The sequence below is a fragment of the Garra rufa genome, chromosome 23 (assembly GCF_049309525.1).
Source record: "Garra rufa chromosome 23, GarRuf1.0, whole genome shotgun sequence".
Classification (NCBI taxonomy): Eukaryota; Metazoa; Chordata; class Actinopteri; order Cypriniformes; family Cyprinidae; genus Garra; species Garra rufa.
In genome coordinates, this window is record NC_133383.1 from 31,132,153 (window position 1) to 31,203,136 (window position 70,984).

The following is a 70,984-nucleotide window of genomic DNA, read 5'->3' on the forward strand; positions in this document are numbered from 1 at the left end:
GGAGGAGCGCGGGATGCAACACTAGCCTTCTGCACCTGCCTCTGTTCCTCAGAAGGAGGCGGCGCAGGACCCCTGTGGTGTTCGGGCTGAGACCTGGGCCTTCGAGGGATAAAGGACTTGAAGGCAGCTGAGCGCGTCTTCGCTTCTCTGAACTTTTCAACCACCGTCTCAACGGAGGCACCGAAAAGCTCAGATGGCGAAACCGGTGCGTCGAGAAGAAAGCCCTTCTCTTTCCTCCCGACATCAGCCAGGTTCAACCACAGATGTCTCTCCGTAGCCACCATAGCCCCCATGGCCCTGCCCATATGGGTAGCGGCCTGCTTGGTGGCACGGAGAGCGAGATCCGTGGTGCGACGGAGCTCAGCCACCTGGTCAGGGGAAAGACCCTGACCGTTGTCCAGGTCTTTCAGCAGATCGGCTTGGTAGGCTTGGAGCACTGCCATGGTGTGCAGTGCACCCACCGCCTGACCTGCTGCTGCATATGCTCTGCCGTTCAGCCGGGATGTTAATTGCAGGGCCGGAGAAGGCAGAGAGGGAGTCTTGAGAGAGGAGGCCCGCCCTGTGGAGAGATAGCAGGCTAGCGTCTCTTCCACAGGGGGCATCTTCTCATAGCCGTGGTCACGCAATCCCTCGATATTAGCATAGTTCGCCATAGACGAACTATGAATGCGCGCCGAGTACGGCTTTTTCCAGCCCTTCTCGATCTCAGTATGAAGATCGGGAAGGAATGGGAGACTCACCGGAGCTGGGTGGTTATGGCCTGAAAGATACCGCTCGTCGAGGCGACCCCGCGGCGTTATCTTTCTAGCCCGCTTCCACGGCAGGTCGAGCCTGGCCGTGGCGCGGTCCATAACCTCCAGCAGCTCTTCATATGCAGGGCAGGAAGGTAGAGAGGATTCAGCCTCAGCGTCTTCATCCATCTCTAGCACTTCCTGTTCTTCTTGGGTGGAACCCAAAAGAGCACTTGCTCCTGGATCTGACGACGTCAGCGATAACGCATCATCATCAGCTAGGAGCCTGTCATCGTCTCCGGCTGGCGAGAGAGAGAGACCCTTCTCAAGCTCGTCAGCCAGTTCCACTTGCGAGCCCCACGAGCTCAGTTTCCTCCGTGCCTCGGCAACGGCAGGACCCGAACCGCGAGGGGCAAGTGAATGCTCATCTTTCCTCAGAAAGAGAGACAGACGAGACCGGAGCTTCTTCATAGGGAAGCGCTCACAATGTACACACAATGCCCCCTCAAGGACATCGCGTGTGTGCTCTTCGCCCAAACAGAATACGCAAAGCTCATGTGTGTCATCAGGTGTCAAATAACGAGGACACGGATGAACACACCGCTTAAACGACTTGCTAGTGCTTGCCATGATAGTAGTTTAAAGAAAGGATTCTTACCGTTTCTTCCAATGCACATCCAAACCGGGAAAGCTGAAGACAGCGAAGATGTATTGTGTTGCACGGGCGCCTCTTTTATGTTATGGTCGCCCGGTAGTGACGCAACGGCAGCGACTGACGCGCCGCGGTGACGTCATACGCTGGCGCCGGCCATTTCATGTAGTTTTTCTATGCATTCTTCAGACTCGAGGCACGCTGCAGCGTTCCCCAAAAGCGCCCTCTAGAGGACGCAGTGAGAGTTCCCTTCGGAAGGGAACTGATGACATTTTAGTCAAGTTTTAGTTGACAAAAACTGATGAAATTTTAGTCTAGTTTTAATTGACAAAAACTGGTGATGTTTTAGTCTAGTTTTAGTTAACGAAAACTGATCACAGTTTAGTCAAGTTTTAGTTGACAAAAACTGATGACGTTTTAGTCTAGTTTTAGTTGACGAAAACTGATGGCGTTTTAGTCTAGTTTTAGTTGACGAAAACTGATGGCGTTTTAGTCTAGTTTTAGTTGACGAAAACTGATGGCGTTTTAGTCTAGTTTTAGTTGACGAAAACTGATGGCGTTTTAGTCTAGTTTTAGTTGACGAAAACTGATGGCGTTTTAGTCTAGTTTTAGTTGACGAAAACTGATGGCGTTTTAGTCTAGTTTTAGTTGACGAAAACTTAGAATGTTTTAGTCTAGTTTTAGTTGATGAAAACTGGTGAAGTTTTAGTCTAGTTTTAATTGACGAAAACTGATGACATTTTAGTCAAGTTTTAGTTGACAAACTGATGGCGTTTTAGTCTAGTTTTAGTTGACGAAAACTGATGGCGTTTTAGTCTAGTTTTAGTTGACGAAAACTGATGGCGTTTTAGTCTAGTTTTAGTTGACGAAAACTGATGGCGTTTTAGTCTAGTTTTAGTTGACAAAAACTGATGACGTTTTAGTCTAGTTTTAGTTGACAAACTGATGGCGTTTTAGTCTAGTTTTAGTTGACGAAAACTGATGACGTTTTAGTCTAGTTTTAGTTGACAAACTGATGGCGTTTTAGTCTAGTTTTAGTTGACGAAAACTGATGGCGTTTTAGTCTAGTTTTAGTTGACAAACTGATGGCGTTTTAGTCTAGTTTTAATTGACGAAAACTGATGACATTTTAGTCAAGTTTTAGTTGACAAAAACTGATGCCGTTTTAGTCTAGTTTTAGTTGACAAAAACTGATGAAATTTTAGTCTAGTTTTAATTGACAAAAACTGGTGATGTTTTAGTTAACGAAAACTGATCACAGTTTAGTCTAGTTTTAGTTAACGAAAACTGATCACATTTTAGTCTAGTTTTAGTTGACGAAAACTGGTGAAATTTTAGTCTAGTTTTAATTGACGAAAACTGATGACATTTTAGTCAAGTTTTAATTGATGAAAACTGGTGAAATTTTAGTCTAGTTTTAATTGACGAAAACTGATGACATTTTAGTCAAGTTTTAGTTAACGAAAACTGATGACATTTTAGTCTAGTTTTAGTTAACGAAAACTGATGACATTTTAGTCTAGTTTTAGTTGACGAAAACTGATGACATTTTAGTCTAGTTTTAGTTGACAAACTGATGACATTTTAGTCTAGTTTTAATTGACAAACTGATCACATTTTAGTCTAGTTTTAGTTGACGAAAACTGATGACATTTTAGTCTAGTTTTAATTGACGAAAACTGATGACATTTTAGTCTAGTTTTAGTTGACGAAAACTGATGACATTTTAGTCTAGTTTTAGTTGACGAAAACTGATGACATTTTAGTCTAGTTTTAGTTGACAAACTGATCACATTTTAGTCTAGTTTTAGTTGACGAAAACTGATGACATTTTAGTCTAGTTTTAGTTGACACAAACTGATGACATTTTAGTGGTTTTAGTTAACGAAAACTGATGACGTTTTAGTCTAGTTTTAGTTTACAAAAACTGATCACATTTTAGTCTAGTTTTAGTTGACAAAAAACTGATGACATTTTAGTGGTTTTAGTTGCCGAAAACTGATGACATTTTAGTCTAGTTTTAATTGACAAACTGATGTTTTAGTCTAGTTTTAGTTGATGAAAAATGATGACGTTTTAGTCGACGAAAACTGTTGACATTTAGTCTAGTTTTAGTTGACAAAAACAGATGACATTTTAGTCTAGTTTTAATTGACGAAAACTGATGACATTTTAGTCTAGTTTTAGTTGACGAAAACTGATGACATTTTAGTCTAGTTTTAATTGACGAAAACTGATGACATTTTAGTCTAGTTTTAGTTGACGAAAACTGATGACATTTTAGTCTAGTTTTAGTTGACGAAAACTGATGACATTTTAGTCTAGTTTTAGTTGACAAACTGATCACATTTTAGTCTAGTTTTAGTTGACGAAAACTGATGACATTTTAGTCTAGTTTTAGTTGACACAAACTGATGACATTTTAGTGGTTTTAGTTAACGAAAACTGATGACGTTTTAGTCTAGTTTTAGTTTACAAAAACTGATCACATTTTAGTCTAGTTTTAGTTGACAAAAAACTGATGACATTTTAGTGGTTTTAGTTGCCGAAAACTGATGACATTTTAGTCTAGTTTTAATTGACAAACTGATGTTTTAGTCTAGTTTTAGTTGATGAAAAATGATGACGTTTTAGTCGACGAAAACTGTTGACATTTAGTCTAGTTTTAGTTGACAAAAACAGATGACATTTTAGTCATGTTTTAGTCGACGAAAACTGTTGACATTTAGTCTAGTTTTAGTTGACAAACTGATGACATTTTAGTCCGTCAACAATATTGCATTATACATTTAATTATAGTCATCGTCACATGACCAGCATTTCTGTTGCGTCTCGTCTCATTTTCGTCATGTGATAAAGGTTTGTTGACAACGATATTTAGTCATAATTTTCTTTAACGAAAGCAACACTAGTTGAAACTGTCATGTCCTTGTGAGCTGCAAGCACAAACAAACACAGACAGCGCAAGCACTGTAGTCCAATTCACTGGAAATGACTCATTTGTGCAGGTGTATTTGATGAATCACTCAGAAAGTCAATCATTCACTGAAGGAACCCACTAAATCGAAGACCTTACTGAATCAACATCTCAGTTACTTATTACACTGCGTGTTATTACTTTCAGCAATATCCATCTTGAGGGTTTGTGAGATTTCAGTTGTTGTAATTGCATACTGGTTGTGTGGAACTGGCTTGTTTTGAGTCTTTAGCTTTCCATGAATGTATTGTGTTTCATTGTGGTGGTCTTTAAAGAACAGAGGCTGAGTAACAGGTCCACCCAGACTTCTGCGTGTATCTGAGAGTTGCATTATCTCTGTCCTGCTACTGCCATCAATCAACATCTCATCTATTATTCATAGCTTCAATAGAGAGAGAGGCCTTTCCTGAAGATATCCATCACTTTTTATATGGGTAGCATATTGATGTTCATTGTGGTTATTTATACAGCGCAAACAGCATTCATCCTCTCAAACTCCTCACAGAGGTTTCATGCAAACCTGCTGTAAAATGTTTTTTAAGTTGTATTTTACACAAATACTACTTTATAGTTCATAGTTCAAAAACACTGTTTTTATACTTTAAAGTTTTCATGTTTAAGGGGAGACACTGCAGGCAAAACACTGTTTTTTTTCATGCACCTGTCAAGTTTGAGATTTTGGCCTTTTTGGTTTTTCATAAAGTGTTTTTTCACACTAGTGAAAAGAAACATCCAAAAGACACTGTTAAGTGTTTCTTTTATAGCACTTTATCTATTTTTAAAAAAAATAGGTTTCAATTACAATCCATATTTTTAAAGGCAGTTTTCCCAAAAGGAGTTTTTTCTCCTACACTGAGCCATAAATCTCCACTTCAGTCGCACTTACACACACCTAACTTTACATTTGTATTCCTGTCTATATTCTGAAGGTTTTTACAGAGGGATTTGTTCATATATAATTTGCTTGATTTTATACAACATTTTATTTTTTCCCCAAAAAAGTGTAACAAATATATTGCTTTCTATCTGTTCTAAGTTTATTCTGAATTATGGAGTGACAAAATGAGATACCCAAAATTCACTCTGTAAAAACATTTGACTCTAAAATGTAAAAAAAAAATTTAAACAAGAATTTTGAAACAGACTCCATCCAGTGTTTAGATTTTTGCATTAGAAATGTATGCAAATTAATGCATATTTCATTAAATAATGCCTTATATTTAGACCTAACATTTTAAAAACTTGTAATACAAAAACTGTTTGCAATTATCAATGTAATCAATTAACTGGGTAAGTAAGGTGATAACTATTAGTTATTTTTTTTACCCTGTTCACCTGCACCTTTGTATTTATTTGTGAATTTTACTAGCAATTCCTAAAGGGGAAATAAAAAAAAAATCAGTGCAGATTTCTTATGTTTGGTTTAAACTTGTTTTGTGTATGAAAATGTTTTTAGGTCTTTCCAGTTGTCTTTGTGCAGAAATGCTAAGACACTGATTTATTGTCATTCAAGATGCTAACCTCACCATCTTACTTTTCTCTTCTCAGTGGACTTTATTCCCCATGCCAGTATGGACACAGCCCACCACATGATTTTATACGGCTGCAAAACTCCTTATGCCACCCAGGGATACTGGTGAGTCACACCTGACACCTTGAGAATGAGAGTGACTGGAGTATCTTTAATGCTTTAAAGCATTTTTTTATTTTTTTATTTTTTTTATGTTACTTTCCTTCACTGCAAAAAATGCATTTCTTACTTTTTTTGTCATTTCCAGCCAAAATATCTAAAAATTCTTAAATCAAGAAGGATTTTCTAGACGAGTGAAAATTATTGTCTTGTTTTCAGAAAAAGCCAGTCAAGATTAAGTGTATTTTTGCTTGAAATTAGCTAAATAATCTGTCAATGGGGCAAGAAAAATAGTCTTGTTTTCTTTTTGAAATGAGATTTTTTTTAGTTTACCCCATAGGCAGATTATTTTGCTTTTTCTAAGCAAAAACTCATTGTTTTTTTCTGAAAACGATACAATAATTTTTACTTTTCTAGAAAATCCTTCTTGATTTAAGAATTTGTTGCTACTTGGAAACAACAAAAAAATCTAAGTAAGAACAATTTTTTTTTAGCAGTGTTTGTCCCAGTTTATAAAAACATTTTCAGGCTGGTTGGGATACTCAAACAAAAAGACCATACATACTACAGATACACTAACATTTAAATGTTAGGGTCAGGTAGTTACACTATTGTTTAAGATATTTGTATTTTTTTTTTTTAAAGGAGATATTTTTATTAAGCAAGGATGCATTAAAATGATCCAGAATGACAGCATCGACTTTAGCATTGAAACAAAAAAAATATATGTGACCCTGGACCACAAAACCAGTCATAGGGGTCAGTTTTTTTTTTTTAAATTGAGATTTAAAAAATATTTGGCCGAGATACAGCTATTTGAAAATCTGGAATCTGAGCATGCAAAAAATCTAAATATTGAGAAAATCGCCTTTAAAGTTGTCCAAATGAAGTTCTTAGCAATGCATATTACTAATCAGAAATTAAGTTTTTGATAAATTTACAGTAGGAAATTTCATGGAAAATGATCTTTGCTTAATATCCTAATGATTTTTGCCATAAAAGAAAAATCGATCATTTTGATCCATAAATTGTATTTTTGACTATTGCTACAAATATACCCATGCTACTTAAGATTGGTTTTGAGGTCCAGAGTCACATAAATAAATGCTTTTATTTTGAACTTTCTATTCATCAGAGAATTCCAAAATGTATCAAGCAGCATTGATAATAATATTAAATGTTTCTTGACCAGCATATCAGCATATTATAATAAGACTGGAATTATGGTGCTGAAATACATAACTTTAAATAAATTGCATTAAAAATACATTCAAATAGAAGAAAGCTGCTGTGTACTGTAATAATATTTACCAGTATTACTTTGTATTGTGTTTTTGATCATATAAAGGGAAAAACAGTAAGCTTTTAAATAATAGCATGCATGCATGCAACAGTTGCACGAAGCGTAATTAATACTTGTTAGGAATGAAGTGTTTCACTTGCTCACTCTCCCTGTGTTATGTGTGTAGTCTGCTATGAATAAGCCACAGTTGAGCTCCGGATGATTGTAAACACTGTGACCTTGTGGAGGTTTCAGAACATTAATCAGTTTGTTGAAGTGGTTTGACATGTTAGCTTCTGATTTAAACAAATGTGTGAGTATGAGACAGGATTATACTCCCTGTTTGTCAAACCAGTGACAGATGACTGTGGGAAAGTAGAAGTGCTTGGGAAACACTTTTCATTTTTTTTTTTTTTTTTTTTGAGTGGCACAAGAGAAAGAAAACTTAAAAGAAGAGAAAGCTCTCAGTGTAATAACTAGTTATACAATTTTGAAAACAAGTTGACCAAATGTGTCATTAAATCTGATCTGAGCATTCTTCTGGCCAATGCTGCATCGTTACAAAAAATTAACTGAATGCTTTGGTTAATGTACACAAAGCTGCTTCCCTATAGCAAGAGGTAAAAAAAAAAACCGCCTGTTACTATGGCAACCATCTGCACCTTGACAACAGCATCTGAGATGACCTGAAGGGAGGGGAGATGAAGGATTGGTTCTCATCCTTTCTTCAGTTTTCATTGTCTGTGTGATTTTAGATATAATGAACTCAGAAACATTGCAGTAAATACAGTACAGCCATTTCAGCTAATAAACAAACCTCAATGCATGTCAACTCCAAATATAATCAAACAGGCACATGTGCTTTTGATATTAAGTCAGGTTTTTTGAGAAAGCTAAAACATATCTGAAATATACAGTCTTTGCCTCATTTTAACCACAGTGGCTATCAGTCTTCACCATGCGGTTTTCCATATTCCAATCGCTTCCCTCTTTAATGTCACTCTTGTATTATGAAAAATTAACGGTGCAGATGCTGCAGGGTGCTTCTCATGGCTTTCATAGTGTGAGATGTGAGGCTTCAGAAGTGCCGGGGATCAGCATGAAAATAGGCTAATTATACCAAACCCCGGCGAATGTTCAGAAATACTGAATACTAAATTCTGCAGCCCCAGGTTTACAAGGAAATTTGCACATTAGAAACTGACAGAATGTTTTAAATGTAATAAAAAGAGACATGTACAGTACACACATTAAACATGTTCCTGCATCTGAGAACATCTGGCCCAACTCTGGGCCAAGCAAGAACTTACACTCTGCCCAATTGCAGCAAAGAATTATGGCCCTTGTGTGGCCCAGATCTGGACTACAGACATGAGCCATAACTGGCCCAAATCACAGCCAAATCTGAGCCAGAACATGTTTTAATAGTGTTACCCAATCTCAGCCATCAGTCAACCACATAGAGACCAATTGGACCTCCTTTTGCAACAAGGTGCAGGAAACATTTCAAAGAAAAAAAATCCAGTTTGTTGGTTTGAGCATCCCAACCAGTTTTACTCATAGGCTTATTTTATGGCGCTGGAGTTTAAAGCAGGGATGTTTAGTTCTATGGCAGACATCACTGTTTTCTTTCTGTGTCAAACCAACCCAATTTCACAAACTTTCCCAGCTAAAATTATTGACTTGCTAATATTAACCTAAATAAATAGTGATAAAAGCAGGGCTCTAGACTAACTTTTTGCACTGGTTGCACTGGTGCGCCTAACTTTTTTTCTTAGGTGCACCAGCACAAAAGTTAGGTGCACCCAAATTTTCAACCGCATCACATTTAACACCGCAGTTTTACAAGTTCACTTTTTTTTTACTTTTTTATTTTATTTATTTTTTAATCCCTGTCCATATAGGCAATATTGACTTGTAAATGATTAACTAACAATCTGGTCAATATAAAGTTATTTATTTGAAGCATATTTTTTCCCCCCAGTACTTTACCCTACTTTGTGTAATAACGAAAACATTTCATTGAAAAAATAAGTCCAAAACTCTCTATTTTAACATTTTGAACAATAGGGCTCTACCATTTTTTTTTTTTTTTTTTTTTTGAAATTCTTGTTTTAATTTTTCCCATAATCAAATGAAAGCATAAACATTTATTTATTTTTAATCAAATGAAAAATAAACATTTTAAATTTTTGGCAAACATATATATGATTTATAAATAGGAATATATAAACGCCTACATTATACTGTACAAAAGTAATACAGGACTAATATTGTTCTGTTTCATGTTAAACCGTACTTTTATTTTGATAGGTTGCCGTGAAGTTTCTGTGTGTACAGTATGATATGATGCTTTCTCAAATGAAACGGTAAAAGTGACACAGTAGGTTTGGAGATTTATCTGTTCATGTGAGACGCAAATGCCAAAAATTAGCGGGAGCGTCACGCGTGCTTCAGTAGCCTATACATGTGTAGTTAAAAAAAAAAATACACGTCTCCACCATTAATACATAGAGGCAAACGGAACATGCAGGATTCAGATTAAACGGTCTTTTTGCCTTTCAGTTTTCACAGACACTAGTCCATATCGCGATTTGAATTGAGTGACAGACCAACTTTTGATTTATCAATCCAAAAATCAACGTATTACGTGGCATTCCGCGCCATAGTAAATTCGGTTTTTATGAATGGAGTCCGCGATCCAGTCCGTGTTTTTGCGGAGAAGGCATTGTAAACGCTTGACAATGTAATGTAGAGACATCCTGATTGCATCACATGCATTTTCAAACGTACACACACGTACAGGAATATCTGGACCACGGCCAATCAGAGGGGGGGGCGGGATCCGTTCTTCATCTCTGATTGGTTTAGACCAGGATATGGGTCTAATGTGTGTCTGTTGTTGAGCAACAGGGAGACTTTAACTCCGAGTGACGGAGTTTCGTTTTTTTCCCCTCGAACGGCTGGTCGCACCGGTGCAACCTTTGATTTTTTTTAGTCGCACCATTGAGAAATTAGGTCGCACGTGCGACCAAATTGGTCGCACTCTAGAGCCCTGAAAAGCCAAAATATTAAAGGGGTCATATGATGTAGCTAAAAGTATTATTATTTTGTGTCTTGGATCTACATTTTCCCCCCATTTAATTCTTCTGCTGTGCAAACACATCTTTACAACTTTACATTTTAACAAAATGTAAATTTGCAGTTTCTATGCTTTTTGTTCATAGCTGGAATCTCTGTAAGTCAGTACTGCCATCTTAAAAGTAGGAGTGTAAATCTTCACAATCTTCTTAATTACGGTTTTCATTATCAACTGAATATCACGATGTGTCACATTTTCAGTTTTAAATATTACTGCACATGGCTACATTTTCATATACATTTTATATCAAATTTAATTTGTGCAAAATTGACACATTTTTTTATTATATAAGCATGCTACTTTTTAAAACACTTACTTAAATACTATTATAAAATAAGTGTTTTTTTAAGTATCCGAAGATGTTTACAAACAATAGTTATTGTTTTTCTTTTTTCCTCGGCATTATTGCAGTTTGATTATTCCTGATGAGATCATAGACAGTGGCAGCTTTAACAGGCTGCATTCAAACTAATGCACAGATCTATTTCGATATATCAGATGTTTTGTCCTGCTCTGAAAACAACTAACTGTGTGTACATCAATTTTGTATAAAAGTATTCGAAAATGGGAGTGCATTATACCACAGCCGCAATCAAGCTTTAGGACCAACAAACACAAAGCACACTTGAAAGTCTGTCAGTGCACAAGTTTTTGCAGTACCATCTAATAGTACTGCATTCCAAATGGCATAAATGAAAACATATCTAAAGTAAAACATGGCATGCAGAAGCACACACTCTCAAGCAAAGCGCACGTCTCACAGTGCAAATTCTGCCCGCCGTGTCTCTAGTACGCACATGTGCCATATTGGGAAAAAAACAAGCTCATAATTGATTCTGAAACATTCAGAATCATTAACGAGAGAATCGCGATGCATCTGAGAATCAGTTTTTTCTCCAACCCTTATTGTGATTGGCCGAATACCTCAAGTGTGTGATGGAAAGATACACCCCTTACTATGTTGTGATGCCGTGTCCCGATGCGACGAGACAAGAACAAATTTAACCCATTATAAATTAGGCATTTGTTGCATCCAGTGAGGACATGATTACTAATATAATGACTCATATTGTCTTTTTACGCGTTGTGTTGCGTCACGCCGCGTAAACATAACACCATGTCTGCATTTGTGATTTGCATTTGTAGAAACTACAAACAAGCAGCACTACTCTACACTGCTCAAAACTCACATTTGAATAGCTAATAGCAAACTCTTTAAATGTGAAAATGTACTTACAGGCTGTGAGTCAGACACACCAGACTGTCAAAGTTCTGTCAAAATTACAAAGTTGGAATTGCCACATTTTATAGAGTGCACAGCCAGCATTGTAGGCTACTCTCCCAGGTTTGGTAAAATGTCCTCAACACTCTTGAATTTTTTTCATTGTAGTGTTCCGGAACAGTGTTGCAGATAAAACTAAACCACTGATTTCTAGTTATGTACTCATTTGGAAGGCCAAACAAAGTGCTTTCGCAACAAAAAACACTGCGTCTCCACAACATGTCGGCGGCTACAGCAATACTAAAGAATAAAAGTTATGTCTTTTCCTTTGCGTATACATTTGGGTGGTGTTATGCAAATCTTCCCACACAGTGCTCTAGACATGTGGGGGGGTGTTTGAATGATCCATTTTAGGAAGGCGTGGCTGAGTCTTTGCAACTTTACAGATCTTGCATATGCACAAAAAGCTTGTAACACTCCAAAGACAAAGGAAAACATAAAATTGCATCATGTGACCCCTCTAAATGCTGTGAAGAAAAAACAATGTGTCTTAGTGGGTCTCCCTGTGCAAATGATTAAATTTGACCCCCTTTCAATGGTTGAACAGTGAAATGTTTGGTTATTGACCACTGAAACTGTAGAGTTTAACAGTTTGCTCATTGAGCCACATAGAAATCTCCATACCTGTGTAACTGAATTATATAGAGCTATTAAAGGAGTAATTCACTTTCAGAACAAAAAATGTACAGATAATGTACTCACCCCCTTGTCATCCAAGATGTTCATGTCTTTCTTTCTTCAGTCATCAGGAAATTATGTTTTTCGAGGAAAACATTTCAAGATTTCTCTCCATATAATGGACTTCTATGGTGCCCCTGAGTTTGAACTTCAGAAATACAGCTTCAAAGGGCTCTAAACGATCACAGTCGAGGAAAGAAGGGTCTTATTTAGCAAAACGATCGGTTATTTAAAAAAAAAAACATTTATATACTTTTTAACATTAAATGCTCGTCTTGTCTATCTCTGTGTGTACTCTGTGTAGAGATTAAAAAAAGTATATAAATTGTAAATGTTTTTAGAAAATAACCGTTAGTTTCGCTAGATAAGACCCTTCTTCTTCGGCTGGGATCATTTAGAGCCCTTTCAAGCTGTATTTAAACTGCATAGAAGTCCATTATATGGAGAGAAATCCTGAAATGTTTTCCTCAAAAAAACACAATTTCTTTACAACTGAAGAAAGAAAGACATGAACATCTTGGATGACAAGGGGGTGAGTACATTATCTGTAAAAAAATTTCTGAAAGTGAACTACTCCTTTAAAAAGATATATTTCTTGGCTATATTTCTTATTATATCTCGACTTATAAGCATGTAAACATTGTAAATAAAAAACACAAAAAGTGCTTTTTACCTAACAAATTTACTAAAAAAACCTACCAATCCCTGTCTTTCTAAAGTCATTTCTCCCCCTGTAATTTAGCTTCAAATGTCAGGTGAAAAATGTCATTCTGACTGCCCTCTACAAAACTGGATTACTCACAAAATATTTATCCATGGCATTTAACATTTTGGCTTTTTTCCTCATTTACCAGAAAATAAAATATCAAAATAAAACATTTAGCTGAAGATCCCTGGTTGAGTTGTCATGGGATGACCACATTGTGTTGAGATGAAGAATAATGATTCATTTCTGACATATTTTTGTTGGCTTGTTTAGGGATTGTGGGAAAGAGCTGGGGATGTGTCGGGATCAGGCCAAGATCATGTATGCTTGGGCCAGGAATGCTCCTCCAACCAAACTACCCAAAGGTGCTCTCATTATTTCTGTTTCTCGTCTCTTGTCTCAAGACAGAAAGACAATTCTTCTCTGAGTTTAGCCAGTGCTGTTGCAAAGTAACTTATAAGTGTTTTACACTCTTTTGTTTTTAGATGTTGGCTTTAAAGTTGGAGGAGACACCAGAATTAACTACTTTGTGCTGCAAATTCACTATGGTGATGTCAAAAGTTTCAGAGGTAAATACTGATGTACACAGCAGATCCAAAGTGCAAACTTGAGCTGCTGATCTGAAATGGGCTATGTATGTGACATTAGTTAAATGTCCAGAATTTTGTCATCATTTTTGTCATCATTTACTCTCATCTCATTTTGACAGTTTTCTGTGTGCAAGCCTGTGCAGCTTAAAACAGCTGATAGCTTTTTGGTGACATGAGATGTGACTAATGAGATGTGATTATCTTGTCGTAATTGTAGATCATCATAGAGACTGCTCAGGACTCACTTTAAGAATGACTTCCAAACCGTAAGTTATTGCACACTAGATCTAAGAATATGTTTGATTTATTCATAAGACATATTTGTTTTATGCTGTCATAATTTAGTCACCTTCATTCTGTTCTAAACAAGAATGATTTTCTTCAAGCCTGACAAATTTTCCGAATAGAGTGGTGGAACTATGACGTCACTTTGTTGGCAGATCGGCTAGCGTCACACTGATTCCCTCGACAAAAAGCCTATAGGAATTTTCCATAAGCTTTTGGATTATCGCAAAAAAAATAAGTTCAACCATAGTTTATGAAATTTATATGTTTTGTCCATCAAGGTAATCCTCACAAAATAATATAACTTTGAATTTTGAAGCCTAAATACAAACACAACTAAAAAGCTAAACTTTGGCTATAAACGAACTACATCGGTCGCTCGGCTTTAACGTCACCACAATGCTTCTGACAACCTTTTTCAAACTTATTTTTAGAAACATGAGTATAAAGGATTTACTCTGTGGATGAATTTTATTCCATGTTACATGAATCTTTTCATATAAAACTGGAATAAATTCAAAACTAGAGCCAAAATGAAACTGAAATGAAACAATAATAATAAACAGTAAGGAGTGAATAAATTAAATAACAGTTTTTCCCCTCGGTTTCCAGCTTTAGAAATTCTTATGTGTTTTAAATTGTCTGATAATCAAATGAAAGCATAAACATTTATTTATTTTTAAACAAATGAAAAATAAACCCTTTAAATTTTTGGCAAACAAACAGAGGTTTACTGTTAAAATCAGTACATGGAAGAAAAATTATATGTAGTTTAAAATGTTTAAATAATAATTGTAGTATTTTTTTCTACAATTAAGTGGTTAATCTTGTTGTAATATTTATTTTTTATCATATATATTGTTTTATGTAAATTTTTTAAATAGGAATATATAAACACCTACATTATACTGTTCAAAAGTAATACAAGACTAATATCGTTGTTATATGTTAAACCGTACTTTTATTTTGACAGGTTGCCGTGAAGTTTCTGTGTGTACAGTACAGTCGTGGCCAAAAGTTTTGAGAATGACACAAATATTAGTTTTCACACAGTTTGCTGCTAAACTGCTTTTAGATCTTTGTTTCAGTTGTTTCTGTGATGTACTGAAATATAATTACAAGCACTTCATACGTTTCAAAGGCTTTTATCGACAATTACATGACATTTATGCAAAGAGTCAGTATTTGCAGTGTTGGCCTTTCTTTTTCAGGACCTCTGCAATTCGACTGGGCATGCTCTCAATCAACTTCTGGGCCAAATCCTGACTGATAGCAACCCATTCTTTCAGAATCACTTCTTGGAGTTTGTCAGAATTAGTGGGCTTTTGTTTGTCCACCCGCCTCTTGAGGATTGACCACAAGTTCTCAATGGGATTAAGATCTGGGGAGTTTCCAGGCCATGGACCCAAAATGTCAACGTTTTGGTCCCCGAGCCACTTAGTTATCACTTTTGCCTTATGGCTCCATCGTGCTGGAAAATGCATTGTTCTTCACCAAACTGTTGTTGGATTGTTGGAAGAAGTTGCTGTTGGAGGGTGTTTTGGTACCATTCTTTATTCATGGCTGTGTTTTTGGGCAAAATTGTGAGTGAGCCCACTCCCTTGGATGAGAAGCAACCCCACACATGAATGGTCTCAGGATGCTTTACTGTTGGCATGACACAGGACTGATGGTAGCGCTCACCTTTTCTTCTCCGGACAAGCCTTTTTCCAGATGCCCCAAACAATCGGAAAGAGGCCTCATCTGAGAATATGACTTTGCCCCAGTCCTCAGCAGTCCATTCGCCATACTTTTTGCAGAAGATCAATCTGTCCCTGATGTTTTTTTTGGGAGAGAAGTGGCTTCTTTGCTGCCCTTCTTGACACCAGGCCATCTTCCAAAAGTCTTGGCCTCACTGTGCGTCAGATGCGCTCACACCTGCCTGCTGCCATTCCTGAGCAAGCTCTGCACTGGTGGCACTCCGATCCCGCAGCTCAATCCTCTTTAGGAGACCATCCTGGCGCTTGCTGGACTTTCTTGGACGCCCTGAAGCCTTCTTAACAAGAATTGAACCTCTTTCCTTGAAGTTCTTGATGATCCTATAAATTGTAGGTGCAATCTTAGTAGGCCGTCCCCCTAAGATAATGGTTAGGGAAACACTGAATAATCATAACTAAAGGACATATGAAATAACCTATTTCTGTGCATTTCGAAATAAGGTCCATTAAAAGTCAATAAATCCTTGATTTATATGGATATTTTAATTAACGAGTCTCCATGTAGTATTTAATAAAAAATCTAGTGCATGAATTTATTAAATAACAGCAGAGTGAGTATGGTTTTTGATTATGGTAAGATTAAGGTAAGAAGAAGTACCACGTTTCAGCGACCATTTTGTTAGAGTGGTTACACAAATTGTTATTTTATCCTTGCTTCTGGAAAATCATCAATCTTTCTGCTTTCTAACAGCTTCATGTGGTCGTAAACATTTAATTTTAACTTGGCTTCAAGCAAAGCAGTGTTAACATGGAGCAATGGTAATATGAATTTACCTCATGGTATGAACCCAGGGTCTCCGCTGGACTGGTTACATCAGTAATAAAACCAGAATGTTCCATATGAAACTATTGGTTGCATTTTTGGGCAAAGCAAAAAAAAATAAAAAATACTGTCGAACGACAACATAAAATACGGGGAACTAACTTCGTTTGGTTATTCTACAATTAATTGGACTACAAATTATACTACATTTAGAAAATACTATAAATTGCTAAACTGTTCACAAAAGCCAAATTCTCTTAATCATCCATCACAAAGGGTAAAACCAAAGAATGTAGTTCTGATTTGTAGAACAAGGTTGTTGAGCTTCACAAAATAGAAAGTGGCTGTAAGAAAAATAGCTAAAGCATTGAAAATCCCCATTTCCACCATTAGGACAATAATTAAGAAGTTTCAATCAACTAAAGATGTTACAAATCTGCCTGGAAAAGGATGTGTGTCTATATCGTCATTATGCACATAAGGAGGAGAGTTTAAGTGTCCAAAGACTCTCCAAGGGTCACAGCTGGAGAATTGGAGAGATTAGTTAAGTTTTAGGGTCTTAGCCTAAAAAAATAATAATAATTGAACAGTCCCTAAATCACCACATGTTGTTTTGGGGGGGGTTAAGAAAAATCCTCCTTGCTCATCCAAAAACAAACTCTAGCAAATTCAGTTGTCAGACACTATTTGAATTTCAAACAAGAATGGTCTATGGTCAGATGAAACTAAAAAAATAGCTTTTTGGCAGCAAACCCACCAGATGTTTTTTGTACAAAAAGTACCCCATGTCCACGGTTAAAAATACTGCTGGGTCTTTAATGTTGTGGGCTTATTTTTCTGCCAGAGGTCCTGGACATCTTGTTCAGATACATGGCATAATGGATTCTAGCAAATACCAACAGATAAAAAATCTAAATCTGACTGCATCTGTTAGAAATTCTATAATGAGCTGTGGTTGGATCTTCCAGCAGGAGGATGATCCAAAGCAAACAAAATCAACACAAAAATGTGTCACTGAGCACAAAATGAAGCTTGTGTCATGGCCGTCCCAGTTTCCTGAACCCTTTAGAAACTGAAGAGAAGTAGCACTAACATGAAGCTGGGAATCTGAAGGATCTGGAGAGTTTCTGTATGAAGGAATGGTCTCTGATCGCTTGTCAGGTGTTCTCCAAACTCTTCAGGAATTCAAAGAGAACTCATAGCTGTTATCTTGAATAAAGAATGTTGCAATAATTGGATCCCAATAATTATGGCCATTGTCAACTAGAGAAAGACATTTATTTCATAACTAGATTTCCCCCCACTTTCCATTGTTTTACGTCAATGAAAGGTTAAAATTTTGTAAATTTTTTGAATGAAAGATCTAAAGGATAAACAATGCAGATTTATTTTCACAGCAACCTTTGCTTATATTTACCAAGGGTACCAATATTAGTGGAGGGCACTGTATATTTGAGCAGCTGTTCAATTATCTTGAAACCTTGTAGAACTGAGAGAAAAACATCTGTTCAAGCTTTCAGATAACTGTTTGGACAGTTTAAGTTTTACGAAGAAAAGAGACAAAAGTACAGTGAAACGTTGGTCTATAAATAAAGAAATAAAGTGTTGATTGAGCATGAGTAAAAACAGAAACTGAATCAGCTGCAGTTCAGCTCATGTCCATCCTAATTCATGTCACACATGCCAAAGGGCACAATTTCTTATTTTAGGTGCAACTGGAAAATGGGCCACGTCCATGTCTTTGAAGATATGAATGTGTTGATGGAACCTGAAAATGACAGTATTATTGTCAATGCATTATTTAATAAAATGGCTTAGATTCTGATTTGTTAATAGAGCTACTGTGTATATCACCGCAGAGTGCTGTTCCCATTATGTCCATTGTGTTCTCATTGATCTGCTAAAGCATGTTTTTAATGCAAGTGGAGTAACCACAAGATACAGGCTAAACAATGTCAATGGCATAATTTACGCCTGTTATGTTTGTAAAAGGTACATAAATCGGTGTGAATGCAATCCACTTGTGAAAATACTTATGTAAACAAGTCATCAACTAGGACATCATTCATTCATAACTGAATCACTTATTTCCTGTGGTGACTAATGTATAAAAAAAAACCAAAGGATCCTCCTGGCAATGCAATATTTAAAAGTGAAACATTTACCCTAGTAAAAAACAAAAACAAAAACCTTTGCCATAATTGATTTAAAATACATCTATTTCATTCTAAGCATACTTCAAATCCATTAACATATTTATTGACATATCACTTAAGACTTACTGATATAAAATTTTAACTTCCTTTGGTATTTCTTTATTGCGCAATGCACATGTCACTCTTAATTGTTAAAGGATGTTAATATCAGTCTTCAGATGTAAAATATTTAAGTGCACCTGAAGTATACTTGCAGTAGTTCCTCTTTAGCACTATCAGATATTCTTCAGTATGTCTTTAGTTGGACCTCAGCAATACTTTGACATAATTAAAGTGCATTAAGCACAAAATTTGTTGTTCCAATTTAGTAGACTTTAAGTAGAGCAGTTTAGTATACTACAAGTGCAATTGCAGGGTATTTGTATTAAGCACATAGATATGTAAATGTATTTGTAGTATACTTAGCACCAGTGTTGGGGAAAGTTACTTTTAAAAGTAATGCATTACAATATTGAGTTACTCCCTAAAAAAGTAACTAATTACATTACTTAGTTACTTTTAATGGAAAGTAATGCGTTACGTTACTGTTTAAATCTGGGCAGGGCTTGCTTGTTTGTTTTTAATATAAAAAGTTATATTTTTGGCAAATGTAAAAGCCTTTTTACACCAAAAGCCTCAGGCTTAGAGAAAAGTAAATTCAGGTCTGTACAGTAGACCGCAGAAGAAAAAATGTCAACTCTTCAGCAATAAAAAAGGAAAACAAATGTTAGATTATCTTGAGTAATTTTTGCTTATTAGTATGGATGAATTGGATCATCGTAGTAAGACATCAGTTAATAAAATGGGAATAAATACATAAAGGATGTTTGTATTATTTAACATAGTTAATTATTGCAGGTTTGCATTGAATTTGACTGTTTTTATGCATTTTGAGGAATACTGTATCTGTTTTTTTAGTGAGTGAGATGAATTAATGCATGTTCACATTTATTCTAGAACTAAAGTAACATCTTAAAATTTCTTTCAACATGGAGACAGAAGAGCTTTTAGAATAATTGGGGGGGGGGGAGTAACTGGCGATACTTATTTGAAAAAGTAACTCAGATATTTTCTTGTCAATTAAAAAGTAAAGAGTTACGTTACTTGTTACTTGGAAAAAGTAATATTATTACGTAACTTGCGATACTTGTAATGCGTTACCCCCAACACTGCTTAGCACAAAATAAATGTATTTCAAATACATTTTAGTGTATTTTTTTACCAGTAGGGTAGGCATTACTACTTAAGATGTGCATTATTTTTCAGTAGTGTGAAGCTGTTAGTTATTCCTTACATAGTCATATGTAATAGAATGTGTAATTAGTTCAATATGAAATGTAATATGTAAGCAATTCAATATGAAAGTCAATAAAAGTGTGGTGTTTCATCAATTCAGCATTTAATTGTAATCCATTTCAGTGTGATGACTATTGTTTCCTCCATGCAGACAGCCCTTTATTGCTGGCATGTATCTGATGATGTCTGTGGACACTGTCATTCCTCCTGGAAAGAAAGGTACGCCAACTTTGCGACAGTTTTAACTATTTTCCAGTTTGGCACTAACAACTTTACAGACATTTAAAGTTGTGAAAGTTTTCTGAGCTTTACCTTGAATGTTGTGATTGATTATTAGTGCTTGTCATCTCCCTTATGATGTCTGATGTTTTTATTATTTACAGTTACCAATGCAGACATTGCTTGCACTTACACATCTTCCCCGATGTATCCATTTGCCTTCAGGACACACACACACAGCCTCGGTGAGAGCTTGATTTTATTTATTTGCTATAAGTACTTACCTAGTTTTTGTTAATTCAATTTTAACATTTATGGTGCTAACATATATTTTCTTGATCTTGTTGCGTGTCTGGTTCTTCAGGTAAAGTAGTGAGTGGCTACAGAATTCGAAATGGACAGTGGACTCAGATTGGACGCCAGTCTCCACTGTTGCCACAGGTATGTTTAAAAGTGTCTATTCTGCCTGGTCGAGCATGATTAATACATGGCATCTATAGAGGGAAGTTAATGCATCATTTGTCTCTGATAAGAGTTTCCAGTCATGTTAATGACCCATCGGCGTCATAGTGATTTTTGGTTTCCATGCTGTCAGACCTGGTATTTACAAAGGTAATGGTAAGAGCAATTTACAGTAAACACAATTTACAGTATCCAATACATGGATGCATATACAGTGTGCAGAGGATGCATTTCAACTGCTTCATTGGGAAAGCCACTTTACTGTGTAATATTAGTTCCAACTCCAGTTTAATGTACCTGAATCAACTAATCATGCCAAGGGCCTCTTGCAATCATCCTCATGCTAAAGATATAAAAGCAGTATAATACCCATTTATATTGTGGGCCATTAAGTGCGATATTATAAATTAAACATGTTACATTTACACATTTATATTTGGCAGACTTGCATTATACGTACATTGCACTAAATCTATACATTTTACCACAGGGTTCCCACGGGTCATGAAATTTCTGTAATACCATGGAATTATGAAAGGTCTATTCTAGACATTGAAAGTCAGGGAATTCATTTTTTTATCAAAGTCATGGAATATCAGACGTTTTTGTTTATTGCTTTGAATTAAAGTTTTCTATACCATATTTTTTATTGCGTTGTTTCATGTTTTTTGCCTATTGTTATATTTAGGCTATTTTTCAGTGCCTTTTTTTACCCTTCCCGCTCGTCAACTGGCAGTTGCAGTCAAAGTCAAATGCAGTCACTAGGCTGTACCTGTTAATTAAGGCAAACATGCCAGGAAAATGTAAATTTCAAGACCATTGGCTACAAAACCACTTCAGGTGTTAAAAATAAATAATAGAAAAGCAAAAATTAAATTTTGAGCATTTAACCCCTTGAAAGCATAACAAACATAAAATATAGCTGCAAGCAGCAATTATGGGGCCAAGCACACCAAAGGCAAAATGAGGAATTAAACATTCCATGGAGCATCAGACCAACTGCAATGAGTAAATGAAGCCATTTTTAAACGATTTTAGTCAAAATGGCAGAAAAAATTATGTAGAACGCCTAGTAATATGATTTAATGGCTTATCAGTTTTTTTTTACCAACAGATGGTGCTGTTATTAAATCGATGTGATGTGTTTTGTGTAAGGTGACAATGACACACACAAAGTTTGGTGTCATTATGTCAAACCTTATTAGAGATAAAGCCTCAGAGTCATTTTTGCATGAAGCCTAAAATTTGTAGCAGTGCTGTACAAAAACAGTTTTATCTGTCAACACGACATCCATAAGGTTTTGTCAGCACAGTCTGAAGATGATCTGACTCGATTTTGGAAAGAATCGGATGAAAGGAGGAGGAGGAGTTTGAAAAAGTAGGTTTTCAACATAAATCAAAATAACGGACAGAAAATTTGGCCAACTATGGCATAATTGGATATCTATGTTGTCGGCAAGACCCAAAGAATATTTTGAGACCACTTTCGTTACAATACACTTATGCAATCAAAAGTAATTTGCATTTTTTTTTCATTATGAATCGTTAATGGATGGTTTAATACTTCCAATCCAACCAATATGTGGCGCAGTTACCAAATCGGTGTGGTGTGATCAGTTTGAGGTGACAATGGCACATACAAAATCTGGTGCAAATATGTCAAAACTTTGCAGAGATACAGCCCCAGATACAGTTTGGCATCTTTCCAGAAAATTTGTTGATGCGTTAAACGAAAACCGTTTCGTATACCGACATGAAATCCGTAACTATTTGTCAACATGGTCTGAAGATGATCCGAGTCAAATTTGGTGATAATCAGACCAACTGTCTTGGAGGAATAGGTTTTCAACATTTATAAAAATGGTGGACAGGAAGTTTGGTCAATATTGGCATAATTGGCATCAGTGTTCTCTGCATGACCCAAGAAATACATTGAGATCACTTTCATTACAATAAGCCACAAGGTGACGCTGGCACCAAACTTTTTGAGTACTGTCAGGGCATGGTGCTAAAGCCACATGCAGAGTTCTGTTATGAAACGTCAATGCATTCATAAAATATAGCAAATTCGGAATACCAAAATTTGGCATGGTTCAACTCGGAATGCTCCTCCGATTTTTGGCCAAACCATTCATAAGATATAAGCAAAAATTGCAATTTTTCATATCTCCTGACCACTAGGTGGCACTGCGCTGAAGCCCTGCAGGTAGCCCCAGGTCATGTTTGTTATAACACACACCATGTTTGGTCTCAATACGCCAAACCGTTGCGGAGATATAGCCTCACATCCATTTTTGTGTGCTTTTTGTAGAATTCGTTTGCACGGTATTCAATAACGGTTTCACAAATTAACTTAAATGCCATAGCTTTCTCACAGCATGGTCTGAAGAGGATCTGAGCCAATTTTGGCGAAAATCAGACAAACCATCTAGGATGAGTTTGAATTAGTTTTGAAAGTTTTTTCGAACAATTAAAAATAGGAAAAAAAACTAAACCTTACAATTTTTACATTTTGGTGTTCATTTAACACGGCATGAGCCAAGGATTTAGAGAAAAATAATAATTTTAATTCTGTGCATTACGGTTATTTGCATAAACATGAGTGAAACTTTGGACAAGTGGTGGCGCTAAAGAGTTTGAGTTAGAGACTCATTTTGCTATAATTTGCTATATCTCTGGTGCTAATGAATTAATTTTTGTAGAGAAAAATATTATATAAGTATACAAGTGCATTTAATGGGTAAAAGCCAAATAAAATAGTGTGTATGTGTGTTTTGTACTAAAAATGTCTGTGAACAAGTAAATAAAGTTCGCAAATGGATGGATCTGTTCATTATAGGTCATGGAAATTCAGCTTTTTAGTCAGTGGAGGTCAGGTGAAAGTCAGGAAATTTTACATTTGGCTTAGAGTGGGAACCCTGTTACCAGTTCATGCATTCCCTGCCAATTAAACTTATGAACTTGGCATTGCCAGGTCCAAAATAATTGGATTTTGTATTGGAATTGTATTCTAGACAACAGTAGTGGCCAAAATGATTAGAACACTAGTATTTTCACCAGCAAAAATATGGTTTTAAGTCATTTTTTCTATATTTTGCTGTAGTGTGTCAGTAGGAAATGTCAGTTTACATTTCCAAACATTGATTTTGCCATTAATTGTAAAAATCTAGTTAGGTTTCTGTTTGCACAAGGAGTCTGACAATAGCCAGTGCTCCACAGAGATCTGATTTCATCCTCAACCAGTCTGTCTGGAACAGACTAAATCCAGAAGAGCTGTGGCGACATCGCCAACATCTGCAAAGCTACAGTACAGTTAAAATTTTTAGGCACTTGCTGTAATGCTGTAAAATGAGGATGCTGTCAAAAATAATGTCATAAATAGATTTTCGTTATCAATTAACTAACTTCTATTAACTAAATTAAATCAACGTTTAAAGCAGCTTTTGCCCTAGGTGCACTGTGCAAAGTTTTTCAGGTTGCTTTGCAGGTAAGCCTCTTGAAGCATCTTGGAGACGTTGCCACAGTTCTTCTAGATTTAATCTGTCTCAGTTCTTTCTTTTTCTTCATGAATTAATGAATGTTTGGAAATGTTCATTGCCATAGCAATGCCATAAAAGAACCATTTTTGTTTCCACAAAGAACCATTTCGTCAAAGATTCTTTAAAGAACCATCTCTTTCTTACCTTTTTATGATCTGAAGAACCTTCTTTCGCCAGAAAGAACCTTTTTTGAAACAGAAAGGTTCTTTAGATGTTAAAAAAAGGTTCTTCTATGGCATCGTAAAACACCTTTATTTTTAAGAGTGTAGGACCATTGAGTTTGCTGAAAAACGGTAGGTAATTTGCTTTGGAATTTTTATGGAGGTTGTGTGAGAAAAACAAAGACTTGGCAGATTCGTACAGAATTAAAATTGCAAAATACGCCTGTGAAACACAAATTTCTCTAACATCCCCCTGGGAAACTAGTCCCATCTGAAAAGGGTTTTTGAAACACGAATGAAGGTATTTCTTGGCAAGCAAGCACATCTGATATTCTGTTTGCTATGTTCATAAAGCAGTCGTGTCTATTCAGAAGACTTGGATAAAACTGATCAAATTGCATGACAATTCACAATGTCTTTATGAATTGTTTGAAGCTTGAAAGTTTTGGTCATCTAGACTTTCAATTGTGACCCCGGACCACAAAACCAGTCATAAGGCTTATTTTTTTCGAAATTGAGTTGTATACATCACCTGAAAGCTGAATAAATAAGCATTCCATTGATGTTTGGCTTATTTGGCAACTGTTTGAAAATCTAGTGCAAAAAATATTGCAATGCATATTACTAATCCAAAGTTAAGTTTTGATATATTTACGGTAGGAAATTTACAAAATATTTTTATCGAACATGATCTGTACCTAATATCCTAATGATTTTTGGCTCGATAATTTTGACCCGTACAATGTATTTTTGGCTATTGCTACATATATATACCCGTGCTGCTTAAGACAGGGTCCAGAGTCCAAAATCTCTCAAATTTCATTAGAAATGTGTCTTGAAGAGGAGTGAAAGTCTTATGGGTTTGGACAGACATGAGGATGAGAAAAATAAAGATGCAAAAATGTAACAGAAAATCCTCAAAACATTGGGTTACATATGGGTGAACTAAGATTTTAGTTTTGTCTTTTTTCTTTAGGCTTTTTATCCAGCCACCAACAGCATTGATGTAAAAAATGGAGACATACTGGCAGCCCGTTGTGTGTTCACAGGAGAAGGAAGAACCACTATTACCCAAATCGGGTAAGTCCACTCTCTTGCCAATTGATTCTTATTTTGTTGTTGTTTTAATTAAACTCTTACTGTTCTGTAATGCATAAGAGCATTGTTTAAATGATTTTTGTTCATTTCTTCCTATGTAGAGTTACTGTGGCAGTAAGTGTGTTAGATGAGAGGTGATTTTGTGCGTGCAGTTGACATTTCCAGCTTCTCACTTTCAGTGTGTTTTGCATGGTGTTGCTGTCGCTGTGTCTCTGACCACCTGTCCTACTATGTCCATCTGATAAAGTGAGACGCTGTGAGACAGGTGGTGGCTGTGTGTGTTTCTGTGTGCTGTTTAAAGACTGATTAAACAGAGTAGGTTGGCTCTGTGTTTCATCATATTCTGTTTGAGCGTGACTCCTTGAACGTATGTGCGCCATTCCTGTTACCATGGTGATAGGGAGAGCACATAATAGTGCATTGACGCATCTCACAGGAAGCCCAGCGTCTCGCCCACGCACCCAACTCAAGTCCACAAGATAAACATGTAGAGATGACTGTTGACATACAGTCTGGTCTTTGGCACCAAGAACGGCCCTCTTACGCCTGAGACATATGTACACAAGTATATACACATGAATAAATTACAGATGCCTGGTCCCTTTATACATACAGTGCTGAGAAAAAGTAGGTGCACCCAATGTTTCAGACCATAGTGTCATCTGATCTAAATGTAAAACAGCCACACTGCCAAAAATGCTTTTCTTACTTAGATTGTTTGTCTTGTTTCCAGGCAAAATATCTAAAATTCTTAAGTCAAGAAGGATTTTCTAGACTAGTAAAAATTATGGTCTTGTTTTCAGAAATAATGTGAGTTTTTACTTAGAACAAGCAAAATAATCTGCCAATGGGGTAAGCTAAAAAATTTTTATTTCAAACAGAAAACCAGATTATTTTTCTTAACCCATTGACAGATTATTTTGCTTGTTTCAAGCAAAAACGCACATAATTTTGACTGGTTTCTTCTGAAAGCAAGACCATAATTTTTACTCCTCCTTGATTTAAGATTTTTTAGATATTTTGGCTGGAAACAAGACAAAAAATCTAAGTAAGAAAAGCATTTTTTGCAGTGCAGGTAAAGTTTACTTTTTGAGCAAAAAATGCTTTTCTTACTTAGATTTTATGTCTTGTTTCCAGCCTAAATATCTAAAAATTCTAAAATCAGGAAGGATTTACTAGATGAGTAAAAAAATATTTTCTTGTTTTTAGAAAAAACAAGTCAAATTAAGTGAGTTTTTGTTTAAAAAAACAAAACAAAATAATCTGACAATGGGGTTAGCAAAAATATCTTATTTCAAACAGAAAACAAGATTATTTTTTTACCCCATTGGCAGATTATTTTACTTGTTTCAAGCAAAAACGCACTTAATTTTGAGTAGTTTTTTTCTGAAAACAAGACTATTTTTTTTACTCGTCTAGAAAATCCTTCCTGATTTAAGAATTTTTAGATATTTTTTTCTGTAAACAAGACAAAAAATCTAAGTAAGAAAAGCATTTTTTGCTGTTTATTTAGGGGTGTGCCTAAGAAAAAAAATGCTTTTCTTACTTTCTTACTAGATTTTTTGTCTTGGTTCCAGCCAAAATACCTGAAAATTCTTAAATCAAGATGGATTTTCTAGACGAGTAAAAATTGTCTTGTTTTCAGAAAAAAAAAAAACAAGTCAAAATTAAGTGAATTTTTGATTAGAACAAGCAAAATAATCTCCTATTAGGTAAAACAAAAAAAAATCTAATTTCAAACAGAAAACCAGATTATTTCTCTTACCCCATTGGCAGATTATTTTGCTTGTTTCAAGCAAAAAAAAAAAAAAACTTAATTTTGACTTGCTTTTTCTAAAAACAAGACAATAATTTTACTTGTCTAGAAAATTTTTCTTGATTTAAGAATTTTTTGATATTTTGGCTGGAAACAATACAAAAAAGTAAGAAAAGTATTTTTTGTAGTGAAACCAAAATATATATATATCTCCTGTTTTGAGAAATATGTTTTGAGAGAATCTGTGGGTGTGTTAGTTGAGGCAAATGCAGTTCTGTTATTTATTTGCAGCTTTGAAACTGTAATTTTTTCATTTTGTGCTAGCAGTTTGTTAATGTGCCATTGTTTTTCCTCACAGAGGCACCTCCAATGATGAGATGTGTAACTTCTACATCATGTACTACATGGACAACAGCCATGCTGTGCCTTACATGAACTGCGGAGAAGACGGCAGTAGTGAGCTGTTCCAGAACATCCCTTCTGAGGCCAATATTCCCATCCCAGTCAGTCCAGACCACATGATGTCCATGAAGCATGAGTCAGCTCCTCATAAAGGTAATCTGAAAATGGAGTGTTCAAGATTTCGCATGCACAACAATGTGAGCAGGGCTTAAAATTTAGGAGCACAGTCAAAATTTCAGGAGCAAAAATTAGCCTTGCCATTACGAGGTGATATTTGACTTTTTAAAGTGATATACAGGGGAATTTTTAGCAACTTTATTAAAAGTACAGTACAGACCAAAGGTTTGGACACACCTTCTCATTCAGGTGTGTCCAAACTTTTGGTCTGTACTGTAGATGTGAATTCAACTGAAAAAAACTTGTGAAAAAATATCTTTCAGGTGCTCAAATAGCAAATAGTGGAGCTCTGCAGCCACCTACTGGTAAAGGTTATTTTTTTTTACTTTTAAAACTGGATTTTTTTCAAAATATGGGCTAAAATCTTACACTAAACCATGTGAAATTATCCATGTTATCGCCATGAATTAAAGTTAGAAATGTGGGTCTTTTATAAAGTGAATTTTACATAAAAAAGCAGTTTTTGAATAAAAAACTATTTAAAAAATATTTATTTATTAATTTATATATATTTAAAAAATATCACTAACCCACTGAAAACTGCACAAGTGTAGAGCAAAAACTTTATTAAACAGAAAAATATATAGTACAGACTCACTAGCTTCATTTAAAAACGCACATTCTTTCATAAACGAGTGAAAAGGAGATGCGCAGCGGCTCGGTTGTGACTTGTTGCAAACCATTTTTAATGACGAAATAGCGCAAAATCAGGCATCAGTGTTATAGTCAGACAATGTAAGTCAATTAATATTAACATTTTGTTATTTAACTGTTGTATGAAATCAATATCTCATCTTAGTTCATTATATTCAAGGAAGCTCTCTATACTGCACAATCAATCTCTTATTTACACTCTTTCTACACTTCGTTTATGAAAGGATTCGTGAGATATGTCTGAGATACATTACTCAATGTTGCAGAAACACGTAGAAGCTCCTCTCAGCACAAACACAAATATGCTGATTGGGTCAGTTGCACATGATGCTCCTGAATATTTTTTCATAGTTGCACTGTAGAGACCTGGTGAGTAGGCAGTATGACCAAAGTCTTGCATTGTTTTGATAAATTTCTTTCTTAATTTCTCAGTTCTTTCTTGATTTCCACAGACGCTGTGGAGCCGCAGGAGCCCAAGAGAGACGGGGAAGTTCTGGATCAGGGTAAGATGTTTAAAAATACTGGCAAATTACAGAGATAATCAGGACTGAAACACACAGTCACTGCTGGAATACCATTATAAATCTCATTTGACAGACACAGTAACTGAATGACATTCTTTTGTTGCGAAAAACAATGGATTAATAGTACAACTGTAGTACAGCTCATTCATAGAGGCTCGAAGACATGAGGGAGTCAGATATAGGAAACATCCGAATGGGAAATAAATAAAAACCTTAGATAAGCATAGTTCCAAAGCTGCATGGCTTTCTTTTTTCTGAGGAACATGAAAGATGATGTTTTAAAAACTTTGTATAATAATGCAATTAAAAAGTAATAATACCGCAAAAAATAATTAGCTGAAAACATTTCCCTTTGACACAGCTCTCACTTTGAGCATGTCACTGTTCGGAGCATAATAACATCCATCTTCATTTTCTTCACTTGTATGGAAAATGACATTCTGCACAATTTCTCCTTTTGTGATCCATGGAAGAAAAAAATCACACAGGTTTTGAGTGGCATAACGCTTGATAAAATGTTACACATTTCACACATTATATGATTCATAAATGACGTGAATAATTCGAAAGAGAATGAATATTATGGAAACCAAAACAAAAAAAACAAAAAAAACATCATCATCTAGTCCATCTAGCTGTTAATGAAAATAAGCTGTGTATGTTGACATGTTTGTTTATCAAAGATTTTTTTGAAGAGGTCATGACTTTCTTTCTTTCATGTTTCGGCTTGTAAGTTAATTCTGCAATTTTTTGATTATGAATGCACCAATGCATGACAGCCTTCACAGCATCACATCAACATCTTTGACATTAAAAGTTGAACTTAAAAATGTCTCTCATCCAACATTGTACTGTTTGTGAACCCAAAACTCTTTGGGATCAGTGCCTGATCATGTTAGTTTGGGATTGTATGCATCTTTGCTACATTTCAGCATGGATAACGTGAAAAAGTTGGAAAACTGTTATCAATGGAATAAACAGTCAAAGATTATTTTCACTCTGGTCAGTTTTCAATAAATACACATTGTTCCTAAAGGTATTAGATATGTTACCACCAAAACCGTGTATACAGGTGTTTTTTATCAGTTGAATGGTTAACTACTAATCCACCAAAACTTAAACATAAGACTGCATTTGAGGCGTTTTGCCATTTACCAACAGTTTTTAGAACATGGTGGGAGGCGTTGATGCAAAACCAGCAGTGGGCATAAGTGTTAAAGTAAAGCAACCAAATGTTTCATTCACGTCATCAAAGACAGAAAAATGGTCATTTTTAAATGTCAACTTCATTTATTTATATAGAACATTTAAATGCAACGTTGCTGCCCAAAGTAGGCTACTTCGCAAAATTATTGATTAAAAAAAATACACACACAAACCTACATACAAGTGAAACAACATTTGTAAAAGGTTCCCAAATCACTTTCCCTACTTCAAAGGCCAGATAAAAAAAAAAAAAAAAACTTATACTAGGAAAAAAAAATCATATACTAAAAATAATATGCCATGAGCCATTTAACCATCCCAAACCTGCTGACAGCTTGCTGGTACTTCTCAAGAGATATCTCTACATGAATTAAAAACAGCATCTGTTAGCATCTTATTCAGTTATTTCTAAAATTATATTCAAAGGATGTTTAGTTACATAACACATTTATATTCCTTCCTAAGGCTACAAATCCCATTTACACTAAAGAAATGGCTGTGTATAGTGTCTGCTTGCTATTTTGCATATTGTGGTATTTTAATTTTTTTTTTTTTACAGAATATAGTTATGAATGTTGCATATAAGCATCTCCCTGTGGATGCATTACTCACTTCCCAATTCCCATTGTTTTGAATGCATACAGTCCAAACATGATTGAAAAAGATGGAACTATCATGCATGCTTTCATTTGTATAGATTGTTGTACTACAAATAGCTGTCATTAGTAACACTTATAATAATAAGCATGGTTTTGTTGGATCAGATTTGTTCTAGTATTGTATACATTTTGTGTAAAGAAATGTGTTCCATGACCAGTGATATACAGTACAGACCAAAAGTTTGGACACACCTTCTTATTCATTTGAATGAGAAGGTGTGTCCAAACTTTTGGTCTGTACTGTATATTTTTCTGTTTATTAAAGTTTTTACTCTACATTTGTGCAGTTTTCAGTGGGTTAGTGACATTTTTAAAAATATATAAATTAATAAATAAATATTTTTTAATTGTTTTTTTTTATACAAATACTGCTTTTTTATGTAAAATTCACTTTCTAAAAGACCCACATTTCTAACTTTAATTCATGGGGATAACATGGATAATTTCATATGGTTTAGTGTAAGATTTTTGCCCATCTTTTGGAAAATCCAGTTTTAAAAGTAAAAAAAATAAAAACTACAAATAACTTTTACCAGTAGGTGGCTGCAGAGCTCCACTATTTGCTTTTTGCTATTTGACCACCTGAAAGAGGAGTTTTTTCAGTTGAATTCATATCTACAGTACAGACCAAAAGTTTGGACACACCTGAATGAGAAGGTGTGTCCAAACTTTTGGTCTGTACTGTACGTTGCTGCATTTTGAATTTTTTTTTTGGCCACTCTAGCAGGATCCTTGGGGTGAGAGTCAAGATGGGTTGAAAGGCAGGTAGTTAATAAGAAACAGCATTAGGGGCCGTTCACATGAAGCGTCTTTTGCGCGCGCAAGTTCGTTATTTCAAATGGAGCCGCGCGGCTTGCGCGCGCATACTGGAAGCGACGCGGTCGCGACGCGCACGCGGTGCGACGCGCTCGTTTTTTCCAGGCGCGTAAGCGCCGCATCGAGATAAAAACATCTCAACTTTTCAGAATGCAGCAAGCGCACCGCAGCTTGGAGCTAGAGCGCAGCTGATGGTTGCTTAGAAACGGCAGACGCTTCCGGAGCGCAAGCGCCCGAGCGCTTTGTTGACAAGGAAGAAAGCGGCGCGCCTAGCGTTTTCCACGCGTTTTTAGGCGCGACATGTGAACGGCCCCTTAAGAAGACTCTTCTAATGGTAATGGGATTTTCTTGCCCTGTAGGAGGTGTCTGGAAGTTGTCTTCGAAGCCTTATCTGGATTTGTTTGTATTAGTGTCCAAGAAATCTATTAAATATTTCACCACTGTGGCATTCAGACAAGGTTCTTGCAAAAAAAAAACAAAAAAAAAAAAACCTGGAATTGCCTATAGAATATGCTATATTTTTGACCAGTAAGCTTATTGATTATGGAAAATCAGAATGGACTGCTGTGTATGTTGATTCTAAACTGTTGAAATAAAATTAGCAACAGAACAAAACTTCAACTGGCAGCAGAAGGCATTTTACAATTGCTTTGTAATGAAAAGAGCTTTTTACAATTAAAGTGTTGTTAAAGCCCAGGCTGAACAGATTGGATAAGTGTTTTTAGAACCCACAAGCCCACAACATAATGGTGTTTAGAGGGATGCATCAGGTGTATCCTTCGCATTCTCTAATCACCCTCAAACCTTTGCACACAATCCTTTTTCACAGAAAAATGGCAGAAAAACAGTTCAGCGCTGAACTGGCTCGGGTTCAATAAACAGTTATCGGAAGGAAAGTTGAGAACAGTGGTACTGAAGGGACTTTGCTAATAATTACAGAGCCTTTTGTCTGTGATGGAGGTCTGGTACATAGGAAATTAAACAACATTGTTCCTAAAGTGGCAGGATTTATCAGGGGTACCACTGTGGACTTTTTGGGAAGGCAAGTCTGACTGGGAAAAATATCAAAAACAAAGGTAGAATCGCCATAATATAGACCTACTGTAGAAAGCCAGAATATCATCTATGAAAGTTGCCTGTTTGGACAATCAGAGGTTTCTGGTTGATAGAATATTTCACCAGTCTTTGGGAAAGACGGTCATTGGATACTTATCCAATGTCACTGATCAATGAGACACCAAGGCTCTGTTCACACTGCAGGCAAATGTGGTCTCATTTTGATTTGTGCCACTTCCATATGTGGTACTAAATCCGACAAAGGTCAGATGTTTTGCAATGCAACCACAGTGTGAACAGTCTGAATTCATGTGACTTTTACGTCACTCTAGATCCAAATTCGGCATAATTCCACAATTTTACATACTGCAAAGTTATTAAGACATTAGCGAGTGGTAATTAGTGGAAGTGTGATGTCTCAGAACTTTTGTCTTTTTCATATTGCCTGTGCATATTTTCGCTGGCTTTTGCAGCAGATCACACTAAAAAAATACATAATTGCTTACTTTTTGTCCTCTGTGTATACGGATCGGTTTTGAACCTGGAATTGAGCACTAAGACTTGCAGTGTGTATGTATAGCCTGAGAGACTGGATTCCCTACACTGTAAAAAGTTTTACCAGGTTTAACTTAAAAACCTAAGTTAAGCAGCTGCCTTAAGCTTTTAAGTTAAATCAGCTTAAAACTACAAGTCATTTTAACTTATTACTATAAAAATTAGTTGATTTAACTTGTGAGTCTAAATGACTTAAATTGATTAAAACATTTTAAGGCGGCTGCTAAACTTAAGTTTTTAAGTTGAAACTGGTGAAAATTTTTTACAGTGTAGATGGCGTTGGCTGGTTTAGTACACAAAACTTGATAGTTTACTTTTAGGTAAGGATCTGCTGATGTTCTGAAAGTTTGGAGTCACTTACAAATGTCAGATTCTCCATGAAATAATTGTTTTTCAAACTTATCTTCTATTAAAGAATCTTCCATCCGCAGATCTTTGACATTCTAATCATCAATTCTTTGAGTTTCCTGACTAAAGGTCATTTCGTGCTGAGTCAGAAATTTGTGTATGCCTTTTTTCATATTTATCATCCTTTACTATCAAAATGCTTGCTATGGATGCGGAAATGCAGAAAATCAAACCTGACTTTTTTATTATGGACAAAAGTTTCGGAGGCAGTTTTAAAGGATGTTTATGATAATAAGCAGTGTGGCATTATTAAACATACAAAGAATTAAAATCAATGGCAGATCACAATCAAAAGTTATTACGAGCACTCAATGATGGTTTAAAGTGTGTTTTAAGCAAATACATTAATTATATAATTTTTCAAATGTGGCATGATCCTAATTTTACTTTTATTTATATTTTAAGATGTTTTCTTGTAAGCATTTTAGATAGTTTGTGTTTCTCGCGCAGAACCAAACTTAATCTTAAGTCAATGCTTTATATTGAGCAGCGGACGAAGTTAAATCCATATACAAGATAAAAATCTGAGGAAAAATGCATTGTTGGTCGACGCCTCCTAGTGCGCAGGCGAACATTAGGTTTGTGGAAGCACCATTCGTCAGCGATTCGCCTCGCGTTTTTGCATCGCACTCAGGGTGGAAACGCCTTCGGTGTGCATTGACCTTTAATGTCATCCCATCTGCCACAAGCAGTTGCCACCTCTGCAAATGGTTATGCTTTTTTTATTAATCAATAAATTGAAGTATTAATACTTCCATTGAACACTGTAGCCATTTAAATTGTAATTTAATATAGGGATATTTACATGATAGTCATCCAGTCTCAGGGTTGTGTTTGCTCTCTCTCCCCATTTAGGCCACTAATCCTCAAAATATCTTGACCTGGTATCGAAACATATTATAACAGTTCTGTCATGACAACTCTCTGAAAAGGTTTAGGATGGTAATGGATATGACAATGTTAATGTATTTGGTCTTGGCGGAATAGATCTGCTACGCTGCTGCTGTTGTTGGTTATTGCTGTAGTTGTAGATTATTGCTGCTGCTGCTGCAAGCAAGTACAGAACTTGCTACTGCCAAAGCATATGGTGGTACGGTGCAATGAGTATTTAAGACATACTGCTGCTGCACAAATAGCATAAAATAACCTGTAGCAGAACTATACAGGTGGAGCTGGGGAAGGTGGAGGGTTTCAGTGGAAAGCGCGCTGTGAAATGCCCAAGTGAATGCTACCAGACATTTGAATAGCTGCAAGCTCATTGATTGCGTACACAACATGAACCAATCAGCTTGTGCCAAGTCGTATATCTCTGTGATATCATCAGTTACGTCAACAAACCGTCAGCCTGCGTCATCTGGAGTTTCATGGCAGAACTAGGTATTTATCTTGACGAATTGTCATAGAATTGTACAACATTCTTCATTATTTGACCACTGTTACAGTTAAATATTATGGCATAGTGCTTAGGCCACACTGCTACATACTGTAGTACCAGCATTTCTGTTTTATAACTTACCATAAATGTGCAGCTCATGCTCTGCTCACACTTGCAGTGTGAAACAGGCATTGACTGAAGCTGTTTATTCAGATATCTCTGTTGTGCAGGGTGATTTTGTGACCACATTAATGGAGTAGTTTTAATTTGAGATGCATGCATGAACTTAATATATTTTGTAATACGCATTGTAATATATCACAATTGTGATTGAACAAGGTTTTGAAAAAGTGTGAAAAAGTACCTCCAAATACAATGTTGAAAAATTGGATATAACCTTTTTAGACTTGATAAATAAAGTGCAGCCTTTTTATTTTGCCTGTCAGTGAGGATGCCAGAACACTAAAACAGCCAGTCAGCGTTTTCAGAATAGATAGTACTGTCTGATATAAAAGGCTGTTTGTGTTGCACAATCTGCCGATTACATAAAATCTCACCGGGGCATGTCATACTATCTTCTAAGCAAAAATTGTAAAGGACGGACAAAAATAGCATAGCATATACCCAGCAATTGAGTATAACACCGCCAGCACAACTTCCTTTCCTCCACTTCAATGACTTTCTCACTTTTCTATTCACACCACCATTCCTCTTTTGTCTTTCCGCTTTTCCTCCTCTTTCTTCTTGTGCAGGTGACCTCTATTCCCTTCTCTCTAAACTGCTGGGGGAGAGGGAGGACGTTGTCCACATGCATAAGTACAACCCCGCAGAGGTGGCCCGAGCCCAGACACGTCTGATGGCAGAGATTGATAGCATAATGCAAAAAAAAGACCTGGGCTGGCCACGTTTAGGCTACAAAACAAAAGAGGATGCAATTCTGGTGAGGGACAGAGTGCACAAGTTTCATCAGTTAGAGTCCACTGTCAGCCCCTCAAGGAGCAGGATTGTACCCGGCGGACAGCCGACCACAGGGGCGGCTCAAAGGGACCAACAAGGTGGGTTCTGGCCTTGTTCTTTTACCCCGGCAAAAAGCAAGGACATTAATGTATCAAGTATCTCTGTCAAGTGTTGTGTGGACATTGAGCTCTCAACACGTTGCCCACAGTGTCAACCGAGACATGAGCTTGTCTCCCACATATCCATTTGCTTTCCATTTGAAGCCTGTTTCTTTCCATCTCACTGCTGTCATTTATACTTTGGGTCGCAGAGAGTCTTTGCTTTGTGTGAGTACACAATTCTATACAATTCAGAAAATATTTAGACTAGGGGTGTGCGATAGATATCGTCTGCGATAATATCGTAATTGTTGTTTAAACGATGTTTGATTTGACATTATCAACTATTTTGCAAAAATTCAAGACATGGGAGCAGAAAATGTATAGATTTATTTTAATAGTTAATCAATTTCACACGAAGAGTGCAGTTTTATTTCTCTAAAAATTACCTTGATTATAAATTTACAGCAGTTCAATAGACAAGAAGTTACTTAAGAGACTTATGTTTTAGACAACATATTGCCTGTTTTGGATCTGTTTCGCCAACAAAAATCATTCCAAACACAGCCAAGTACTGTTTTGCATCTCTGAGCAACATTGCGGTGTTTCGTTCCTGAATTAATCAATTATTTTTAATGATTCGGATGATTTCGCATTGACTCACTTATTAACAGCGACTTGCTGCCTCTTACTGGTGGTTTTAATTTCACATTTAAAGTATCTTTTCATTTTCTTTTCAATAATTTCAAATATCAATGCAACATGAACCAATCAGCTTGTGCCAAGTCATATAACTCTGTGATATCATCAGTTACATTAACAAACCATCAGCCTGCATCATCTAGAGTTTCATGGCAGAACTAGGTATTTATCTTGACAAATTGTCATAGAATGGTACAACATTCTTCATTATTTGACCACTGTTACAGTTAAATATTATAGCATAGTGCTTGGGCCGCAAGGTGTTTGAAGGTGTTTCGTTCCTAAATGAATCAACCGTTTAAATAATTCGGTTAAATCGCAATAACTCAGTTATTAACAGCGACGTCAGTTTTTAATTTCACATTTAAAGTATTTTTTCATTTTTTTTTTTTTTTTTCAATAATTTCAAATATCAGTATTCAACGTTTTATGTTTAATATAACAAAGCATAATTTATGCATTTGTAACTGCAGGTTTAATGCATTCATGACCTACATTAAACAGTGTGTAAAATACATCTAAATGCCACTTCAGATGCATGTTTCTTCTACATTGCAAAGACAAATTTTGTTGATACTGATTTCATTTGGTTGGTAGCAGCCCAAATGTCTTATTATTCTAATTCACTTATTAAATGTAAGAATTTGACTCAAAAGATAATGCACGCTTTTACAAAAATGGCTTTTTAACCACCACACGGCATATGAAGAATATAAAAAAGAATTAGTCAGCTGTCCTTGGTAGTACTTAAGAGACCAGCAAATTGATTGAAAATGAAAATTTGTGAAAATTGATTGTTACAATAATGCGTTACTTACACACTATTGTGCTGTTTAAATACTGTGCAGTTGCTTTGACACAATCTGTATTGTAAAAGGCGCTATATAAATAAAGGTGACTTGACTTGACTTGACCAGCACACACTCAGCAAAATTTCGTCTAATTATTATTAATAAAATTCCAGAAAATATTGAGAGATTTTTTTTTTTAGTCAATATCGCACACCCCTAATTCAGACCCTTCATTTTTCATATTTTCATGTCGCAGCCCTATACTAATATGCTACACTGACAAAAGTATTCAGACTCTTAACACAGTTAAGCATGTTTGGTATAATGTGACAAGCTTAGTACACCCGGATTTAAAAGTTTTCTGCCATTTTTCTGTATAGATCCTTTCTGTCAGATTGTTTGGTGAGCATCAGTGGCCAGCCATATTCAAGTTTTGATTGGGTTTGATTGGGTCGCTGGGATTCTGGCTGGATTTCTGAGCTGTAGCCACTCTTCGTCTGGGTTATGTGTTTAGGGTCATTGTCCCGTTGAATAGTGAACATTTAGCTCAATCTGTTGTCCTGTGTACTGGACCAGGTTCTCATTAGGAATATCTCTGTATTTTCCTGCGTTCAGTCTTACATCCACCCTAACAAGTCCTTTCCACATTGCATTCCTGGGATGGTATTGTGCTGGTGATGTCTGGTTTATTCCACACATTGAGGTTAGAACCAGAAAATCTAGTTTCAGATCTAGTCTAGAGTCTTTAAGGTCCTTTTTTCATGCAGGCTATTATGTGCTTTCACTTGAGGACAGGCTTTCATCTGGCTACTCGGCCATAAAGCCCAGATCAGTGGAGTGTTGCAGTGGCGGTTGTCCTTCTGAAAGTTTTTTCAATCTCCACACGATGTCTGGAGCTGAACCAGAGTTTTCTTACCAACTGCTCAGTTTGGACAGACAGGCAGTTTGTTTGTATCAACTTACTCCAAGATACTCAAGCCAAAAGTATCTTTATTTTTGTATGCAAATGCTAGCGAATGCGTACAGACAAACTCATAGCTTTTCAACGTAATTTGATAGCGTGCACAAATAAAGGAGGTCAACACATGTACTCTAGAAAGCTTCATTTATCTCCAGCGTCTGCTGTATTTTTCTCCACAAGTTATGACCAAGAAAAATTATCTTTGTTCTCATATAAAACAAATCTGGGCTATCTCGTCTGTTGTTGTTTCAGTCTCCGCTGTTTTGTTTCTACTATGAAATAACCGTCTCGGTCTCTGTGAACTTGATTGTGAAACTTAAAAACTTTGTGTATACTTGTCTTACAGACATGAAAAATATAGGTTGTCTGTAGAGAGTGAAATGTCTACTTTTCTACAATTTGAATAGAAAACAAATATTCTCAGATGTAATCTAAACATGCATACAGGCACATCCACCACTGCAGAGATGACGAGTGAGTGTCGCACGAACAAACAAAACAAAGAAAGCACTAGTTTATCAATAAATAATCAAAACATTAATGCAGTCTCCTTGCTGCTTGTTTTTCCCTGAAACATTCATAATTATTATATGTGCTGTGCAAGCTTTTTTGTGTGCACTTGAGTGCTTATTAGGCTGTAGGCAACTAAAGGCTCATTATTATGATTTATGGTTTATTAAATGTTTGACTAATAGTCGACTAATGCTTAAAATGAACGGCTACTAGTCGACTAAAAAGAATCTTAGTCAAGATTCACAAAAGTCCCCTTTATATGACCACATTGACATACAAAGTTCTGGCATGAAGGACAATCTGACATAATAACATTATTATCACATGGCACAGCTGATTGATTCTCTCCTGTATCAGTAGCAAATACGTTCGCTGCTCAACATTTAAATATATGACTAGCAGTGTTGGGGGTAACTCATTACAAGTAACGCAAGTTACTTAATAATATTACTTTTTCCAAGTAACTAGTAAAGTAGTGCATTACTTTTTAATTGACAAGAAAATATCTGAGTTACTTTTTCAAATAAGTAACGCCAGTTACTTTTTCCCCATTTATTGATTAAAAGCTCTCCTGTTCTCATGTTGAGAGAAATCGTGAGTAAGATGTTACTTTAGTTCTAGAATAAATGTGAACATGCATTAATTCATCTCACTCACTAAAAAACAGATAGAGTATTCCTCAAAATGAATAAAAACAGTGAAATTCAACTCAAACCTGCAATAATTAAATGTTAAATAATACAAATATCCTTTATGTATTTAATCCCATTTTATTAACCGATGTCTTTGCTGCCAACCTTCGATGATCCAAGTCATCCATACTAATAAGCATTTTTTTCTTCTGCGGTCTGAATTTACTTTTCTCTAAGCCGGAGGCTTTTAGTGTGAAAAGGCTTTTACATTTGCCAAAAAATATAAATTTTTATATTAAAAACAAACAAGTAAGCCCTGCCCTGATTTAAAAAGTAATGCAAAAGTAACATAACGTAATTAGTTACTTTTTTAGGGAGTAACTCAATATTGTAATGCATTACTTTTAAAAGTAACATTCCCCAACACTGATGGCTTGTGCTTGCTGTAGCAGTTTGCAGCACGCTTCAGAAACCCTCCACCTTCCCCAGCTCCACCTGTATAGATCTGCTACAGGGTGATTCATGTATGCCATATGGGGTTTATTTCAGCATGTTTTGGATGCATTGGCAGCAGCAAGTCTCTGTACTTGCTCTACCGCAGCAGCAGCAGAAGCGTACATTAACATTGTCATGTACATTACCATGCCAATCCCTCCAAGAGTTGTCATGATAGAAATGCATTTGTGTGTGAGGGGGTTATGAGAGAGCTGAAACTTTAGTTTAAAAGAGTACAAAGACATTTCCATCGTAACTTCTGGGGAAAAAAAATAGAGCAGACACTGGACTAAAATAAAAAAATAAAAACGCTTACGTTCACGCATACTATCAAATGGAGTATACTTTGAAAGGCTACACGTTCAACTGTATACATGCGCTCTATGGAGGCCACTGTGCTTTTTAAAACTGTCAGAGCAGCAGAGTTTTTGTAGATTTCTTGGGTTGATTCTCAGGAAGGCTTCATCTTAGTATCACCGCATATCTCTGCAGCCACGCCAACAATTGTGTCGAAGGCCGTCTCAGTTACTTGGAAGGCAGCCTTTGTTTCACATCTGTCACTTGGCATAGTTCAAAGGCATATTTTACATCTTTCCATCCTTGAAACACCCACAATCCTCTGTGCATATTGCAATTCACAAGAAAAAATTAGTCAGCACTTAGCTACCGCGAGTTCTTGTTGAAATGCAAGACGAAAAATGTTTTTAGAGATGAATGTATTATTTATTTTGTTTTGTTGTGTGCCTTTTCAGCTATTAGACCTTAAATAGACAAGCGTGTACATTTTCAGATTGTGTCCAATCAGTTGAATGTGCCACAGATGGACTCTAGGTAATGTGCAGAATCAAAAGAGGTGATCCAGAAGAATGGGATGTTACCTTATCTGAATTGAAAGAGTCAGGGCAAAGGGTCTGAATACTTATGCCAATGTGATTTTTCTTGTTAATTTTCTGTCAGTTCCTTTGACATCCATAACCAAGTCATATACATTTCATGAATCAGTTTTATTTGAGATGTGTCTATGACTTATTGCTTTGAGAACTATTATAGTGAAAGAGTGTCATTCGTCAGTGCACTTGTGCTTACATTTGAGCATCTTATCCTAAACCAGATCTAATACTTGAACAAATTTGTGTGTGGGTAAAACTGTAGGTTTGTTTAATTCAAAAATACTAAAAGTTCTCTTTTAAATGGGTAGTCTTTATAATTTGATAAATACAAAAAACAAAAGTCTAAGGTATGTTCTAATTTAGATTAATTCCACATGCAATATATATCCACAGGCTTTTGCAAATCTGGAATAATTGTTAGTCACAATTATTGATGTTTTGCTTTCACCTTACATGTTTGCTTATTAAAGATTTTAGCTATTTGATTGTGCTTTTAGCTAGTGAGTGTTAACACATTTGACCATGTTTAAATCTGTTCTTCAAAACTCCTGTGACTTATTTCTTCACAATCAACTGTGCAAATATGAAAAGAGCTGCACTCATTTACAATGGCCCTTAAGTCACATAGGTTTTGGTTAAAAGACAGATAGTTATTCAGGTTGGACTTTGGACATGTTTGACCTCAAGACAAGATCCATATAATTTTTTGCCTAAACTTTAGACCTCATATATTGTGTTTTATAGTTTGAAATCAAACAAACATTTACTCGACTATGGGCTATTTTATATTTAATTAGTGTGAAAGCATCCATCCATGTAGTGTTTCTTAAGTATACAAATGCTTATGGGACTTCTGTACATATAATATATACTTGTGTCATTAACATGTATGGCTGCGTTCACACTTTTTAACACAATTGTAAAAGTATAGTGTTCTGGCAAATCCTTCTGGTAAATGTTTGCCAAACATTGCAGCAAATGTGCTGAAGAGTCATATTTCCACTTTTTGGTGCAAAAAAACTACATTAATTCCTCATTTCCCACTAGAGTTCATCTCATAGTTACACCTGGCATTAAGAATCATTTTCATCCACTTTCGACCACTTCTAGAGATAGTCAAAAACACATTTGACTGAATTGCATTCCTAGTGATGGCGCTCATGTGCTCAAATGTGTTTAGACAGCCATTAAAAGGCAACATACTCTTTGCTAAATGAGCAAATTCTCAAACTTTATGATGTTCATTTCCTGTCCATTAACCAACACAATTAGAATGTTAAAGTAGTTTAAAATTAAATTACAGTGGGTAAGTTTGTGACCCATTATAAATAGAGGTTTTCTGGTCAGTGGTTTAGTTTTGCATGCGCATAAACAACAGTAGAAGACAGAGAATAACCGATAAAATACCCGAATGAAGTAAACAGGCCTAAATAAAATGTGTTTCAGTTAAATAATTTACAGTTTCATTTATTTTTATGGCCGCACCACAAATTTAAGAAAACAGGGGAAAACTTTCCACAGCAATCGGCTCATATGTAAATTGCACAAGCTTATTTAACAATATTAGTCAAGTCGCCTTTATTTATATTGCGCTTTTAACAATAAAGGTTGTCAAAGCAACTTCACAGTATTAAACAGGACAATAGTGTGTCAATAATGCAGTACTGTAAACAATCAATTTTCAGTTGAAGGCAGTTCATCATTGAATTCAGTAATCTTATCATCCAGCTCAGTTCAGTTCAAATAGTATACGATATCGCTGGAAATTAAGTGTCCCCAATAGTGATGCGCGGGTCGGGGTTTTTTTCAACCCGCGGGTCCCGCTTTTATGAAATTATTTGGCCCGCCCTGCACCACTGTATCTATTTTTACAACCCGCCCCGCACCGCACCCGCGACCATTAAATAGACATACTAGGCATTGTAATCTGTAATCCAAATGAAAACAGCCTTTATTTCAGGCCGAAAGTGCTTGGAAACATCGCCCTGTAAACTGGCGACAACATGCGATTATGAATATGAACCATAAATCATGTCATATTAATAACAAGATAATCAGTGGTGTAACGTTAGTGGTGCCGGACGAAAAGTACGCTTCCTACGCTTCATTTATGAATTTCGTTTTGAACTTTCTATTTGAACGCATTCGTTTACTGGATCCTTGGACTGAAAAGTTTACACTTTTCGAACGCTGGTTTAAGGAATTTCTGATCGTAAAAATTTGCTTCTTTTTATTTGTAAGGTATTGTTTTCGTTATTATGTACTGTTTCGGGCGCAGGCGCATCAGGCTTAATCATCAAATACATTTCAAAGCAAGCCGGCGCCACGGTCCTGACTGCATTGTTACTGTCTTTATTGGGTGTTTTTGACGAATATGTACATTTATTCACATATGACTGGATGTGGTTGACTGTCCTGATTTTGGCTAATGCAGCACACTACTGAATAATGCGCATCAGAGAAGATTTAAAAATAGGTATACGCATAGCCGCCTCATAAAGACCTGCGTATACCCTCCACTACACCACTGTAGATAATGATAAACATTTTCAACATTTACAAAGCAGCGTTTGTATTTGTCTAGGCTAAAAAAAAATTTTTATTTCAAATGTGTATAGGTTTACAGCCTATGCTAAATAACCACTAAACTTTTGTTTTATTTGACAGACGGAAATGTTCATTTAGCGTTTTTACGTTCGCTGTGCAAAAAAAGAATGGCATCCACTGTACCGGGGTTTAATCTATTTCGCCTCGACTTCAGCACCAGGCCAGCAGAGCTGAATGTGCGCTCGCTTAGAACTTAATAAAATATGAAAATAGATATTCCCAAATATTAAATATAGGCTATAAGGAATTGCACGCAACATACATAGATTTTTTTTTATTTTATTTTGTTTTTAATGACCCGCCCCGCAAATAAAGTGACAATTTCTTTACCCGCCCCAACCCGACCCGCGGGGTCCGCGGGTTATGAGACGACCCGCGCATCACTAGTCCCCAACTAAGCAAGCCAGAGGCGAAAGTGGCAAGGAACCAAAACTTCCGTGGTTTTGCGCCAATGGCCATCTGGGTGACGAGGTGTTCACAGATGATCCGTCTCTGGAGCTCCTCTAGTTGACATTCAGGGCTGTAGAGGTCGTCTCTAGGTCTTGATCCACCATCTGAGCCGGGTACGGACTGGATCTGGTGGCTACAGTGACCTTGGAATAAGAACGAAACAGGCTAATATTAGTGTAGATGCCATTCTTACAATGCAACGAGTACATCAGGTGTTATGGTTCCGGTTGACCTAATTAATGCAGCCTGACAATCCTTTAAGGGATTTGGATGAATCCAAAATCTGCTAAGTGTAGGCCAGGTTAAGAGATGGCCTTTAATCTAGATTTAAACTGACAGAGTGTGTCTGCCTCCTGAACAGTGTTAGGTAGATTGTTCCAGAGTTTAAGCGCTAAATAATCTGAGATCTGAAAATGATCTGCCGCCCACAGTTGATTTTCATATTCTAGGTATTATCAAATGGCCAGAGTTTTGAGATCGCAGCGGACGTGAGGGACTATAATGTGATAAGAGCTCACTCAAGTACTGAGGAGCTGAACCATTGAGGGCTTTTTAAGTAATTAGCAAGGTTTTAAAATCTATAGGATGTTTAATAGGGAGCCAGTGCAGTGTTGACAGAACCGGGCTAATATGCTCATACTTTCTGGTTTTAGTAAAAACTCTAGCTGCTGCATTTTGGACCAGCTGGATTTTGTTTATTAAGCGTGCAGAACAACCACCCAATAAAGCATTACAATAATCTATCCTTGAGGTTGTGAATGCATGAATTAACATTTCAGCATTAGGTCGTAATTTCAATGTTTTTGAGATGGAAAATTGCGGTTTTGCAAATGCTAGAAATGTGGCTTTCGAAGGAAAGATTGCTATCGAATAGCACACCTAGGTTCCTCACTGATGATGAAGAATTGACAGAGCAGCCATCAAATTTTAGGTTATTACATGCAGAGATTTTAGGTTTGATAATTAACACCTCTTTTTTTCAGAATTTAGCAGTAAGAAATTACTCATCATCCAGTTTTTTTATATCAACTATGCATTATATTAGTTTTTCAAATTGGTATGTTTGGCTGAGCCGTGAAGAAATATAGAGCTGAGTATCATCAGCATAACAGCGAAAGCTAACACCATGTTTCCTGATGATATCTCCCAAGGGTAACATGTAAAGTGTAAAAAGTATTGGCCCTAGTACTGAGCCTTGAGGTACTCCATACTGCACTTGTGATTGATATGATACCTCTTCATTCAGATAAGTATGATTTGAACCATGCCAATGCACTTCCACTAATGCCAATATAATTTTCAAGTCTATTCAAAAGAATGTTGTGGTCAATAATAATGTTGTATCAAATGCAGCACTAAGATCCAGCAGCAGTTATTAGACTGAAAGATGACAAAAAGTTCACATGCACTGGCCCATAGACCCTCCTGTCAAAAAATTAAGACAGAAGTAGTTGAAAGAGGACAGAAGAGACAGATTAATACACTAGGTGTAAACAGGAATGTGTCTACTTGTGATTCAATTAACCAAAACACATCTTAATTCCAGGTGTAAACATGATATATAAAGTGTTGACATATAGAGGTCAGGTGTAAGCTGACTTATGAAGCTTTAATTATGTGTAGCTGTAGGTGTTAATTTGTGATTTGTGTGTGTGCAGGTGCTCATCTGGTGGAGGTGTCAGATTGGACAGAGGAAGAGCTGCAGCTGGGGCAGGTGTCTGGTCTCGCTCTCAACTCGAACGGTGACCTGATTATCTTCCACAGAGGAGATCACAAATGGGGATTTAAGTATGTCATGGAATATAAATCCACTCCATACATTTAAGCTTTTTTAACTAGAAGCTCAGAAAAAAATAATGTGATGAAGTGATGAGGTGACAGAATTAAGCTATATAATCAAGCACTGAATTATGCCTGTAAATGGGTGAATGCTGACATTATAATCGAGTCTTTTCCCCTTCCAGCTCTTTTAATTTCAATCACATCTACCAGCAGAGGGATCTGGGTCCCATCCAGCAGTCCACAATTGTGGTGATGGATCCAGTCAAAGGAAAAGTGCTCAAAGCTTCAGGACGAAATATGTAAGTCCATGAGATTCTGTTATGTATACAATTTATGTTAGTGGAGCAATGCAATTTGATAAAATAGCATTCTCTCATTTCTAATCACTTGCACTGTAGACAGATTGATTATACTGAGAGTGTGTGAATCTTTCATTCATTAATGAAATATTTATTTGAACAGGTTCTATATGCCTCATGGAATAACTACTGACAAGGATGATAATTACTGGGTGACCGATGTAGCACTTCATCAGGTAAAGATGCTCAAATAAACTCTATAAGCTATGTTTCCATCCAAAGATGTGATTTTAACTGGAATATCGCATAAAACATTTGCAAATAACGCACCATTTCCATCCGGATGAAACAATAAATGCGCTCATTGTACTGCAAAAAAAAATTTTTGTCTTGTTTCCAGCCAAAATATCAAAAAATTCTTAAATCAAGAAGGATTTTCTAGGAGTAAAAATTATTTTCTTGTTTTCAGAAAAAACAAGCCAAAATTATGTGAGTTTTTGCTTAGAACAAGCAAAAGATAATTTTATTTATTTTTTTACCCCATTGGCAGATTATTTTGCTTGTTACAAGCAAAAAGGCACTTAATTTTAATTCGTTTTTTTCCTGAAAACAAGAATCGTTTTTATTAGTCTAGAAAATCCTTCTTGATTAAGGAATTTTTAGATATTTTAGATGGAAACAAGACAAGGGATGAGAAAGAGGATGCAATGTCTACTATGGTGTCAGAGTTTGAAGCGTTCACCAAATCGCAGGTTTAGAGCCCTGCTTCCTGGCGAGTAGGCTTCAGAACTTGCAGCAATGCTTAAACACTGCAAAAAAGGCTTATCTTACTTAGTATTTTTATATTGCTTCTAGTCAAAATATCTAAAAATTCTTAAATTAAGATGAATTTACTAGATAAGCAAAATGACATGAGACATTTTATCTTGTTTTAAGCTGAATGCACTTAATTAGTTTTTCCCCCTAGAAATGCATCTTAATTTAAGAATTTTTAGATATTTTGACATTTATTTCATGCTAAGTATGCTACAAATGCATTTACATATTACGTACTTAATAAAAAATACCCTGCAGTTGTACTTTTAGTATATTAAACTGGTATATTTACAGTCTGCTAAATTGGAACAACAAATGTTGTACTTACTAATTGTGCAGAAGTAGTGCTGAAGTCCAACTGAAGATATACTTATTTTGTATATTTGATTGTGCTAAAGTGGAACTATTGCAAGTATATTTTAGGTCCGCTTTAAATATTTTGCATTTAAAGGCTTATATATTCTATATAGAACTATATATAGTATGAAATAAATGCATTTAAAATCTATTTCTTTTTTACTAGGAAAGATAAGCCTCTTTTTTTTTTTTTGCAGTGAAGTCATAGTTTGCCCAAAAATTTACTCACCCTCAAGCCATCCTAGGTGTACATAACTTTCTATTTTTCAGACAAATACAATCTGAGTTACAGTACATAAAAAAAATAAATGGCCTGGCTCTTCCAAGCTTTATAATAGAAGTGAATGGCTCTCATGATTTTAAAGCTCAAAAAAGTGCAACCATCCATCATAACAAGTACTCCACATGGCTCCAGGGGGTATAAATAAAGGCCTTCTGAAGCAAATCAATGCACTTGTGAAAGAGAAATATACATACTTTATAAAACCATAATGTCAAAATAAGGATTTGTAAAGAAAAACATTGGAGGATTTTGATATATTTAAGATATATTTCTTCTTCTTTCTCGAAACAGCATATTCTGGATGTATTTTTTGGGCTTCAAAATCTCAACCCCCATTCACTCCCATTATGAAGCTTGAAAGAGCCAGGACATTTTTATATATTATATATTTTAATATAATTCTGATTTTATTCATCTGAAAGAAGAAAGTCATTTTTTATACATTATATATTTTAAAATAACTCATATACAAAGTCATATACACCTAGAATGGCTTGAGGGTGAGTAAATCATGGGGTAATTATCATTTTTAGGGTAAACTTTTCCTTTAATTTTCTTAAAAGAATGTCCTTGGCCTTTTTTAAGCAGCTGTGAGACTAGAGAGAGACTGACTCACCGTTTCTTTGATGTGCTCACGCTTGTCTTCGTCTCAGCATCTCACCAGAGAAGATCGCAGTTAGAAATCACAGTTAAAATTAGAATAAGATTGCAAACTAAATTTATTTGGAATAATACAGTTGAAAGAAAAAGCTAAAATATTGCATCTGCATTCTTTCTTCATATATAGGTGTTCAAACTGAGCAGCGACGGTAAAGATCGGCAGCTTCTGGTCTTGGGAGAAGCCTTTGAGCCAGGAAGTGACAAGAAGCATTTCTGCCAACCTACAGATGTTGCTGTGGACCCTGTTACAGGGAACGTCTTTGTCTCAGATGGCTATTGCAATTCCAGGATCCTCAAATTCTCACCGGAGGGCAAATATATCTCATACTGGGGAGCAGGTACGCTTATAATCTCCTAATAAATTCATAATCAAGAATGTGTTGACATTTTTATCAGACATTGATACAAAAATGCAATACTTGCACAATGAAAAGTACTTTGATATTGCTGCTAGGTGTGATGAATTGAATCAGTAAGGCAGAACATCTAGAAGACAAGACTTGGATAGTATAGATGTAATTAACACTCATTCTTTACTGATGGCACAGGCACCTCGGACAGAAAACGGCGAGTTTCGTTCTTGATCCCGCACAGCTTGGCCTTCCTGCCTGATAAACGGGAGCTGTGTGTGGCTGATCGAGACCATGGACGGATCCAGTGCTTCATGGCAGATACTGGCGAGTTTGTGAAGGAGATCAAAAAAGACCAGTTTGGAGGAGAAGTGTATGCCATCGCGTACTCGCCTGCCCAAGGTATGCATGAAGAGAGCGGGATACATCTCTTTACAGAGCAGATCAGTTGTCATCGTAATTTGGACAAAGTTAAACGTCGAATGTGGACGTCATTACTGACCTGTGATCACATTCCCTTACTAAAAAGAAGTATACTTCAAGTTTATTTTATTAAGTATACTTGAGTAAAGGTCAAGTATATTTTTAAGTATACATTATGTAGTAAGTACATAAATATCAGTGTACTAGTAAGCTATTTAAGGATTAAATTGGCCCACTTTCTAGTATATAGAAGTACACTTTAAGTATAACAGTAGTAAACTTTGAGTTCACAACTAGTTTACATTTATGTTTTCAGTTTGTACTGCAAGTATGCTGAAAGTGAACTTATATGTATACTGATAGTTTACTAATTAAATGCTTTTTAATGAATTTTTAGTACACTTTGAAATATAGTCTCAGTAAACTACTAGTTTAGTAGTTTTATACTGTAAGTATACTTGTAAGGTTTCTTTAAGTGAACTTTACATCATACTTTAAGTATACTACTATGTCCCTATATAGGTATTAATTTGTATATATTGTTATATGAATATCTGAACATACAAAACATCAAAAGAAAGAACAGGGTATCTGCTTGTAAACAAAAATTCTAGCTTCATGCATTCTTTTTTATAAACACTTGAATGTGGGTAGGTTTTATAAATAAATAAACAACATTTTGAGCAAAAAGACTATTGATGATAATCAAAAGGTAGATGGAGTTGATCAACACCCAAAAGCTTGACAGTCATTATTACCTCTTCATTGGTCGATATTTTATTCCATAAAGTTACACAGTTTTACATATCTATGGTTTTGATGCTGTTTTATGTCTGACTATTGTGTTAGATTACACGTGGAAGCATCATAAACATATTTTTCGTAAGGGTTGTCTAATTGGACTTGGTTTTGCAGTGCGAATGCATGTTCAAAAACATACTAATGCTTTGTTGACTGATGCAAAACTCAAATCAGTAATAAAGTTGACTCTGCAGCCATGTTGCTAATGTGTGGTTTCAGGTGGTCTCATTTATGCGGTGAATGGAGTGCCTCAAGATGGGCAGGTTGAGCCCCTTCAAGGCTTTGTTATCAGTTATTCAACCAAGGAGATCCTGGATTCCTTCAGTCCAGAAACGCAGGTGCTTATTCTGCTGAACACAACACCGCATTCACGCAAAATACACAAGACTCCATTTGTAATTGACCTTACAAAGCACAGTTATTGATTACATGAGAAGTTGCATGCTATTGCATGAGTGTTGCTGGTGTGAAATTGAAGCATTTATTCATTTAGTAGACGCTTTTAGCCACAAAATATCAATCCTAAGACAGGACCAAAACACATGTCTTGTTATGGGTCTGTTTACCAATTCTCATTTTTGTTCAGATTTTGCTTTGATATCTAAAATATTTTCCCTCTGTTTCTCCTTCAGGAATTTAAAGTACCACATGACATCGTCGTTACAGCAGATGGGAGTGTCTTTGTTGGAGACGCAGCAACAGATTCTGTAATGAAGTTTATTCAGTCTGCAAGTAAGTTATGTTAGAATGAATATGAATAGGTTGTTTGCACATGACGTCACAGGGCTCTACACTTACTTTTCTTGTTAGAATTGTTAAAATTTAAGAGCAAAGTCAACATTTTAGGAGCACATTCTAAACAATAATCAAAATATCTGAGAACAATTAGCCTTCCCATTACGAGGTGATATTTTGCTCCTTAAAGTGATTTACAGGGGAATTGTTGAGTGTTTACCTTTGTTTTTACCTTTTCATGTTTAATGAGGCTCAGAGGTGGCACGAGTGCAATCAAATTCATAAATTCACGTTGAGATTAATGTTTAAATATAACATTGAATACAGAAATATTAAATGATTTAAATAACTGAAAAGATCTGCCAGCAGGTGGCGGCAAGAGACTGATTTAATCACTGAATCATTCATTCATTTGATTTGTTCGAACAGCTGGTTCATTCAGAATAAAGCAAGTGACTGTCTTTATGAATGGGAAATTTAATCATTTCACTAAATTCGTTTAAAAATGCATGTTCATTCATAAACGAAACCCCGCTGTGTTTGAGTGGAGAAGCGCAGCGGCTCAGTTGTGACTTGTTTCAGACTACTTTTGACAACGAAATAGAGTGAAATCGGGCAATAGCGTTATAGTCAAAAGTAACTCAACGCATTACTTTCCATAAAAAGTAACTAAGTAACATAATTAGTTACTTTTTTAGGGAGTAGCTCAATATTGTAATGCATTACTTTATAAAGTAACTTTCCCCAACACTGAGTATTATCCGTTTTTCATTCAATTTCTTGCCTTTTCCTCCTTATGAACAGCAAATTTTCATACACGATACGAAATGAAATTTCTCGGTTTGACCGATTTCCATAAACAACTCCAAACATAGACATTTTGAGTTTCTGCTAGTGATTCCTATTGAGAAAAATCACTTCCTGCCCTCCAGCTGCATTTTGCATGTCATCAGAATCACATGATTGCAAACAACCTATATATCAATATAACATTTCAAATAAAATTGCAGTGCAATCATATAATGTCTTAGTTTGCTACACATTATTCACAATAACAAGAAATCTAGACAAGTCCATATTCAGAACATTTGTGACCCTGGACCACAAAACCAGTCTTAAGTAGCACAAGTATATTTGTAGCAATAGCCAAAAATACATTGTATGGGTCAAAATTATTGATTTTTCTTTTATGCCAAAAATCTTTGGAAATGTTCCTACCGTAAATATATCAAAACTTAATTTTTGATTAGTAATATGCATCGCTAAGAACTTCATTTGGACAACTTTAAAGGCGATTTTCTCAATATTTAGATTTTTTTGCACCCTCAGATTCATGATTTTCAAATAGTTGTATCTCAGTCAAATATTGTCCTATAACATACATTAATGGAAAGCTTTCAGATGATGTATAAACCTCAATTAAAAAAAAAAGACCCTTATGACTGGTTTTGTCGTCCAGGGTCACATTTAATTTTGATTGATAGTCTGAGGAAAAGTGTCTTATTCTGTCCTGCCATTTCTAATCATTGTTCTTTCATGCCTGCAATTTTGTCCTCTGATTTTGTCTGTTCTAACAACAAAAATAGAAGCTGAATGTTTTTCTTCTTATTTCAGAGGCCGAACATCGCTCTGTTAAAAAAGGAGGAATCGAGGTTCAAGAAATTGAAGGTAAATTGTTTGGATCGTCTTCATTTTTCATGACAAAGCAAGCTTCATTGGGCTAGTCACCAGTGGACAGTGGCACATGTCCTAGTATTTCTGTCAACTGTTTAAAATGAAAACTAGTGATCCCAATGTATGGATTACTTTAGACGAATTGTGGAGCTGTTTCTCAGTTAGCAAAACAGTACTGCGATAGGAAAAATGAAAATTACCACGTAGTAACTTTCCCTTAAGCCACTTTAGATAACTTCCTTCTTTCAGACGAATACAACCGGAGTTATATTCAAGATTTATAATGGCAGTGAATAGTTGTTAAGATTTTGAAGCCCCAAAAAGTGCATCCATCCATCATAAAAAGTACTCCACACTGCTTTGGTTGGTTAATAAAGACCTAAAGTAGGGTTGTGCAATATGGACAAATAATAGTTTTAAAGGTGCCATAGAATGCATTGATACAATATTTTAAATTGTTCTCTGATATCTACATAGAAGGTATATGGCATAGGAAAGGGCAAAAGTTGTCCAGAAACGGTTTTACAAGTCCATTCGCAACCCTAGGATTTGTCCCTAGAATGAAATGGTCTGTTATCGCCTTATTTGGAAGGTTCATGAATAATAATGATGAGCTCTGCTGATTAAAATTAATATCAGGTTCATGAGAGATTCCATGTCATTCCAGTAGATGATGTAGATGTAGAGTAAGCTCCGGTGAATATGCTAGTCTCGCAAGAACCAAGTTCCATTCATTTACAGCAAAGAAAAACCAGTCTCCTCTTGGCTTATATCCAAATCCTCTGACATGTTTTTATTTTTACAAATCCTTGTTTTGTACTTCCAATTTGTGACCAGTGTTTTGTTTTGTTCTCTCCTATCCTTTCGCATTCATCATTTCTCACTGGAGCTTACACTACGCTTATGTCATAAAATACATCATCCACTCTCTTGTTAACAGAAGCTAGAGATTACGGTTTATAGTTTTAAATATATATATATTTTTCTTACAAAAACCCATTGATTTGCTTCTTTTATTAACCCTCCGAAGCCATGTGGGGCGCTTTTTATGATGGATGGATCCACTTTATTTTGCTTCGAAATCTCAACAGCCATTCACTTCCATTATAAAGCTTGGAAGAGCCAGAACATTTTTTAATTTGTGACCTTGGACCACAAAACCAGTCTTAACCCTTGTGGGTTCAAAAAAAAAGTTACACATGGGTGCAAAATGGACAAATATGTCCATGTCCAAAAACAAGAAATTTATTCTTATTTTTTTCCACTTTTACTGATGTCAATTTTTTAACCAGCATCTGTTCTATCCATAGATACCAAACATTCATTAATTTTCAGAATTGTAACCCTTTAAATGCTGGTTTGTTTACATAATGCCACAGGTGTCTTTTTATGAAAAAATGAAAAATAGTATTTAATTTCCATATGTTAAATGCTAAGCAGTGAAGAACAAAAACATTAATTTTGAGGCATTTATATTTATATTATATCTAGTAAAAAAATGGTAAAAATTTAAAATTTGAAGCCTTGCCGATAGAATAAATGCCTTTTAGCAAATATTGCATTATTTTAATTGCAGTTTTAATGGGTTTCAATGTGGACATTTTTGTCCTTAAGGTCCTGAGTGTGAATATTTTTTGTTCGGAGGGTAAAATTGATTTTTTTTTAAGGAAATGAGGGTGAAATATTAAAATTTCAATAAAAAAAACACCTGAGCCAAAATGTATGCAGTTGGCATTAACACAGGCACACTTATAATAAAAACAAAACTAAAATGGACAAAAATGTTCATAAGGTCGCAAAAGGGATAAGGGTAAAGTTTTGGAAAATTAAGATTTATACATCATCTGAAAGCTGAATAAATAAGCTTTGCATTAATGTTTCTTTAAATACAACTTTTTGAAAATGGAATTTGAGGATGCAGAAAAATCTAAATATTGAGAAAATCGCCTCTAACGTTGTCTGAAGTTTTCTAAATGAAGTTCTTAGCAATGCATATCACTAATCAAACATCAAGTTTTGATATGTTTACGGTAGGAAATTTACTAAATATCTTCATGGAACATGATCTTTACTTAATATCCTAATGATGTTTGGCATTAAAGAAAAATGGATCATTTTGAACCATACAATGTATTTTTGACCATTTGCTACAAATACACCCGTGCTCCTTAAGACTGGTTTTGTGGTCCAGAGTCACATACAGCTCTGATTGTATTTGTCTGAAAGAAGAAAGTCATATGCACCTAAAATGGCTTGAGGGTGAGTAAATCATGGGGTAATTTTCATTTTTGGGTGAGCTATCTACCAAATTGATAATTAATATCTCTTATCTAATTCCCCCTTTTTTTCTTTTAGAAACAGAAACATTTGTGCAGGCCAACCTGAAGCCATTACCCAAATCCCCAGCTCAGCATCCAGTAGCCACTGTGCAGAAGATCCAGGAGCCAATACAGAAACAGCAACAGCAGCCGCTGGCAGCTCCTGAGGAGAAGCAGACAACCAAGACCGTAGCCAATCAGAGCGCTCAGGGCGTGTCCACCGCCATCATCACCACTCTACTGCTCATCCCACTGGTGATCGTCATCGCCATCGGTGTCTTTATCCGCTGGAAAAAGGGCAGGATGTACAGTGGTAATTATAGAAATGCCTTTTCTTGTCCATTACAGTCTTGTTAACTTAGAGTGTTGTTGTATGTGGGATGGTTTTTGATCGATTTCTACTTTTTAGATGATTGTCAGGTGAAGTTGGAACCTTCAGGATCAGCAGGAGGAATCCTGGGTAAAATCAGAGGTAAGAGAGAGATACCAGCAGAGTTGGGGGTAACTCATTACAAGTAATGCAAGTTACGTAATAATATTACTTTTTCCAAGTAACTAGTAGAGTAATGCATTACTTTTTAAGTGACAAGAAAATATCTGAGTTACTTTTTTAAATAAGCAACACCAGTTATTTTGTCCCCCCCTTTATTGATTAAAAGCTCTCCTGTCCTCATGTTGAGAGAAATTGTAAGATGTTGCTTTAGTTCTAGAATAAATGTGAACATGCATTAATTCATCTCACTCACTAAAAAACAGATACAGTATTCCTCAAAATGAATAAAAACAGTGAAATTCAACACAAAACTGCAATAATTAAATATGTTGAATAATACAAATATCCTTTATGTATTTAATCCCATTTTATTAACTGACGTCTTTGCTGCCGACCTTCGATGATCCAATTCATCCATACTAATAAGCAAAAATTACTCAAGAGAATCTAACATTTGTTGAGTTGTTTCTTCTGCGGTCTACTGTACAGATGTCAATTTACTTTTCTCTAAGCCTGAGGATTTTGGTGTGAAAATACTTTTACATTTGTTAAAAATACTTTTTATGTTAAAAACAAACAAGCAAGCCCTGCCCAGATTTAGAAAGTGACGCAAAAGTAACGAAACACATTACTTTCCACAAAAAGTAACTAAGTAGCATAACTAAGTCAAACGATACAAGTCACTTAATATTAACCTTTAGGGTAACACTTTATAATAACGTTCAGTTGTAAGTCTTTTATAAGTGATTAGTTAATGATGAAATAATCATTTACAAAACATTCACAAATGATTACTAAGTGATATGCTAACAATTTGTGTATGTTTTGTTAATTAATTTACAAGTCATTTACAAATCAATTTACAAGTAAATAGTTAATGATGAACTAATTATTTACAAAACATGACTATGTGTTTATAAATTATGAATAAGTGATATGTTCATTTTATTGTTAGTACTATGCTAACGATTTACCCATCTGTCGTAAATTATCTGAAAAATGGCATATCATGAAATAATCAAACAGAGCCTTAGTAAATGGTTAAAAATTACTAGTTAACCCCTTAACTGTCACCCCCTTTTTTTAAGTTTATCCAAACTTAAATTGTAATTCATGAACACTTTGGATCTAAGGTAGGTCTCTTTTTAAAGAAAACAATCAGCAGATTACTGCAGAAAAGTATTAACAAATTACAGAAGTTTAAATTTACTGTAAAGATAATACACTGTAAAATTTTTATTATATTTTATATAAAATACATATTGTTTATAACAGGTTTTATCCTCAATTTGATATCAATTTGAAGTCTTACATCTAAATAAGTTGTTCCAAATTTGAAGTTGATATGAAAACAAATTTGAAGTTCCTGTGAAAGTTTGTTTAGGGCGTTATAAAATACTAAATCACCTTATATAATTCATACACTACATGGCGCTTAGTGCACAAGTACATTTGTGAACGTATAATCATGTTCTGTAAATTATTAGTTCATTATCTAATCGCTTGTAAATTATTTATAACTTAATCTACAAAACATATATAAAAATAGTAACATATCACTTATGAATGCATAGTGATGTTTTCCAAATGATTAGTTCATCATTAACGGATTACTTGTAAATAACTTGTAAATGAATTAGCAAAACATACACAAATAGTTAGCATATCACTTATTAAACATTTATGAATGTTTTGCAAATCATTATTTTATCATTAACTAACCACTTATAAATGACTTACAACTGAACGTTATTATGAAGTGTTACCCACTCATCTTAGTTTGTCATCTTTCGTCAACGATGACGATGACGAAATCATTTCGTTGACGCCACTTTTTTTCACGACGATAACGAGACGATGACGATATAAAAATGGCTCGTTGATGACTAAAACATGACGAGACGTGTGTGAGTTTTCGTTGACGAGACGAGAATAGACGAAAATGTTAGTGGGTGGTCCGTCAGACGTTTAAAATGCACGACATTTATGCTTATTGTGCATGCCAATCAAAACTTAAAAAGTATCTGACGCTATGGCAAGCCGTTTTAGCATTAAATACTCTTTGCTATACTAGTATGGCAAGCCGTTTTACCATTCCATCCTTGTTTGTCTTTTATGTTCTAAAACATTCCTTCATTATTGTAATTATTGGAGAAAATAGTTGATCCGGAAGCTCACATTGTGTTGAACTATAGATCTGCTATTTTCAGAACTTACAAGTGACACTACCCAACAGCAAAATACTAACTGACCTACATTAATTTGTTAAAAGACTACTTTTTTCCCTTTTTTTTTGACTAAAACTAGACTAAAACCTTTTTGACTTTTCGTCGACTAAAATTGGACTAAAGCTATCACATATAGAAGTGACTAAAATTTGACTAAAACTAAGAAGCATTTTAGTCCATAAGACTAAGACTAAATCTAAGATGGTTGTCAAAAACAACACTGGATCTCACTAAGCTCCAGTATAATCAACAAAGCTGTCTACACTGCACATCTCTTATTTACATTTTGTTTTATGAAAGGATTTATGAGATGTGTCTGTGATGCATTACTTAACGTTGCAAAAACACGTAGAAACCTTTGAAGCTCCTCTCAGCGCAAACTCAAATATGCTGATCGGGTTATATTTTTTCATAGTCGCACGCAGAAGTTTTCATTCACAAATGCTACTGAAATGGTCGACACTGTATTTTTCTGCACTAAACAAGTGCATTTTGCCAAGATATTTTCAGAGATAATAGACAAGATGTTATATTTATAGTCCCAGCAGGACATTTTTCCCAGTTTTCCCAGATCGCATCACAAATTAAGATTTTTAAAACCTGAGAGATTGCTGTTCCCCCATTTATATTGCAGCATTTGGGTTTCGAGTAACACTCTTTCTCCGTCTTTCTCACACACAGGCAAAGCTGCAGGAAGCTTGAACCTGGGGAACTTCTTTGCCACCCACAAAGGCTACACCCGGCACGGCTTCGACAGGCTCAGCACCGAAGGAAGCGACCTGGAGAAAGACGACGAGGACGGCACCGACTCGGAGAACGAAGAGTACTCCGCTCCGCCACCCCCCGTGTCCTCGTCCTAAAGAGCCAACGCTTGCCGGTCTTTCTGCTAGCGCTGTCAGGATGTACTTTAATCACCTCTGTATTTGTTCTTATCGGCTGCTGAAACATTTTATCTTGTGTGAAAATGTTCTCCCTGAGACCTACGACTGCCACTTTAATTGCTGATTTTAAGGGACCATGCGGAGATCGAAAGCACTGGTCGTTTTGAGGATAAAGACTTTTATTTGATGATTATTTTTAACAGGAGGGTAAAGGTAGATTATTTATTTAGTTTTAATGCTGAACAGCTAGTCAATCTCTTCCAATACTTTATTAGTCGGATAGCAGTGCAATTAATATATAATTGATCCAGGCATTTCGTGTCACAACATTTCTCTGTATGTTTGTGCCTTTATGTATTTCGCCTTCTGCAGCACCTATATATATATATTACTACAAATGTGCCACATATTTAAGAGCTGCTACTGTCACCTGTGATTTGAGTTGTTTTTTTTGCATCTGATTAAAAAAGAAGAAAAAAAAAAGAAGATTATACATTTAAGGCTGTATTTACTACATTTTCAAAGCTAATGTGAGATGTGTCTGATATTTGTTGTGATACTGAGGTTTTATTGCAAGAAAACTATTTTCAGTAACAATGTTATTTGTGTAATAAAGTGTCTGCAAAGCATCGCCTCTTTCTACCGGTTGTATGAAGTATCTTCAATATATGTTAAGAGAAAATTCACACTAAAATTGCTACTTAGAGGGAAAAAATGTATCATGTGAAAGGGTTAACAGGCCTGTATATATATATCTATATATATTTTTTAATTCATGATGCACTGTGAATTCAGATTCATAAATTCAGACATTTTTAGCCTATAAATCGTGAAGATGTTTAAAATTAGTAGAACAATTCCATAATGAACTACTGCTATACCACTACACTTAAAACCAAGATCAACAACATGATCGCATCTAAATAAAAATCTGGTTTTTACAGTGCAAATCTATAAAAGTGTCCACAAGTTACCTGAAAACAAATATGTTCACAGAAAAAGATAGAAAACTCTTCCTACAGTGCCTTGCAGAAGTATTCATACCCCTTCATTTTTGTCACATTTTTTGTTGCAGCATTATGTTAAACTGCTTTAAATAATTTTTTCCCCCACATCAATTTACACTCCATACACCATAATAATGACAAAGCAAAAACCAGATTTGCTAATTTTACAAATGTATTAAAAATAAAACACTGAAATAAGTACATTGCATAAGTATTCATACCCTTAACTCAGTACATAGTTGAAGCACCTTTACAGCCTCAAGTCTTTCTGGGTCTGATGTGACAAGCTTTGCACATCTGCATTTGGCAATTATCTGCCATTCTTTGCCTCACCTTTTCACCTCTCCATCTCTGTCAGCTTGGATGGGGGCTGGCAGACATTTTCTAGAGTCCTAGTTGTTCCAGTCGTCTTCCATTATGGATAATGCTTCTGTCAACCTTCAATGCAGCAGATTTTTTTCTGAACTCTTCTCTAGATCATTGCCTTAACACAAGTCTGTCACTGAGCTCTACAGGCAGTTATCTTGACCTCAGGACTTGGTTTTTGCTCTGATATGCATTTTCAGCTGTTAGACCTTTTCTGAGAGGTGTGTGCCTTTCTAAATCAGACTCATTCAAATGAATTTTTCCACAGTTTAACTCCACTCCAAGTGTAGGAACATCTAGAAGCAATATGAATGCTCCTGAGCTAAATTTTGAGTGTCCCAGAAAAGGGTATGAATACTTATGCAACGGGATCTTTTCAGTTTTTTATTTTTAATAAATTTGCACAAATGTTAAAAACCTATTTTTTGCTTTGCCATTATGGAGTAGGGAGTGTAGGTTGATGTGGGAAAAAAGTAATTTAAAGTAGTTTAACATAAGGCAGCAACATAACAAAATGTGAAAAAAAAAGAAGGGGTATGAATAATTTCGCAAGGCACTGTATGTAAAATCTCACAAATATTGATGCCCAAGTGGAAAGTGTAAATTAGAACATAACCATGTTACATTTTAATAAATGTATTGAGATTTAGTGACATCTATGGTCATAAGATAAATGAATGATGGCAGAACATCTCACAGCATTTCCTCCCATACAGAAATGTAATATATGTGCTTATATGAAATACCCCTATATTAAATACATGTTCTATATATGCCATATCAATATATGATTCCTATTAGAAAATGGAACAATTTCATATATTGACATATAAGTCTACTCCATACAAAAATGTATGTTTATGTATGTATAATACATGTATTGCCATATATGGAATGTATATAATTATTAATATATGTGAGATATATGTATTTTTTTATAACGTTATATACAAATTAGCCATATGCATGAAATATATGGTTTCATACATTTAATATTTTAATATGTGATCTTTGATCTTTAAATACAGGTTATAGACACATGTGAGACACTTCACTCTACAAAGTTGCAGTGCATTGCACATTTCACACCTTAAGCCTTAAATGTTAAATGGTACAGTAAGCTACACAAAGAAACATCTTTATTTAAACAGAATTTATTTAAATAGGAAAAAAAAAATGTTACTGACCTGCACAATCAAACAGAAAAATAGAAACAATTACATATATAACTGATCAAAACACTGAACAGGCATAAGAAACAGAACATCAAGGTCTACAGGTTTGTATTCCCACAGCTTGGTTAGTTTTTGGTTTATTGCTGTCCCCAGTAAGCCCCGGGTGAAGAAATTTCTGGATTCCAGCATCTGTAAAAAAAAAAAAAGTAAAAAAAAAAAAAGGTAAAAGTTAGACTTTTACAAGATAATCACAATACAATTTCTGAACCATGTACTTGATTTTAGTCAACATGGTGATATATGAAAATATACAACCTACTTAAGTCTTGCAATCCAACATTGTACCAAAGTTTATTTTTGCTTTTTAAGTAGAACTGTGCCTATATCTTAAAGTGATAAACTACTTTAAGATCACAAATATACTGAGTATTAAACATAGTTGGTAAAGTTAAACATTATTTTAAAACTGCAGAATACTCATTATTTATGTAATAATTATAAGTTGTAGTTGTAAAATATTCCCAGATACCACAAGGACATGGAAGAACAACAGAGCACAGCCTGCATGCCCATTCAAATAATAGTCTCTATATACATGAAGAACTAAACTATAACACAAACTCATAATCCTTTCACATTTTATTCTATGACATAAAACACACCAGTTAAACCCCACTTTTGATTTTTATTAAAAAATTTTAAACTGTTATGTTTTTTAAAAATATGGTTGCTAACATGCTGCTAAATGGGACTTCATCATGCCGAACAGTTTATCAATTTAAATAGTTATACTGTTTTAATAGTTTCTTGCACCACATTTACTGCCTTTGTCACACTTTGTGTTATTTAATAGATTAAATGCACTAGAATTGTATTAAATAGTACATGGAGACACATTTTTAACTAAAATATTTTGTTGATTTGATTTGTTTACATATTTAACCTTTTCTGTGTAGACGCTCCATCATTCACATCACTGCCATCCACATCTGCAGGTTCAGCCTCCATTTCTGTTTTCTGAGAATTTCGGGACTCATTACCTATTCATGGGACACAAACAAGAATAGCACAATTATCAGCAAACGATATGAACAAAATTTACAATGATAGATTAACCATATTTTTAAAACCCCATAAACACCTCCTTTAGTGTACTGTACCTTTATGCAATATCCACATACATGTTCTTATGCACCCACTCTAGGTATGTCACTGACATGTCAATGCACTTGGTGCAATATGTGACCCTGGACCACAAAACCAGTCTTAAGTCGCTGGGGTATATTTGTAGCAATAGCCAAAAATACATTGTATGGGACAAAATTATTGATTTTTCTTTTATGTCAAAAATCATTAGGAAATTAAGTAAAGATCATATTACGTAAAGATATTTTGTAAAATTCCTGCTATAAACATATCAAAATGTAATTTTTGATTAGTAATATGCATTGTTAATAACTTAATTTGGGGAACTTTAAAGGTGGTTTTCTCAGTATTTAGATTTTTTTGCACCCTCAGATTCCAGATTTTCAAATAGATGTATCTCGGCCAAATATTGTCCTATCCTAACAAACCATATATCAATAGAAAGCTTATTTATTGAGCTTTCATATTATGTGTACATCTCAGTTTTGTAAAATTTAACCTTATGACTGGTTTTGTGGTCCAGGGTCACATATAACCAGGTACTGTAATTTACTATATGAATTCAAGGTGCTCGTATTTAAATAACGTTAATTCCATTTCGTGCAGTTTTATAGTTTTAGTCTAGACTACATCTCAGAGATAAACATTATAAATTTCATCCGTTATTTTTGTCAGACAGCTTTAAATAATTTCCAGATGTGGCATTGCTTAGCCAGTGAAAACAATAAGCTCACGGTATCTCCATACAGATTAATCATTAACCTAAAGTTACCCAATAGCTAAAATTAACTTTAACACGAGCAAATTGCAAAACACATCAATGCAGCTGTAATCATAACATCATATATAAAACAATGATAGGGAATATTTAAAACATTAGCTGATTATATAGAGACAGAGGCGCTTGCAGACCAAAACAATCATATAACACTTAACGTTAGTTTCTATGAAATGTTAGTGTAGGAATAGAGCGTTGAGTAAATTAGCATACATTACCTGCACCGCTGCCACATTCAAAGGCGTTTCATCCCTTCCACTCAGTGATGTCGGTCTGTCTTCGTGCCCGTCTATAAAATCATTGTCGTTTATTATGTGAAGGTATTGGCACATTTGTTATCCTTCCACTTGCTAAGAAAAACATCTTACCGCAGATGACTTGTTTAGCCCCAGCCATTGCTCAGACTCTGCCGTTAGCGCGGGTGTGTTTGAATTTTGACGCATGCGCAGTAGCGGTGTTGTGACATTCGCACGCACTCAATCGCTCATGTATTTTAATGAACTGCGTTTTAGTTCATTGATGATGAGAGCACATATGGACAAACAGTTATAAGTGTTTTCCCCCTCAATAACTCTATAATACATTCCTTTTACTAGTAAAAGTAACATTGGCATTTTATATATTCATCTCTATTTTTTCCCCAGAAAACTGAACTGAAACAATTAATAAAGTTAGGCAAAAAAATTTGTTATGTGATTTACAATAAGCAGAATCTTTTAGGCATAAATGGTTAAAGTCCCCCTGAAATCAAAATTAAAGTTTTTTGGCTTTTAGTATGAATATATTAGCCTTAAGATTATCTATAAGCTAGTGTGCTTCAAAACAACAACAAAATTCGTGTTTACAAGATACGGGCATTCAAAACTTACAGTCTCGTCACTTCCGCCAATATGAATCAACGATTTTGATGATATCACCGTGCACTTCAGTTTCTCATCAAACGTTCTGTCCAATAGGGGTTATGCGCAACAGGCTTCCGTTTTCTGCTAAACAGGTCTCGTTGCTTCCGCTTGTCGGAGAACGTGTTAATAGCCGTAATAAATAATGGCGATATCGACGGATTTTTAAGGTAATCAGTTAAACAAGCCAGCTGTTTATTGTGGACGTTTCATTCGATATTTATATATAAATGTTAGTGAAAAGAATAAAAATTAAAAACTTTTATATATCAATCCACATATGTGATGGACATTGGTTATGATCATTTTTAGTGTCTACTTTGAAGGAATCTTGAGTAAATCATGTTCATATTTAAAGAGGCATATGCAAAACGCGTGAACCGGAAGCAACGAGACCTGTTTAGCAGAAAACGGAAGCCTGTTGCGCATAACCCCTATCAAATGCTCTCTAGAGTCCGTAGTGTCCCGCCCCTACATCATATGCACGATCGGCATGTATTAAACTACACAGCCTCAGTATGATTATGATCACTATTTTGTTTTAGAAACAGTTTCATATTGAATCTATGGGGTAATTTATTAGTCTGTGGCTGTCATAAGCTTACAAATGCGGCTTTACCGAGCTCAACGGCTCTGGCCCGAGCAGATATAAATGGAACGCTATTGGCTATTCAAAATAAGTGGGCGGGGCTGGGCGATATGTTTTTGTTTCAGTTAAAAGTACGTCACCACATAGAATAACGCTGCTTGTTTCAAGGCACTTCAGTGGACCTTTAATAAACTTGCATAAATTCAATATATACATTGGAAACAAATGGTCAAAACATAGAGCACCATATATAATTTTGATATATATTGTTAACATATATGGACATACCATATAATACAATATACAATTTTAATATATATTGTAAACATATATGGTCATAACATGCAATACCATATAAAAGTTGACCATATATATACTTTCAATATATGTTTATATACAAATTGTATTATGGGAAATTCATATATGTTATAAACATATATCTACATATATCCAGAAGATGGATATATGTGATAATAATATATTGCCCTATATTTAACATATATGAGAGTAGCACTTCTGATATAGGGACATATATGCCATATATTACATTTCTGTATGGGCTACTAGTAGATATGAAGTCAAACGTTTGGGACAATTAAGAGGCTTCTTTCAGAAACATTAAAAATGCTCACCAAGGCTACATTTATTGGATTTAAAAATACAGTTAATATTATTATATTGTGAAATATTATTACAGTTTAAAATTTGTATTGTATTTTTGATCAAATAAACCTTCAAAAACGCATTATATAAGTTATTATAACTTATTTCATACATTTTAACAGTAGTACTACTAAGACTAATCTGCATGAATTTTTTTATTATTTTTAAAAAAAAGAGGTTCAGATTAAATCTACAGACAAATCTGCATTTACTACACAGATTTGGGCAGAAATCCAAGGATAATGGATTAAAATATGACAAAATGTGCTTGTTTTACTGTGCACAGCATGAGTACACTCCCTCTGAAACATAACAAATTATTTTTATTCAGAAGATATTAGCAAGTCTGCTTGATCAATTACCAAAGAAGCATGTCAAAATTATTCAGGAAAATAAGATTTTCCTATCAGTGATCAATTATTGTGTTGCTAAAATGAGTAAATCCTTCTAAAAGTAAAATAAATATTAAATCAATACAAATCTGGTGTAAGTTTAAGGCAATTTTTGATCAAAAGGTTAATGATGTTCAACCAACTTTTAAAGAGAAAAAAAAAATTCTACTTTAAAGATGATTGTCAGTTAAAGTTGCAACCTTCATGAGCAGGAATCCTGGGTAAGATCAGTGGTGAGAGAGATACCAGTATTATTGTACAATAAAAATATTATATACAAAAAGAAAAAGGTATTATATATAATAAAAGTGTTATATAACTCATATGAATCATTCTCAGACTTAATGTTGACAACAATGGAAGCACTTGGGAGAGAACTACCAAGAGACATGTTTGTGCAGCACAATGGTACAAAAGGAATACTAAATCATTTTTACACTGTGAAAATACAGCAGAACTAACACAGTAACAGAAATGCAAAATGTTGTGTTGTGACAAGTCCACTGAAATAATCAGGCCTTCACTTTAAGCTTTCATTTAGAGAAAGCAAGTGTTTTAGCAAGTCTCCAGAGATGGCAAAAGCTGTGAAAAGTGTTTATCTCACAAAGTATGATGCATCCTGCAGAAGTAACATACAGTATCTCACAAAAGTGAGTACCCTCCTCACCTTTCAGCAACCATTTTAGTATATCTTCTCAAGGGATAATACTATAGAAATTAAACTTGTATATATTTTAGAGTAGTCAGTGTGCAGCTTGTATAGCAGTATAGATTTACTGTCCTCTGAAAATAACTCAACATACAGCCATTATTGTCAAAATAGCTCAACAAAAGCTACAGGGTTGTTGTCCATACTGTAGTCAGTACTGTAGTACAATAAACTCATTTAGCCTTTAACATGGCCCATATTTACAAAATATAGACTTCTGAGAATCCATATTCTGGTCTCAAGAGGCCAAGTCAATCATTTCGAATCCAAAGGCATCCAAAATGTTGTTGCTAGAGGAGGAGTACAGTGAGAAGTGTTTGGTTCCCACAGTGATGTTCAGTGGTAGTAAAGCTGTTATATTGGGATGTATGAGTGCTGAAGGTGTGAGGGAGTTGTGCTTTACTAATGCCGACATCAATTCACACACCACTTGAAACTTTTTTTTTAACAATGACTATCTGCAGTCTTCCAAGGTAAAAATCCTTCAGTGATGTATTTGGGGACTCACCTGTTGGGGATTCTGTAGAGACAAGTTGAGCAACATTTCCCATAAAGATCAGACTTGCCAGGTTTTCACAACAAAACCGGCTCAGTGGCTACTCAAAACTAGTACAATGGCGTTTTGAAGGGGGTCTGGGGGGTAAAATACATGTTTTAGTGGGGTTCCTCTGGTAAAATGAACATTTCAGAGGCTAAATATCACATTATTGGGGTTGCTTCAACCCGCAGACATGAAAAACAAACCACGGCAACAGTAACAAAATAGCCCAGTTCCGCGATAAAATCACAGACTTGGCAACACTGATAAAGACCAGGGGCCTCATTTATAAAATGTTGAGGAGAAACCATCCTAAAGCTGATCTTACGATCATCTCTCAAATACTGTATGCGTACATGCGATTCATAGGAGGAAAGCACAGAAAATGCAAATTTGAATCGCAAATTATCTTGAACTTGCACGCAACTGAATGGTTTCAGTTCTCTGCCTTGTAAACGACTCCTAATTGTTATTTTTAGCATTTGCACTGTGTGCCCAGCCACAAAACAGCATCTTGTTCAGCCAGGTGTCGAGCCTCGAGTCCGCCATTGAAATGAGTCAGAGGACACTCGCTGACAATGTGCTGCATGGTTTCTGGTTCCCTAAAGCTCTGTGGTCCCCGGCTCTGGCTTTTAGCTGAGGGTTCATGTAAATGATTCCCTGCACATGTGCTCTTGTTTTATATATAGACTTTTAGTTTGTAATGTTGTCCTGTTCCTGAGTCTTATTAGCTTGAGTATTATTTTTTGTATTTCATATTGTTGGGCTTGTCTCAACACCCAAAATTTGCGGTCTGTTCACTTAACCACGTCTGTCTGCATGCATGACACATTTCCTGTATTTGGCTCTGAGTGTTCAAGTGAAAGTGACTAAGGGCCTGTCCAAATTCCCACACTTGTGGTCTCGGCCACTTGAGAGCACATGCACGCAATGCACATGCACAGTGTGCAAAACTGTCTTGGTCTTAATTAAAATGAACTAAAATCTACACTAACTACACTACGCTAACAACCCATCATGCATCATATTCTGCAAAAAATCCTGAGACGTTATAGACACTACTGAACAGACATTTAGAAGATAATTTTAAAATGCAAAGTATTGAAAATCAAAATAAAGCTCTAAACCCAGTAAAAAATAAATATAGTAAAATGCATTTAAAATGCATTTATTTCATGCTGCTACAAATACATGTACGTACCGCATACTTAATAAAAATAGCCTGCAGTTGTACTTTTAGTATATTAAACTGGTATTTTTGAAGTCTGCTAAAGTGGAACAACTAATTTTGTGCTTAATGCACGTTAATTTTGCGGAAGCAGTGCAACTAAAAATATACCTAAGTATATTTAATTCTGCTAAAGTGGAACTATTGCAAGTACACTTTAAACATTTTGCATTTAAAGACCAATAACATTTAAAGACCGCAAAACCCTTAGCAATAGTGATGTTAAAACATATTTTAGGCTTAATATGAACAATTTTATATTAGTCTCAAGTGATATGTCAGTAATTATGTTAATAGACTTTAACTATACTTACATAGTTATAAAATGAATGCATTTAAAATAAATACATTTGTACAGAGCTTTATTTGCATATTTTGTACATTTAATACTTCGCACTTTAAAATAAACTTTGACATTTCTGTTCAGTAGTTCCTATGATGAATGAATTGATAAGTGATAAAAAGAAGTTGCAAATGCTTTACAAAATACACATCTCTGTATCAATTAAATTTCAATTAAATCCATTTAAAATACGAATTTTGAAACAGAAAAAATGTATGAATTAAAAGTATTACTCATTACTCAAAAGTATTACTATTATTTCATGTATTTTTAATCTGGCATTCAGTCAGTTGCCATCCCTATTCTAGTAAATGAAAATTCGATACACTATCAATTCAATCTACAAGTTGCACAACAAAGAATACTGATGGAAGATATTAACTTGGTACCCAAGTATTGCTAGTTTTGACAACACTAATTCAAACAACAAATAAATTCATGCACAAGCATACTATTTAAGGAAAAGCTCACATAAAATGAACATTTGGTCATTAATTACTCACCGTCATGTCGTTTCAAACCCGTAAAACCTTTGTTCACCTTCAGAACACAAATTAAGATATTTTTGATGACATCCGAGACCCTCCTTAGACAGCAAGGGTCCCACCTCAGTCAAGGCACAGAAACGTAATAAGGATGTCGATAAAACAGTCCATGTGACATCAGTGGTTTAACCATAATTTTATGAAGCTATACAACAATACTATTTGTGTGCAAAGAAAACAAAAATGAACACTTTATTCAATGATTTCCTCTCTCCCGGGACAGTCTGAAACATTAAAGGAGTAGTTCACTTTCAGAACAAATATTTACAGATAATGTACTCACCCCCTTGTCATCCAAGATGTTCATGTCTTTCTTTCTTCAGTCGTAAAGAAATTAGGTTTTTTGAGGAAAAGGATTTCTCTTCATATATTGGACTTCTATGGTGCTATGGTTTGAACTTCCAAAATGCAGTTTAAATTCAGCTTCAAATGGCTCTAAAGCGTTCATATTGCTTGTAGATGTTACTACACTTTGAGTGGAGTTAAATTGTGCCAAATTCAACCAAATGGCTATGATTTGGAAAGGCACGCACATATTAATAAAAAGTCTAACAGCTGAAAATGCATATCAGAGCAAAAACTGCCCGTAGAGCTTAGAAACGGTACTGCATCAAGCCACACATCTGGGGAAGATTCAGAAAAAATTCTGCTGCATTGAAGGTTCACAGAAGCATATAGTTTCTGTTACCTTTAATGGAAGAAGTTTGAAACAACCAGGACTCTTTTTAGAGCTGGCCTCCTGGTCAGCAATTGATGGAGAAGAGCTTTGGTTTGAGTGGTGACCAAGATCCTGATGGTCACTTTAGTTGAGATCCATGATCACACATGAAAACCCATTTGGAATTGGCAAAAAAAAAGCACCTAGACTGTGAGAAACAAGATTCTGTGGTCTGATGAACCTCAATTCCAAGCACCTGCAGAGTGCACCAAAATATAGAGATAGCCTTAATGAAAACACAGTACAGAGCATTCAGAACCTCAGACTGGGCAGAAGGTTCACCTTCAAACAGGACAATGACCCTAAGCACACAGCAAGAGTGGCTTATAGACAAACTGAGCATTGATGGAGAAGAGCTTTGGTTAGAGTGGTGACCAAGAACCTGATGGTCACTCTAGATGAGCTCCATGATCATATGCGGAAATAGGAGAAACTTACAGAAGGACAAACATCTGGGCTTTGTGGTGCTGTGGAAATCCTCTCCTCAGTGAAGACACAATAAATCCCATTTGGTATTTGCAAAAAAGCACCTAAAGGGCCCTCTGTGGTCTGATGAACCTCAATTCCAAGCATCATGTTTGAAGGAAACCAGGCTCTGCTTATCACCTGCAGAGTTTCATCCCAAAAGTAAAGTATGGAGGTAGCAGCCTCGTGCTGTGGGAGTGTTTTTCAGCGGCAGGGACTGAGGAACTCGTCAGAGTAGAAGAAAAGCTCAATGCACCAAAATATAAAGATAGCCTTCATGAAACCCAGAGCATTCAGAACCTCAGACTGGACAGGAGATTCACCTTCAAACAAGACAATGACCCTAAGAACACAGCAAGAGTGGCTTATAGTTATAGACAACTCTGTGAATGTTCTTGAGTTGACCAGCCAGAGCCTGGGCTTAAAGGGTAACTCCACCCCAAAATGACAATTTTGTCATTAATCACTTACCCCCATGTCGTTCCAAACCAGTAAGAGCTTTGTTCATCTTCAGAACACAATTTAAGATATTTTGGATGAAAACCCAGGAGGCTAGGAAAATACCATTGTTGTGACCCAAAAAAGTATGAAAGGCATCATCAAAATAGTCCATCTGCCATCAGTTGTTCAATATAAATTTTATGAAGCAACAAGAATACTTTTTGTATGCAAAGAAAACAGCGTATCCGTGTGGTGCGGCTGACAGAGAACAGGGGATAGCCTGACGAAGTGATGCAGATGAGACAAATTGTTGAATAAAGTCAATAATTTTATTTTCCTTTGCTTACAAAAATATTCTCGTTGTTTCATAAAATTCAAATTGAACCACTGATGGCAGATGGACTCTTTTGACGATGACTTTCATACTTTTTTGCGTCATATGTGGTATTTACCTGGGAGTCAATGAGACAGTGACAAGCCTCCTGGTTTTCATCCAAAATATCTTAAATTGTGTTCCAAAGATGAACAAAGCTTTTACAGGTTTGGAACGACAAATGATTAATGACAACATTATCACTTTGGGGTGCAGTAACCCTTTAAACCCAATCAAACACTTCCGGGGATTCCTGAAAATGTCTGCTAGACCCCATCCAAGCTGTCAGAGTTTGAGAGCTGAAGAGGTGAGCAGAAGAATGGCAGATAATTGCCAAATGCTGATATGCAAAGTTTGTTGCATCGTAACCAAAAAGACTT

At 35.5% G+C, this 70,984-nt stretch overlaps 1 protein-coding gene across 2 annotated transcripts; it reads left to right on the plus strand.

Annotated features, from left to right (window-relative positions):
• Nucleotides 1–5,912: 5,912 nt before the first annotated feature.
• Nucleotides 5,913–58,858, plus strand: pam (peptidylglycine alpha-amidating monooxygenase). 2 transcript variants are annotated; one of them, XM_073829090.1, is made up of 22 exons: nucleotides 5,913–5,996; nucleotides 13,354–13,445; nucleotides 13,566–13,649; nucleotides 13,888–13,936; nucleotides 20,118–20,185; nucleotides 20,350–20,430; nucleotides 20,550–20,626; nucleotides 25,324–25,427; nucleotides 27,560–27,756; nucleotides 28,887–28,937; nucleotides 35,786–36,088; nucleotides 45,788–45,917; nucleotides 46,094–46,210; nucleotides 46,374–46,446; nucleotides 48,454–48,664; nucleotides 48,875–49,078; nucleotides 50,120–50,238; nucleotides 50,533–50,632; nucleotides 52,250–52,303; nucleotides 54,665–54,940; nucleotides 55,037–55,099; nucleotides 58,030–58,858. In XM_073829090.1, the coding sequence occupies exons 1-22, from the start codon at nucleotides 5,932–5,934 to the stop codon at nucleotides 58,206–58,208; spliced, it is 2,697 nt and encodes an 898-aa protein (XP_073685191.1). In that variant the 5' UTR covers nucleotides 5,913–5,931; the 3' UTR covers nucleotides 58,209–58,858. The 2 variants fall into 2 exon arrangements, with proteins under 2 accessions (XP_073685191.1, XP_073685192.1); XM_073829091.1 differs by lacking the exon at nucleotides 35,786–36,088.
• The last annotated feature ends 12,126 nt before the right edge of the window (nucleotides 58,859–70,984 follow it).

Excerpts from the sequence above, each read along its gene's own strand:
- pam (XM_073829090.1), top strand. The coding sequence starts at position 5,932 with ATGGACACAGCCCACCACATGATTTTATACGGCTGCAAAACTCCTTAT. Across the intron at positions 13,446-13,565 it reads TCCAACCAAACTACCCAAAG|ATGTTGGCTTTAAAGTTGGA; the intron begins GTGCTCTCATTA and ends TTTTGTTTTTAG. Across the intron at positions 46,447-48,453 it reads CCGATGTAGCACTTCATCAG|GTGTTCAAACTGAGCAGCGA; the intron begins GTAAAGATGCTC and ends CTTCATATATAG.